The following is a 72,089-nucleotide window of genomic DNA, read 5'->3' as shown; positions in this document are numbered from 1 at the left end:
GAAGATTAAATCACTCTGAGTGGTAATAATTGACTTTTGTCAATTAAACATGCTTAGGGAGAACTAGGTTATTATGAAAATTGTAATTAGTATATTTTAATTATGTTTTACTCTTAAAAAAAACTATTCTGTATTAATTGCTTTGTATCCTCTGCTAAAAACAACCCTTTCATTTTCATTTTATTACTGAGACACTCCCTGTAGCAAATGAGGAAAGAGCTATGAGGGGAAAGCATTTTCTTGTCCCCCCCCCCCCCACCCCCACCCCCGGGTATGTTTGGTGAACTTTCCAACTGGCTCCAGAAGAAATTAAGTCTGAATCCCAACTCTGTCTTCAAATCTAAGTGTAACCTCGGGTTGGTTATGTAACCCATCATCTGGCATGTGTGGATGATAATAAAATTGTTGTGAGAACTGAAATAATCCATGTAAAATGTTCACCACAGATCTCTCCACAGAGTAAACAATAAATGCTAGCTTTCATTTTTATTATAATCAGTAGTATAATTTTCTCCTAACAAACTTAAGTTCTTCATTTCTAATAATAATAAATGAGACCTACACTAGCCATTATTTAAACTTTCAAAACTAAAGAGAGAGATTCTCTTATTTTTTAATTCAAAAAAATCATTTATTGACTCTATGTGGACTCAATACATTTCAAAACCAAGCACAAAGTCAATTCTGACCTCTTGCTCTAGTCTCATGTCCTACTCTTTCATGGCATGGTAAATTCTAGCCAAATTCAATGAATCAGGAATAGTATCGGCTTTGGTTATCTTTCTTTTCTGATTGGACACTATAGTAAGCTAAATATTTGCTCCCAAAGATTTTGACAACTGATTACCCAGAAACCATGAATGTGCAACTTTCATGGTAAAAGGTAATTTACAAATATGATTTGGGATTTTATGATAGCAAGGTTATCCTGGATAATCCAGGTGTACAATGTAATCGAATGTGTCATAACTGCCTTTCTAAGGAAATAAGAAGACAACTATAGAAGAGGAGAAAGCAATGTGCCTCGGGTAGCAGAAATTGGAGTGATGTGGCCATAAACCAAAGAAAGCTGGCAGGCACAAGAAACAAGAAGAAGAATGGAATGAAATCTCCCCTGAAGCCTCTAGGATCCAGCCCTGTTAGCACCTTGATTTTAACTCTGTAAGATTCATGTACGACTTCTCATTCCCATATATGTAAAAGAATACATGTTTGTCGTTTTAGGCTGACAAATGTGTGGTAATGAGTTACATATAGCAGCATAGCACTAATTACAGACATCTCTCACAGCATCACAAGAAATGGCTCAGCTCTTCATCTTTTCAGACTCCTTCTCAAATGGCATTTCTGCAGAGGAATTTCCACAGAAAAAAAATGACAATTAATATAAAAGACTCAGAAATCAAAATGGCTTCAGATTTTCAACAGCAATTCTGAAAGCTAGAAGATGAAATTATGTTTGAAAGTTCTAAAGAAAAATAAGTTCCAGCCCCCTACTCCCCCAAAAAGCTATAGCCAGCCAAACAATCAAGTGTGAAGAATAAAGATATTTTCAGACCTACAAAAATTCAAAATGCTTACCTCATAAACTCCTCACCTCATAAATCTACCGGAAGATGTACTTCATTCTAGTGAGGAAGAATTTCAAGAAAAAAGAAGCCAGTAAAGTCAGGAGATATATGGTGCATTCCCAACATGGCAACAAAAGTAGCCGCCAGGGTGGAAGTTCTGTACCAGGTTAAGAGAGCAATCAGTTCAGATGGGAGCAAGTACACAATGGCAGTAGACACTCCTTCTAGCAGATAAAGGAGATTTATTACCTACTATGAATAATTGTCTTAAGAGTAGAATTGGGTTGAATTATTAATAAACATGTAGAAAACTAACAAAATGAAAAAAAAATACCCTTTGGATAACAAACAAAAAAACATAATAAAAAAGATAAGTAATTCTAATATACTATTTAGTTTAATTGAGTAGAAGACATAATAGTGCAAATCAGTGATGGGCAAACTTTTGAGCTTGGTGTGTCAAACTTCGCCAAAAAACTGAGCATAACTCGGGTAGTGTGTCACTTTGAGGAAAAAACATTATTTCGCAAATGTTTCATCCTCAGCATGCGGCCACCTCAGCGGCCTTGTGTCATCAGAAATGGCTACGTGTGTCAGTGCTGACACGCGTGTCATAGGTTCACCATCACTGGTGTAAATAGTTATCCAAATGGCACATTTGCATATGCAAGAGTGTGGTGGAACGAAAAAAAATAAAGCAAAGTAATCATATTGGGAAATAAATTGTGTTTAAACATAAGGATGCAAAAATAAAAAATTTAAGTGTATTATTTAGAAATTTGGAAGTCAAAATAAAATAATTTGCCAAAGGTATCAGAGGTGAGATAAGAGTGAGGCTATTGCCTATTAAGATTCATGTAAACAAGTTAAAATTGTAAACTATATGCTTACATGATTTTGATAAAAGTAAAAAAAAATAAATTTGAAATATAATTTGTAAGAGTGAAAAGAAACAAATCTGAAAACAAATAAAGAGAACATTTATGAAGAAAAACAATAAAATTTACTGTCGGAAAAATAAGTGACAACAATGGCATAAAAGCACTGTTTTTATTTATAAGACAGATCATCATAAAAATGTCAAATTTTACTAAGTTTATATGATTTTATTGCAATTCCAATCAATTCAACTGGCATAACATTATAACAAACTCATTTTAAATTTAACATGAAAACATATGTATGCATGGAGAGATGAAGTAATTTTGAAAGAATGCCAGAGAGGACATAATCTTAAAAAAATAAAAAGACAGATTAAAAAGCACTTTGGTGACATAGCAAGACAAGTGTGAGTAAGGTTTGTAATCTAGATAATGAAATTGCACCAATATTTATTTCTTGTTATTGATTATTTTATTATTGTTTGTGAGGTGTTAACTGTAGAAGTTAAGAGGAAGATATAAGGAAAATCTTTTTTACTACTTTTGTAACTTTAATTCAAAAATTAGTTCAAAATAAAAATTTTAAGAAGTCAAATTAGTTAAAATATTGCAGACAAAAAGATAGATGAAAAGATTAGAATACTGAAACTTCCATCTATATATATTATAATTTCATATGCAACAAAAGTGGTTTCAGTAATCAGTAGAGAGGTATGGAAAAAATCTCTCACTCTTCAGTAAAAAATAAATTATATCCTATCTCATACCATACAAAAAAATTCAAAAGAATCAACATGTGAATTTAAAACAAAAACTAAGATGCTAATAGAAAAAATTATGAAATAGTTTTGGAAACTGTGTATGGAGGAATGATTCTTAAGGTTTAAAATATAAACTATAATGGATGCAAAAGGATAAATCAAACAAAAGGTTTTAGATTAAAAACTTAGTGGCTAACAATATGCAATAACATACTTAGCTGCACTAATAACTTTGGAAATGTCTATTAAAACCATGGCATACCAGCTTAAGTTTATAATATTGAAAAAAAAGTAGAAGGATAACAAGTGCTATTAAGATATTAAATAATAAAAAAAATATTTGTACTACTGGTTGGAATATATGGGGCACCATTCTGAGAGCAAATTTGCAATACCTAATGAGATTTATGTAACCCTGTAATCAGGCAGTCTCACTTCTTAGTAAATATTCTAAAGAACAATTTTCCAGATGTCAAAAGGATTTACAAAAGATAATATTTATTGCCATATATTTCTGGCAAAAAGAAAAAATTACAACCTAAATTTCATATCAGGAATATGTAAATGGTGATATAAGCACAAAATGAAATACTATGCAGTCACAGAAGAAATATAATTACATTGACATATATAAACCCTAGTATACTTCAAATATAAAAGATTGATCTATAACAGCAAAAAAAATTACTGAGCAGTATAGCAAAATACTTGAGTGCACTTAAAATATAAATACAAAATCATAAATCTATTAACAAATAAAAAAGATGGAAGTTAAACTGTAAAGAGTACCTTTAAAGGTTTGGGAACTTCAATATAATAAATTATTTTTGTTTGGCTGGGTACAGTGAACTTTATTGACGGTGCCTAACAAGGTAGGGCTTCCTAAGCCCCCTGCTTCTTCATGGGGTCTGGGATGGAAATTGTGGAGGTCAGGAGAATCTCAGTGTGTTGGGGAATCTATTTGGGGCAAGGACTTCCCAGCAGCTGAGGGCCTCTTTTCCTCTCACTGGGACTGGTGGTCCAGGGGACTCTTACTCCTTAGAGGCCATATGGACCATAATGTCCACCACCCTGTAGCTATAGCCAAATTCACTGTCATACCAGGGACTGAGCTTGACAAAGTCAGCATTGAGGACAATGCCAGCCCCAGCTTCAAAGGTGAAATAGTGGGTGTCACTATTAAAATTGCAGAAAACAACTTGGTCTTCAGTATAGACCAGGATGCCTTTGAGAGGATCATCTGATGCCTGCCTGCTTCACGCCCTTCTTGATATCATCGTATTTGACAGCTTTCTCCAGGTAGGATTTCAGATAAAAAAACCAACACATTGAGGGTGGGGACATGGAAGGACGTGCCAGTAAACTTCCCATTCAAATCAGGGATGACCTTGCCCACAGCCTTGGCAGTGCCAGGAGAATCAGGGAGGATGTGCTGGGCAACCCCTCGGCCATCATGCTACAGCTTCCCAGAGGGGCCATCCACGGTCTTCTCAGTGGCAGTGATGGCATGGACTGCGGCCCTGAGTCCCTCCAAGGTGCTATAGTTGTCATGGATGACCTTGGCCCAGGGGGTGGTGCAGGAAGCATTTCTGACAATCGTTAGGCAGTTGTCATACTTGTCATGGTTCACACCCATCACAAACATGGGGACATCTGCAACAGGGGCAGAGATGATTACCCTCCTGGTTCTGTCCGTCAGGTGATCCCCGCCTTCTCCAAAGTAGTGACAACACCAGTGGACTGCACAACATATTCAGCACCAGTATCTCTCATTTAAAGTTGGCTGAATCTCGCTCCTGGAAGATGGAGGTTGACTTTTCATTGATGATAAGTTTCCCAACCCCAGCCTTGTCTGTGCCTTTGAACTTGACATGAGGAGAATTATACTGAAATATGTAGACCGTGCAGTTGAGGTCAATGAATGGGGTCACTGATGGTGACAATATCCACTTTGCCAGAGTTAAAAGCAGCCTTGGTAACCAGGCACCCAGTGCCACCAAATCTGTTCACTCTGACCTTCACTATCATGTATCAGGGTTGCAGCTGGCACTGTACAGGAAGATGTGGCTGTCTGATGAACAGGAAGAGCAGGAACATATGATAAATTCTAAATCATAAACTGACTAATCTGTCTAGTATTGTTTTACTATTGGTCTCAGAGAGAATTGGTAATTGACTTCTCAAAACAGTTCTGTAATTCTCTAAAAACATTTTCACATGTTCTCATCAAAGCAATAGAACTTCAACACAGAAATTTTATGTATTTTAAGAGCTAATTTTTTTAAGTTAAACTCCCTCTCGCAATCTCTTAAAAAGAGATATGATTGCCCCTTTCAAATATAAAGACTAATTTCTTTTCACTCATAAGGTTTCTTGTTCTAGTTAATATTATCTACTTTTGCAGTCTTCTAAGGTCCATGTTTAATAGCTGATCTTTTCATTTGTTTCATAATAGCTGATCTTTTCACTTATTCTGTAATTTTTACTGCATTCATCTACTGTTGCTAAAGATCTCCCATTATTTATGTTTCTTTTTTGTTCAATTTTATAGTCAACTATTTTCATCATAGATTTTGTTTAAGTGTATTTCTTATTTTTTTCTTAAGAAATAAATTTAATTATTATGTGCCAATATCCTTGACCAAGAATATATCAATTGTTGTAAATTTAAGATCAAATATTTTTAAATGATCTTAATCTAAGTATCTAATGAATATAGGGTCTATTATATATTTTATCTAGAGAGTCAATCCATTGCTAGTTGCCTATAAAATGTAAGTTGCTTTGGAGTGTTGACTTTGAGATGATTTTTTAAAAATATATTTTTATTGATTTCAAAGAGGAAGGGAAAGATAGAGAGAGATAGAAACATCACTGATTAGAGAGAATCATTGATTGGCTGCCTCCTGCATGCCTCACACTGAGGATTCAGCCCACAATCCAGGCATGTGTCCTGACCAGGAATCAAACCATTACCTCTGGTTCATAGGTCGATGCTCAACCACTGAGCAACACCAGCCAGGCTGAAATAATTGTTTTTAATTGGACAATAATTTATATATTGTATTTCAGTAAAGGCAAATAGATGTAACTAGCTATTAAAATGCATCTTTATATTGAAAGAGAAGTGTTCATTTCTCCTAATCCTATTCTAGCCTACATGGAACTAAATATCAAAACTATTCCTTTCCTTATAAATCGAAGTGTTTAATGTATTTTCCTTGATCTGAACATAAATTGCAATATAGTTATTTCTCACTGTGTTGAATGGTCTAAGTCTGTTGATTACATGTCTATTTGATACATCAATCAACTTATAGTACTGTAAGTTTATGCCATAGTTATTCCATTTTGATTTTGTGATCTTGCTTTTTGAGGTAAATTGACAACCTTTGTTGATTATTCTGCTTATTTTACTAGTCACAATTTGGAATAATGACTTCTGTTTTATTCTATGTTGTTGAAAATATCTGCCTTCTATCTCTTTATTTCAGTCTGTTATTTCTGTTGGTTTCTTTGATGTTACTTTAATTTGAATGTTTAAATATTCTTGTCTATAGTCTTAAATGTATTTTCTTTTAAGTAGAAGTGGGTTTTTTTGAGGTAATGAAATGATAATTTGTTCAAAGATGTATTTTCATGTTATTGAGAAATGGAAGTGTTAAAAAAAAACTGATTACCAAAACCAATGTTGTATAGATATATATATATATATTTCATCTTAAGAATTACATAGTTGTAAGAGAAATAAAATTTGATTGGAACATAATTGGTAAGAGCTCTGTCACTTTGAAACACAAATAAAGTAATTTAATTGTAAAGTTGAGGAGGTTCTAAAGTTGTATTTGAAGAGATTGTTTAAAATGCCTATTCACACAGGGACAACACTGTGGTGGTAATGAGGGTGGAGGGATGAGTGGAGGTGAAAGAGGGCATATAGGGGATCAATGGTGATGAAAGAAATTAAATTTAATTTAAAAAATACCTATTTACATGTTCAAATTCCAATACTCTCAAAAGGTAAGACATAAATATTTGTTAACTATTTAATAGCTGTTATTAAACTTATTTCATAATAGTGAAAGATTTGACTTTTAATATCAGAAGTGAGTTTCAGTGGAAGATGGAATCTATGTACATTCTATCTGTCTATATCTCACATGGTAATCATTATTAGAAATGTTTGGTGAAGAAGAAGTATTTCATGAGTGAAAGCAGTTGATGAGAATTGGTGACACCAATAGAGGAACTGACAGGGTAAGTAAGGATAATTTTGACATATGGTTCCTTGCAAGGAAATGGCAGTACTAATTAACTGTGTTTAATTCTTTATCAGCAGTCTCTTTGAACCCCTTCAGAAACCCTCAGTGACCTCATGGCTACAGTTCCTGACCTTTGGTATGAAAAACAATGAATGGAAAAAAATTGCTCAAAGCTATGTTATTTCTGAACTACAAATGGCTTACAAAGTTAAAAATAAAAATCTGAATACATGTGCCAATAGTTACATGAATGAAAACACTGAACCTCCTCTCTCGGACCCAGCATCTTTACTTAAAGTCGATTGAGAAATATAATCAGGGTAAGGTCAACTAATTGCCATTGAGGTCCTTGACAAGACATTTTTTTTTTTTTTTTTTGTATACAAGTTTCTTTTTTTAATTTTTATAAAGTAATTTTTACAATTGCCATAACAATGCCTATATTTAGAATTAGATGGAATCTGTATAATCATAATTTTCTTTCAAATATATATCTGAACTTTCACTTTAAATTGAATTTAAATGCATACCCCAAGAGGCTATCCATTGTTGTTCTGAATGTGCAAAAAAAAAAAAAAAATGATAACAGACAGTGAGGGTTTATGGACAAGATTCATGGTTATAAAGTTGCCCTCTTTGATTACAAACAATTTTTCTTGTATTTTTAAGACAAACATATTTTTCCTAAATTTCTATTTAAAATATTAGTACCAAGGAGAAATAGGTAATACCTTCAACAATAAAGATGTAAAAAATATAATGGTACTAAAGTAGATTTGGCAGAGATAAAGGTTATATTAAAAGGTAGATTAGTTCACAGTAGACAGATGACAATTCTGAACATTTTAAATATGTAGGCATATTTACTCAAATAAATTATAAAACACAAGATAAAATAGAAGCACTAGTATGAAGTTTTTCTTAGAGAAATACATCTGTGTATTAGAGATTATTTTTTATTTATACTATTAAATGAGGGTATTTTTTTTATTATAAAACAACTAAATTACTTAGAAGAAACCTGCTGATTAAACCATGTTTGAAGAGCCTTCTGGTGTGCTAGATCAAAACATGATATTGAAAGCTTAGATTACTTGATTTCAATAATTCATTCACTGATTCATTGATAAGGATTCATTGTATGCTTACATGAGGACAAGTGGGGTGTTGTATAATGAGGGTTACGATTTTTGTAAGACAATTATACAGAGTACGTAAAATTAATACCTCCTATATATGCAATCTCTACCTTCCTACCTGCTACTGATTTTATAATTAAAAATACATTCAATGAGTCTTTTTAATAAAGTGATTATTTTGTAAATATAATAATAACAATAATAATAATGTATTAAATACTTACATTGGAACTTTAATATACAAAATTTTTCTTTAAGATAATCACCTTGGAAGACTATATGCTTATTCTTGTTTGACTCTATATCTATTGTATTGAGGCGTAGAATATAGAAAACACACTAAATATTCTAAATGGAGTGATTATCTAAAAAGATTAATTCTATCTTCAGAATTATGAGCTATGTCCTTTCACTACTTTTCTTTTAATATTTTAAAATATTTGTTGAATGTTTTGGGGTGACATTGTTTAATAAATTTATATAGATTTCAGGTGTACAATTCTACAATACACCATCTGTATATTGTATTGTGTGTTTACCACCAAAAGTCAAGTCTCCTTCTATCACCATTAATTCCCATTTTTCCCTCTTCTACCTCCCCCCCAATTTCTTTTCCCTCTGGTAATCACCACACTGTTCTCTGTGCCGATGTATTTTTTTGTTGTTGTTGCTGTTATCATTCTTTTTAATACTCAGCTGTAGAAAGAAAGGGCATCTTATTGACAGCATGGGTGGACTTGGAGAATATTATGTTAAGTGAAAAAAGTCAGTTAGAGAACGACAAATACCATATTATTTCATTTGTAAGTGGAATATAATGAATATAATAAGCTAACAAAGAAAATAGATACATAGATACAGAGAACAGACTGATAGCTGTTAGAGGGGAGGGTATTGGGAGTTGTGTGAAAAAAGGTAAAGGGATTAAAAAAACAAAATATACTCAAGACACTTTTCTTAATATAACAAAATAATATTTCACCTCTACATTTCAACCCAAGTCTCACCTCTTCAAGAACTTTTCTGTCTTTTTTTTAGAGTTCCAGCTCAGTGACCTTTCTTTTCTGAAATCATATATATATTGAATTCACTGTACCACTCATGCAACATGTTAACATTTGCTGCCTTGCAAGAGTCTGCCTCTTAATGGAGTGTCTTATCTCTTACATTGGATTATCAATTTCTAGAAGTCAGTTCTTTATTATGTCTCTGTGAACCCTAAGGAACATAACATTATTCATAAAAATAGTGGTTGATCAAAAATATTTACCTGAATATATATGGAAATAAAATTATTCATTAGATTTGAATTGTAAAATGGTTCCACAATTAATTGGAAATTGTTAATTCCAAATCCTAGCTGGCACTGATTAATTAAATTAGAAAAGGAATGTAGAACTTGGAGACATAAAAGAGAGTTAGCATTTTTGCTATTTTCTTTCCTAATCTACTTATTTATTCACTTATTTATTCATTCAAGCCAGAAGCATTTATATAAACTAACTGCTACAAATTACACTAGTTCTGGGAATAAAAACAATAAAAGTAAAAACTGCTCACATCCCCCTGCTTAGAGTCTAGTTGAGACTTGTCTGGTTTCATCAGTTTTCTAAGAGTGAAAGCTCAGCATAAACTTCGTTGCAAGTTAGTCAACAGCCAATGGAAATTTCACTTTGTCTATAAGGCCTTTGCTGACTCTGTAAAATTCCATAGTTAATAATTTCTCTCAACACAATACCCAGAAATTCTATTTATCATCATGCATTGTAATTATATGTTCTGATGATGGGGTTTCTTACTGGACAATTATTTATTAGCGTATAGATTCATGACACTAAGTAAATGTTGAACTAGTTACTTGTACATATATACACATGAGTGGTAGGAAAGTGTAGTTCATTATAGGATGCAAATATAAAAGGTTTGAGAAAATCTGTAGAATTACCTGAAATTAATTATAAGAGGGTGAATACACAGTTCAATGTACACTTCAGTAAAACCGTATTATTTGAAAAGGGTGACTATATAATTTATTTTCCAAATCAGGAAAATTTTAAAAGTGATAAAAGGAGCCATAAATAATTATGCTGGCATATGAGCAGATACAGAAACTCTCCACAATGTCACTCTATATTTGCGAGACTGGATGCACATTGGTAAGTAATAGAAGAATGCTTTTAAGCAAAGCCTTAGGGAAGGCGACATAGCAAAACAGTCTTAGTAGTCTTATTTTCCTCTACTCATTCTCTTATACAGAAAAATCCATTCAAATTTGTTCCACCTAAAAGAATATTTTTCTCTTGTGAAAAATCAGTCATCAAGTTTAACTAAATATCATAAATTAGTTATAAATAAATACACAAACAAAAAAATGAGCATCTATACACATCCAGTTTTCATAAGCAAGTCAATATGCTCATGCATATTAAATTATATTCTAATCTATAGCATACTTTTTTCATATTTTTTGCACAGGAAACTCTGACACAATGTGTCTAAAACATAAGTGGAATAATACTACTGCTCTTTTTATTTCCAAGAATTCTAAAACATAGCTAGAGAAAACTAGCTCTCTAATGCCAGCCATATGAACATGATGCCCAATGCATTAATGTGTCGGTTCCATATTCAGTGCCCAATAATTCATTGTGGGTGTGATTCAGAGTTGCATAAGCCTCTTCTATCATCTTGCTTCACTCTCTCCTGGAGTGAATATTCATTTCCATTCTTAGCTAATACATGTATATAACAATGCCACTGGAGTATATCTCAAATACTTATATCTTTTAGAAATATATGCACCATATTAGTGAGCATATTAACCTAACTATTAAACAAAGATGGATATTTATCATTATGCCTCAAGATCTGTTTTCTCTCCTGTTTTTCTATCTTGGTTAATGGCATCAAAGTAACTTTCAAATGATCTTTGAGATTTTCAACACTAATGTTCTAATTGCTTAGCATATTCCAGTTTTTTTTATCACCTACTCAATTTTAAAATATTTTACTATATGTCTGACCAGGGTGGCTCAGTTGGTTGAGCATCCTCCTGTGCATCGAAAGGTTGCCAGTTCAATTCCTGGTCAGGGCTCATCCCTGGGTTGCAGGTTTGATCCCCAGTCAGGGAGTATATGGAAGGCAACCGATTGATGTTTCTTTCTCACATCAATGTTTCTTTCTCTCTCTCTCTCTCTCTCTCTCTCTCTCTCTCTCTCTCTCTCTAAAAATCAATAAAAACATATCCTCAGATGAGGAGTTTTATATATATATATATATATATATATATATATATATACACATATATATATGTATATTTCACTACTTCCATATTGATTGCAGAATTTAAAGGTATTTAACATAGCATGCAAAATTTTTCATAATGAAACTCTTGTATTTATGAAATAGCTTATTTGCTGCAACTTCACTATAAACAAGTTTATGGGTGTAATGATATCACATTGTCAATCTATTACTCATTTATATGAATACAGCTGAGTTAAAGAATCCTTTTTTATGTGTGATGAATACTTGGATTTTCTCTTCTGTGAATTATCCTTTTATGGCTTCTTTCAATTTTTTTTTTTTTTTTTATTGAGTAGCTTACTTTCTTCTTTTAAAAGCTCTGTTCATTATGAAGTTTTACCTCTGGCTAAATTACATGTATTTTTCCAAATGTATTGGGTGTCTGCTTATTTAGTTTACCAGGTATTTTCCTATGCAAAGCTTTATTTTTACATAATCAATCATGCCACTCTTTTATGGCATCTTAATATTGTCTTCTTTAAGAAACTTTTTCCTTTTTCTTGGTTTTTAATTTCTCCAAGATTTCCTAACAGAATATCTATGTTTTTTATTTTTATTTTATAACCACTTAATTCATTTTAATTCCTCTCCCTTTTGGTAAAATATGTTTGTAATTTTATTTTTCCTAAATGATAACACATTCAAAGCTGTGCTATCCCCATGCATGAAATCATCTATCTTTTTTCTTATTAAACTGAAATAGAAATGTTATCATATGAGAAATTCTTATATAAGCTGGGATCTGTTTTCTAGATTTTCTATTCAGTTCTATTGATCTAAATTAGATTTTCAGTAGTTTTATTGTATGTATTAAATTTCACAATCTAAGTTCCTGTCACTATATTTAATACATTTATTTTATCAGCTTCTGACTGGCTGAATTCTAATCTCACATTTGGGATAAGGCTCTGTTAAATCCTTCCTCCTAGCGAAGTTTTATTATGGAGAAGACTCTCCATATATCTCACAAGGATTAATCTTCCTCTCCCTTTTCCTGGAGCTTTGATGAGATCTTTTGGGGATCCTTGCCCTAATAACCTAATAGAGTTCTGGATGGTGTGCCCCTACTAAGACTTCAGCATCCCCTGCACCTCCACGCCCCCTCCCCCAGGAGGTTCTCACTTTCCTATTAGTGCGCATTTTGCCTCTGGTAACTTTCAAAAATACCATTAAATGTTACAGTTTAAGGCTTTAGCAGCTTCTGCTTCAGGTAAGCATGGCTCAGCTCTGCCCCTCCTGTGTCCTCTCTCCAGATTTAAGGTGGCAGCTTTAGTTCTCTGAAGGGTCCAAGAAGTCATTGATTTTTAGATTTCCCAGCCTTTCTTATGCAAAACCAAAATAATGACTTCCAAATTCTTTATATGTCAGAGTTGAAGCTGAAGCCTTATGAATTTTATTGGACCAATGTTTACCAAAACTTGCTTTCATTAAATGTTTAAATTAATCAAAAGTATAGACTCCATGTGATTATGAGAATTGAATAATTAAATAAATGATTGACGGATGGCCACAACCAAGTTTTCCAATGTTGGAGTAGTTATTTACTGACAAGCAAGAGAGGGATGCTAGGATAATTCATGTGGTAATGAATTGGAATTAAAGACATAGGCATGAACTATTTAGTTTAATATAAATATGGATGGTTACATATAGAAATATTTATACATATGTATGTATACAATGTAAATATATACACATATTTTTCCTTGTTCTCTAAAAAGAGATCTAGTAGCCACCACAGAGCAATGAACATAGCTGCCTCCTAAATGTCTAAATAGGAACCAGGATCTTTGTAAAAATGCCTAATTCTATGACAGGGACAGAACAATACAAGATGAGCTTGGAGCATTTTGTAGTATCATAAAATAAGGAAGTGCAGCAAACATATAAACAAACAACAAACATTTATGGGAATATATCAACAGGACACAGGTTATCTAATAAAAAGATTTTCCAAGTCCAAAGCTTCAGCAATTTGAGTAATAAAATAAATTAGTATTGGATTATAATTTAAAATATAAATAAACATCCATGTGTACATACTTCTATGAATGAATGATTAAATGAATAAATTGATGAGGCACAATAGACAAATCTGTGCAGAAGAGCTCACACATTTTATGAAGATTCTCCATCTTTAAGGAAGGGGACTATAACTCTGCAATCCTTAAATGTGGACTGTACATAATGACTTTTTTCCAAAGAATACAGTATGGGAAAAGGGGAAAAACACTAGATTTATAGTAGTAAACCTTGACAAATACTACTTCAGCTGAATAGTGAAGTTTAACATCTACAGCGATGTCAGTTTGATAATAAATATTCTTGATAGGATATGTAGGGAAGCAGACTTTACCTCTGGTGTCTTCCTCCGAAGAACACAAAATTCCAAAACAACCATTACAAAAACATCAGAGGCCAGGCAGGTGTTGCTCAGTGGTTGAGCATCGACCTATGAACCAGGAAGTCACAGTTCAATTCCCAGTCAGGCCATATGTCTGGGTTGTGGGCTTGATCCCCAGTGTGCAGCATGCAGAAGGCAGCCGATCGATGATTCTCTCTTATTATTGATGTTTCTGTCTAGCTCTCCCTCTCCCTTTCTCTCTGAAATCAATAAAAATATACTTTATACATTAAAAAGACAACCCACACAAACAAACAACATCATACACATCCCAATTGAGAGGCATTCTGCATGAGTACTCTTCAAATCATTAAAGGTTAAACACACAAAAAAAGACTAAGAAATTTTATAACTAAGAAACACAACAATCCTATATAAAAAAGAGGTAATATACAAATTGATCATCACTCCAACACACAAGATGGCCACCCCCAGGTGGACACAAGATGGCTGCCCCCATATGGGCACAAGAGGGCTGCCACAAAATGGCTGGCAGGGGAGGGCAGTTAGGGGTGACAAGGCTGGCAGAGGAGGGCAGTTTGGGGGGACCAGGCCTGCAGGGGAGGGCAGTTAGGGGCAACCAGGCCAGCAGGGGAAGGTAGTAGAGGGTGACCAGGCCGGCAGGGGAGGGAAGTTAGGTGTCAATCAGGCTGGCAGGGGAATGGTTAGGGGGTGATCAGGCTAGCAGTCAGAAGCGGTTAGGGACAATCAGGCAGGCAGGTGGTGAGCAGTTGCGAGCCAGCAGTCCTGGATTGTGAGAGGGATGTCCGACTGCCCGTTTTGGCCCGATCAGGCCTAAACGGGCAGTCAGACATCCCTTGAGGTGTTCCAGATTGGAGAGGGTGCAGGCTGGGCTGAGGGACACCCACCCCTCTGTGCACGAATTTCATGCACCGGGCCTCTAGTTAAATATATTGTGGTATTCTGTATGAGCTATTGGAACAGAAAAAAGAGGTGAAAGGTAAAAACTAAGCAAATCCGAATAATGTGTGGTCTTTACTTACTAATAATCTATCATTTTAATTAATCAACTATATCAAATAAACCATGTTATTAATGAAGGAAACAAAGTGTGGGGTATATGAAACTGTACTATCTTCATAATTTTTGTGTGAATCTAAACTTTTTCTAAAAAATAACTTTAAAAAATTGTATATATAGGAAATCAGGCACAAATATATCTATAGTAAACACTAGTACTCACTAAAATCTAGAAACTTGTGAAAACAGATTGAAGTTATTTTCTTAGTTCACCATCAACTACTGAGAAATGCAAACATTGCATTTACTGGCATATTTTATTACTGATTATTCATTTTCTGGCGCATTTGAGGGGCAGAATTATTTTTAAAAAATAGATCACTAAGATGAGATTCGGGAATCCTACATACAAACATTATAGGGTGTGAATCAATTAGAACAGCTTTCTGCAGCCTTGGTTTTAGCTGTCTGTTGTTGAGTTATGTTGTTATGAATTTCCGTTTGGCTTGACGTATTTTCGAGGATAATAGAAGAAACAGCAACCTTATGCTCATATCGGTCTCCAGTGTAATGGCATTTCCTTGAGGACTTTGTACATTATATTACAGAGTCCTTATCCTAAGGGCTTCTGGGGAAATGAGCTTTATATTTTTAATGTCAGGAAGTGGGAGAAAGAGGAATGTGATTTCATGCTAAATCCCTTACCTTCTTTTAGGAAGGAGTCAAAAGTTATTATATATAACTTAAATGTGATTCTGTTTGGATACATGGGTTATGGTAACATTTTGAGAAATATAAAAGCAATTTAAAAAAATGTAATAAAAAAGAGAATACAATCCTTTCAGTGGAAAAAATAAAAATAAATACAATACATTTGACAGAGAAAAAAAATAGGAAAAAATATATAAAGCCACAAAATTTTTAAAATAAGCCAAGTAAGATAAATCCATCTATATCAATCATAACATAAAGGGCTCAGGTTCTGAATAAAAAGCAAGGGATTTCATGAGGAGTATGTGCTTCCTGTATGTTAGAAATGTTCTAGTTATTGTTTTGACTGGTTGTTACATGCATACAGTCACTGGAGATGAATGCGTATAATTTGGGCTTTTTATTTATAATTACATGCATCTCCTATAATAAAATTTGTTTAAAAGGTAAGGACAACATATAGTAAACACATCAAACACAAAAGGCATTTCTAAATAAGGGTTGGGCTAGATCAGACAAAAGAAAAAAGGAAAGTGAAGTTGACTGTATTGATATTAGAAAATAAAAATTCAAGAGAAAAGGCCTCCAACTACATAGAGGGGGACATTTCATAAAAGACACAGTTGACTAAGAGAAGAAAATGGCAGCCGAATAGGCAGACATGCAGCTCACCTCCCCTTCTACACCCCCCCCCTCCGCCCCCGAGCCAGACTGGAAAAGCAACTAAATAGGAAAACATCCATCTGGAATTAACAAATTAGACACAGCTGAGGAAACAATTTCCAATAAGGAAGGGCAGAGCATGCCCGGAGAATGGTAGGAGCCGGGATCTGGGCTGGAGAGAGATGCCCGACCCCCAGGCTGAAAGGGTGAGGTGGAGGTTGCACTGCACCAAAGCCAAGTCCTTTGGTGACAGGTGTAATACCCAATTATGAAAAGGAAAACCTGCAGGGCTACTGGCTCCCGGGGAATTTAGACCTAAAACCACAGCTGCGGGGGACTGTGCCCTGAAAGACAACCTGAAAAGTGGCCTGAGCTGCGTGAGGCTTGGGGCAAGAAATTCACAGTTTTGTGGTTGTTTTGCTTTTGTTTTGTTTTATCTTTGCTTTTATTCCTAAACCCAGAAGATAGTACTTTTCAGTTGCAAAAACTCACCTGAGGCTCTGGTGCAGGGAGAGGCACAGATTTGTGGAGTCTGAGAAGAGGCTGGGGAGGGAGGCAGGGCAGCGAGATGTGGCCAGGACTCTTTGTAACACTCCAATCCCAAGTGGGCATTTCTCCCCAGAAGAGCTAGCCACCCCCAGGAGCCTCGAGGCAGGGACTACAGCCTGCCACACCCTGCCTGCATTTTGAGCTATACAGAGGAAACAGGCTATGAATAGCCCCAAAGAGCTCAATGACTGGGTAAGAATAGGGGTTGGTCTGGCCCACTATTCCGGGGACCAGACTGATAAAAACTCCAGGTTGCCAACCAACCCCACTGGTCTCCATACAAGATCTATGACCAACCAAGGACAGAGTTACAATTTGGGCCACTTGTGGAGGAGTGGCTCTGGGTCAGGAATAATGCATCCCTCTGATCCACAGAGAGCAAAGCAGCACCAACCCCATCTAAACCCCTGGAAAAAACAGACTCTTGAGTGACAAAGATTGACAGCTGGCAGACAGGCAAAGCAGGCAGATTGGTCCAGTCTGCTTGCAACCAAGGTCTGCGGAGACAGACACAAGCAGCAGAGCGGTGGATTGCTTGGAGCTTCAACCTGGTGCTAATCTCCAAAGACAGTACCTGACAGTGGTCAGCACCTAACCACCTAAGAGGAAGCCCAGAATTGGCAGACAGAAGAGTGGAGTCCTAAATCAGCCCCCATGGTGCATTCAAACACAGCTGAAGCAAATGACACTTCACTTTTTTATTTATATATATATAGTAGTACATTTATTAGTACTACTAGTAGTACTATTTTAGTAGTACATTTTTATTTTTTTTTAATTTTTTACTGTTATTTTATTTTATTTTATTTTTTCACCTTTTTCTTCCTCCCTTCTCTGTTTTTCATCCTGTTTTTTTTTTCCATCCCCTGCTTTAGCTTTTCCCTTTTCTTTTTTTTTTTTTACCCGTTGTTAAAAAGTGATCTTCTTTATCTGCTTTATTGATGTATTATTATTATTGTAGTCCCTGTTGGCTTATTCATATATCTAATTTCCTCTTCCCTGCTCCTACTCCAGAGATAATGAGCATTTAAAGATGAGGATAACTTTAACTGAAAAATACAAATAAAACAAATCATCTGTAGTTCCTCTGAGACCATGGGTTGCTGAAAGTTCATCTTATGTGTGACATCTAGATTTTATTTAAAAAAAAAAAGAGATGCTAAGTAAAATTAATTTTTGACTAAAATATTAATTTTTATGTAATTTGGTTTAAGATATAGATAAAACATTAAAGAATATAATTTTCAATATTAAATGAAGTATCTATATAATCATTCTGAATATTAATTATAATTGTTCATCAAAGAGATATTTATTAGTGCATATATATTTAGTTCCTACTTGGTTGTATATACACATGAAAATTGTTGCCGAAACCGGTTTGGCTCAGTGGATAGAGCGTCGGCCTGCGGACTGAAAGGTCCCAGGTTCGATTCTGGTCAAGGGCATGTACCTTGGTTGTGGGCACATCCCCAGTAGGGGGTGTGCAGGAGGCAGCTGATCAATGTTTCTAACTCTCTATCCTTCTCCCTTCCTCTCTGTAAAAAATCAATAAAATATATTTTAAAAAATTGTATGTATTTTACCTATATTTATGCTGAGGCAATTTATACACACACACACACACACACACACACACACACACATACATATATATATGCATTTCTTTATTGATTTCAGAGAGGAAGGAAGAAGGAGAGAGATAGAAAAATCAATGATGAGAGAGAACCACTGCTCGGCTGCCTCCTGCACGCCCCACACTGGGGATCGAGCCTGAAACCCGGGCATGTGCCCTTGGCCAGAATCGAACCCAGGACCCCTCAGTCCCCAGGCCAATGCTCTATCCACTGAGCCAAACTGGCTAGGTCGGCAATTTATATTTAATTATCAAATTCAACAAAACTAACCAAAACTGTCTCACACAAATAAATTTCTGAATCTCAATTTGCTAAATGTGTGCAGAGCAAATGAAGGAATTTGAGAATATAACAAAATTGTATGGACATATCTGCATTCTGGTCAGCATGCAAAAATCTGTAATATTGGGCTCTCTTCCACCAAAACAGAATTTTGTAAATGGAAAAAGTGTTCAGAAGGATCTAAAGCTAAATATTTTTATGACTGTTTAACAAGAAAGAAAAATCAAATGGTAAGAAAAGTCAAGGCAACAGATATTTCAGATTAAAACTTTAAATCTAATATGTACCTTATGGGAGAAAATTAAAACTCTTCAATCATCTCTTTAATATTTCTTTCAGATAATTCCCTTCTTGCCTCATTTATCTACTTATACTGACATTTCCTGAAAATTTAGATGAAATAATATATGTAATTTGATTTAATACTAAGGTTTATGTTCTTGGCATACTTCTGAGTTTACTTTGGTTGTTTTGATTAAATCTTCTAATATTTGCTAGGATTCTTAGAGATCACTGCTGTAATATTCACTTTAAGGAATACCAAACCTAATATGTAAAAAGCCAGGGGCCATCATGACAGAAACAACAGAACGGATGACCAGGCCCTCAGGGGGGCCATTGAAGGACGACCAAACGACTGAACAGCAGGCTGCGTAGGGCAACCAGGCCAGCAGGAGGGGCAGTTAGGTGCGACTAGGCTGGCAGTGGGGGAAGTTTGGGGTGACCAGGCCAGCAGGGGGGGCAGTGAGGGGCAATCAGGCCTGCAGGCAGGTGAGCTGTTAGGAGCCAGCGGTCCAGGATTGTGAGAGGGATGTCAGCCTGATCCCCAGGATCGGGCCTAAACCTTCAGTCGGACATCTTCCGAGGGGTCCCCTATTGGAGAGGGTGCAGGCTGGGCTGAGGAGACCCCCCCCCCCGTGCATGAATTTTATGCACCGGGCCTCTAGTTTACCATAAGTATGTCTATATCTGTGATAAAAGGGTAATGTGGCAGAGTGATAATAACTTGTGTGGTTTGCAGTTTTTGGTTTTAAGGATTGATCCTAAATCACATCATAATATATTTGCTCTAGCAATGATCAGGATCAACCATTTACATTGAAATGACCAACACTTTCACTTTATGAACATGATTATATTACTGTATTTATAAAATGTTTATAATTATTTTATCTTTATAATCTCCACAGATTAGAGAATTTATGAGGAAGTGGAGCTATCCACTGGAAAAACTAGGAAAGAGGTTCTATTGTATTTTTAATTATAACTTTGAATGCATTATTTCAAAAGCTTAGTGTATTCTATTTCTAAAATACTTCAAGATTTTGTAGCTTGGAAAAATATTCTGTAACATTATAGTTCATATTTTTTGGAAATCATTTAAAGTTGAATTCCTTGAAAGAAAAATCTAATAAAATGTGCAAAGATACATTTTTATGGTTTAAGGTTAAACGAGCATAATTTATCCACTTGGATATAAACCCATTGGGTGATTATATAACTACCTTAAGGACACAATAGAATTCAACTTAGTTGTTCTTAGAAGAAATCAACAATCTATATCTGTTGAAAACACAAAAGGAAAATATGACTGTTTAAGGTATTTGATTATGCTGGAACAGCCATTAATTTACAAAGAATATTAAAATGGATTAAAAAGAAAAAAATCAGAAGAGAAAAATACATGCAGAATTCAAGTAGATAATAATAAATCTATGTTTCAAATATTCTTCATCAATATTGAAAATAAATAGCCAATTAATATTGATAACAGGAATATATATATATATACACATTATTTTTACAATATTATTTTATGATATACTAGTAAATAGCTACCACATATATCAGTACTATTATTTCAATATGATTCATCAGCTACTATATAATTTATAGTTAATATGAGATTTTGACATGATAATCTAGCTGGATTATTCTGTTAATTCTTTTCATTAAAACTGTTATATCTCTAAGCATATGTACTTCATTAATCAAATGTTATTAATTATAAATTTAAGTTATAAACAGGAACTCAATATAAAAAATGTTTTTTTCTAGATGGTGAATTTTGGTTACAAGTAACTTATAGGGGCCAGATCATTCTTTCTTAAAATGTAGGACTACCATGTCTAAGAGACCAACATAATTTTATTTGCTATATTAATTTAACAATTGCAATAAGTAAGTTTAATAAAAAATTTTTAAGGCCAGTATAATTTTAAACTATGAGAAATATTTTGTATCATTAGACATTCACAATAGAGTAAATAATGATATCTGTTTAGAATATTCAATTCTTTTAAATACTGTAGTTTATATTGTGAAATAAGTGAATTCTAAATATCACAATACAAAATAATAATCTTGTCTAAGAAATAAGATTCCCTTGTTAGAAGAAATAAATTCCCTTCAAGTCTTTCAATACAAGAATGTGCTGTACATTGTTCAGAGAAAGGAGTTCTCAGATATGTGCCTTAGACAATCATTTTTCCCCCATTCTGATACATTTAAAAGTAAGGAACAGACATGATATGTTTTCCCATAGATATCTTAAAACTAGGTCATTGTTTTTATAATTACAGTACCATTACCATGCTTAAGAAAACTGACATCAATTTAGTTACATATTCTTCATGTAGAGTGAAAATATTCCAATTTCCCCTTTAGTCCCAAAAGCCTTTTATGGCATTGTTGTTGGTTTGTTTTTCTATTCAGGATTTAATCAATCTTGACACACTATTTTTTGTTTTTATTTTCTTTACTTTTTCATCATCTCAATAGTTTTCAACTCTTTTTCTCCCCGTGATAATAAAGTGTAAAGATCCCAATTCTAGTTTTCTTGAAGAAACTACTGCAAACAGATTTTGACCTGTTTTCTCAAGAGTAGGTCATGTTACATATTTTTGCAATAATACAGCATAGATATTATGACATCTGCCATTGCATATCATCAGGAAGCACTTACGGAGTTCCCATGCTGGATAGTAATCAGTTGTATGAAGGTAGTGACCATCAATCAGATCATCCACAGTAAGGAAACATGCTTCATTTTGAAATTGATACTTAGGTTTGGCAGAATACTTTAAAACCATATAAAAATCCTATTCCCCAGCTACCTATCACCTCATTGAAGATCCTTGCCTGAAGTAATTTTATGTTGGAAGTTTGTTGTAAAATTGAGATTTTATAATTTTATCACTTCTTCTGTATTTATTACCTGACATTTCTGTAAAATTATCTTTTAAAATTTTTTCTTCTTATATTTTCAAATGTTTGAATATTAGTATATAATCATTGTTATTTATTATATTAAATATATTTAGCACATGGCAATGTTATTCATTTTCAAGGTCAAATTAGTGAAGCTTGCATTCTCATATGACAAATTTCAATATCAGACATGTAATCATATATTTCTCCAAGTAACTCTCTCTGGTTCCAATTAATGACAACTGGTTTTAGGAAATAAAGATTGGGACACTAAGTGTACTCATTGCAACCATTGTTCTAAGCCTATTCAGTGGACACATACTAGTATATCATGCTTTTATACTGATACTTCTATTTAAGTCTATCTTCAGGTGTTACTTGTGATCAACTAAGGCACTTAAGTTGCTTGCTAATCCAATAATTATAATATCATCAATGGGATGTTATGATGTTTGATAGAGTATGAATACAAACAAATTTCCTCAAGTGTTATGATTGAGTTGAAAAAGTACTGGAATAAAATACTGAAGATGTAGTATTGTCCTACGAAATGAAAGCAAAGTGCTTCTGATTATCCATGTCAATTTTGGTGAAAACAGATTTGATGTATGCTGTATTCCAGCAGACAGCAAAAACACCCTTCAAAATAATGTGATTGAGCAGCGCCTGATTAAATTTACCAAAACCCCAATCATTGCAAGAAATGTGTCTTTTACATTGGCCAAATAGGATAGTTTAATGAAGATGCAATTGGAATTCCAACCCTTCAATTTTGCAAGTTTTTGTTGGGGCACTAATATTTGCAATTCCCCAAGACTGCAATATTGCTTATTGGTTTATTATTTTACTGAGGGATTAGTGGGCCATAATTCCTACTTCATTCCACCGGTTAAGCACCAGGTGGGTAACCTGTCAATTAGTTATATTTATCTCCCTTAAATGTATTGAGACTAAGTATGATCTATAGAATGGTCTCAGGCCAAGACTCCATATGCCACAGAATGACCACTCTGTGCCTCTAATAATGAAGGCTTTGGTGTTTAGGTATTAATGTCAGTTCATATTCAACATATAATGATCTCCAGATGTCTATTTCCCCTTCCAAAATACTGACACTTTCATAAATGACCACAGGATACTAAAAAAAAAAAAAAAAATTCTGGAGGAAGATTCAGAAGACATAGGTGTTACATTGTTACAAGATATTTTCTCAAAACAACTTAGAGTCCCTTTCAGTCAAGGAGCTCCAGGTCTGTAAAATATTTTTTCTTATACCCAGAAAGATGTCATGGGTTTCCATAGCAGTTTTTTCACTTGGGTTTCTACCTACCAAACATGGTAAGTTTCTGTTTTTATAGGCAAGTATTACCTTAGTACATTGCCTATGTTTTCATTTCTAAGGATCCAACCATCAATTAATTAGCCACCACAAATAATTAGTGAGATTTATAACACTCTCTTTATTCCTCTGTCTACATTACTTTGTACAGTCATGGGGCTCACGTTGTCTGTCACTATCTCTTGACCTTTATTGCACTATGTACACTAAAATTAGGGAGCCAAATTCTACAGTGCATCCCCTACCATTATCTCCAGCCTATAAATGTCAACTATCACAGATCATAGTATGGTGACATAGTAGTTGAGCTGGTTGCACCAAATCTATTCATTCCAGCATCACATTTCCTAAAATTTTAGGCCTTATGCACTTCTTCAATGAGCAGGAAAGTTCTGGTATTTCAATCACTGTCTTTAGGAAACGATCAGTCCCGCCTTAGTTAACCAACCGATTAGGCTCTCAGGTACTGGACACAATTTATTAATTGCCAAATCCAAGGTAAGTATATGAATATTTAATATATTTGGTTTAATTTAGTTTTAAAGTTGCCCTTCAACAACCAATACCTTTATGACTAGTTACTATAATTGTGATTCAAACACCTAATAAATCAACTTAGCAAGATCTTGCATCATAAATGCAATCGATATGCCAAAGTTCGCCCTCTGGCTAAAATTATTCACTTCCCTTTATGTATTCATCCTCCTCACAGGAACCTTCAAAGTCTCACCAAGTCACAACGGTGGATACAGAATACAGGTTCTTGTGACCTACCTCACGTCTGGCTATGCATTTTTGGATATGACTCTCAATCTAGAGATTTGTGGAATGTAAACGTTATTTGTCATTCTCAAACTGACTATGCAATGGTAAAACAAGCAAGAAAACCAAAACAAATTACACAGCCAAGACTGAGTTCAAGTACGTTGGAAAGTGTAACACTACTATGAATGCAAGTCATGTACAGTCCCACCAATTAGTGCAACATTATGTTCTCCCCCTTCTTTTCTTTTTAAAGATTTTAAAACTTAAATGCAAAAATCCATTCATATATTTAATTTTTTAGTCTTCAAGCATTCATCTGGCTTTGCATTAGTGACAATTCATCATAATTTCTGTTAAGATTGAAGAAGGAAATAGACTGGATGGAGCTTTAAACCAATTTGGGAGAAGGGTTATTAGAAGCTACAAACATAGATTTGGTACATTAATCATCCATGACAAAAGAATCCTTACATACAGCCAATAACAACAAAGAGTACTGACCTAAAGATAATATTTGATCAACTTATAAACAGGAAAATAAAATGAGCAACTTAAAAGTGTAGATATTAAGTAAATGAATAAAGTTCCAAAACATGAAGAGATTATCCAGATCAAAATTCCAGAAAACTTATCTTTTATCACTAGGAAAATATCTCCACCATCCCACAAAAATAAACTTCAAAGCAAACAAATGTTTAAAATCTTATATGAATATCCTAGCAAACATAACTAGCAAAAAGCCAATGCTAGTGAACTTTATCATTTGTGATTTCATTTCAATAATATGGTAGTTCTATATTATAAAAGACTGTTAAAACTTCCCAAAATAGATCCAGAGACATAGAAGCATGGGACAGACTGAAGAATCTCAGAGAGAAGGCAGGGTTGGGGGGAAGAGATTAACCAAATAATTTATATACATATTTGCATTACCTATGGGCACAGACAATAGACAAGGCCTGAGGAAGGGGCTGCAGGGTGGAAGTGCTCAATAAAGATAAATTAAAAAACAAACAAACAAATAAACAAAAAAACCTACCAAACTTCCCAAAATTGTTTGAATCCTAGAATTAATCCAGCCTAAAGTTTAAATCCTTATTTAAAAATGTGATTTTAACTTATTTAAACATAACTCCTTGCTAATATTCTTATTGTTGAGAATTTTAAAGTATGGCCACATATCTAATGAGAAGAAATGAACACTATTGTCAAGTAATTATTTTTCTTAATGTCTATCTGCATATTTAATAAATTAGTGTCGTTCATATCATTCTGGAATTTTGCAACAAGAAACTGTAAGAGTTTCGATCTATAATTCCACATTTTTGAAACCAAAGTTCTTGGATTATTTGACTTGTCTAAGGTACAGAGGGTTGGTAGAGATGGGACAAAGCCGAGCATAAACAGATTTTCCCACTCCCTAATTTAGTTTGAATTTTCAGTTACTAAGAAATAATAAACAGAAAGGCCCTCTTCTTTATATCTTGCTGTGGATTTAAGTTTTCTCTGAGAAACAAATTTTATTATAGGGCAATACTTGGGCCTGATGTGTAAAATAAAACAAAAATCAGGTAATGCTTATATATCTAGAATAAAAGGCATTGGAAAAGAAACTAACTGGCCTCATTAAAAACCAAATAAAATATGAATTATTGAATTGGTACTCAATATCTTTAGATGACTGTAGTTCATTGCAGTATCACTATGGCATTGATGAGTGTGGGAAAAGCCTAAGAAATGCTGCTGTATGACATTGATAAATGTGAGAAGGACATGTGAATTTTTTCAGACTCATAGATTTTTTTTTGAACCCATCTGCAAGGCTGTTTTACAGGAAATGACAATCTTCTCTGCTACTTAAAGAAAATGATTATATCTGGCCCAAAGACAGACTTTTAATAATGAAACCAGTTGTTTATATCTACTTTACATTGATTTTTCCCCCTAGAAGATATAATTATACTAGCTGAGAAATTCCTTGCCACCCCTTGTCATTAATTTCTCACAGCCTAAGCCACTTTGGTGTGACAGATTTCACCCTCTGATTGTAGCATAAAGGAAAGCACTCACCTCATGTAAGCCGGCTGCACCCTTGTCCTAGAGAGCTCCAACAGGCCACATGCTTGCTGGCTCCAGTCAGCACCACTGGTAACAGGAAGCTGCAAATCAAGGCCAGGACAGCAGGAGGTGGTGGTCCCTCCTAGTGGGATGGGTCAGATGTAGACAGGCTTTATGAATTGTCCCTTGATTCTGAACTTCATGAAATGACTCCATAATGTCTTGGGAAGGACCCCTATAATTTTGTCAAATTTTTGGTTATGTTTATGGAGGGGATCTAGGTTAATCCCTCTGCATGGGCAATGCTTCAGCTTACCTTTTCATTAGTTTATTTTTTAATCACTTGCACTATTTTTTTATTAAAAACAATAACAACTACCACAAAGAGAAACAGACACACTTGTTCATGCAATGCTCTACACCTGTTTTAAGTTGGATTTGGTCCAAATAAATTGCTTGCGCTGTTATTTGGAGGACTTGACCAGCCCTCCACTGGGAAAAAACAAAAAAACAAAAAACTAATAAACAATCTTATCAGTAAACCAAGCAGCAATCTAAATCATTTTAGAACTCTGTATAAAGTATATACTGTATAAAGTATGCAATACTTTCCATGCAACCTTCTGAAATGAACTTAACTAAAACACTAACTATCTGGAGTAAATGAAACAAATTACAGTAGAGCATTTTACATAATGATAATCAATTATTTATTGAATACATGTGTCATGCATACAATATGGGTGCTTTTAACAAAAAGTTAAAAAAAATCGCATAGTTAATATTTTAATATTTTACCTCCAGCAATGACACACTAACTTGAGAATTATTGAATAGGTAGTATAAGCCTAAATAGCCGAAACCGGTTTGGCTCAGTGGATAGAGCGTAGGCCTGTGGACTGAAAGTTCCGGGTTCAATTCCGGTCAAGGGCATGTACCTTGGTTTCGGGCACAACCCCAGTAGGGGGTGTGCAGGAGGTGGCTGATCGATATTTCTCTCTCATCGATGTTTCTAACTCCTTATCCCTCTCCCTTCCTCTCTGTAAAAAAATCAATAAAATATGTTTTTTTAAAAAAAGAATAGGTAGTATAAGCCTAAATAGATCTAATTTTGAATGTTTAGGGAAAACAGAAAATGTGTGATCACATTGGGACTCTGAAAAGATCACAATAGCATTGAGAATAAAAAAGTATTAAAGCTCTCAAACTGCAAGTGTGGTTAGTTATAAACTGTTACAGAACCATAGGATCATTTTAATTTCTTCTTCAAATATTAACTGGTGAGTCTCTGAGGGAATTCTGACTACACTCTTCTAAAACCTCCTGCCGGCTGTATTTCATGGCTCAGTTAACCTGATTGAGATTAATGATCTTTTTTGTACACTATAACATAAAAATCAGTCACAAGTGACAAGGTATTTATTTTGGAAACAGTGTACCAACATTCCAGATACAGAGAGGTTGCAGTGTACAGATAGAAATATATAGATACATTGACGCAGACATCAATATCTGAGTATATATAGATCATTTGGTGTCTCTGAAATATCAAATTGGATAGTTTAGCGTAAGCTGATTTATTTCTTTTATGTCTAATTGCAACAATTTCCATGAAAATGATTTATTGCTATGACAGAGACACATTGACAGTTCAATAACACTGATCAATGATACTAACCAATGGACAAATGGAATGTTCTATGCTTTGGAATGGCACCCAGGCATTGACCACTGAAAAGCCATTCTGAAAAGTCTCCAAGTGTGAAATAGTATCTGTGGGCATAAATGTCAACCTCATTGTCCATTATTCACTTTAGAATTCAACCTTGCTCTGATAGAAATGATTCAATATGTCAAACTCTGTGTTAAAATCTGTAGAACAAAGAATGTTTTTCTTGGGATGAGTTGATATTTGTTTTTGTTTAAATCTCTCTTCAGTCTAGGAGTTACCTTCCTTAAAATTACCTCTGTCATAGTTTTTCTTCTCTACATTTCCCCCATCTAATGGGTTAGGGAATGATAACTGCTATAAGTATAATCTCAAAATCTCAGTGGTTTAATAAACATAATCATGCTCTTAGTTTCCACTTAATTCCAATAATTGTCACTGGTGGAGTGGGATAGAGCTTTGATAAAGATTTGAACTCAATCTAGTAATTACATAGATGTAAATAAAAGAGAAAAACTTACAGATATTATTTGGAAATATTCTCATATTTTAGATGATACAGTCATCATGCATTTTCATATTTAACCTCTAAATATTGAGAACTTCCTCAATCACAATCCAAGGACTAACTGAAGACTTCTTTCTTTAGTCTATTAACAAAAAAATCTGATCACTGACAAGTCAACAGAATCCAGTGGTACTTAAAGTAAGGCCTGAACATTTGAGCTGCCACTTAACATTGCAAAAATCAGTAAAGTGCATGACTACTTAAAATTAGGTTTTCACCCAAAATATAGTGACACTATCTGCTTCAACTGTTTCATAGTTTTAATTTTCAATACAGTATGTTTATGTTATATACTAGAGGCCCAGTGCACGAATTCATGCATGGGTGGGGTCTGGCCCGCTCGGCCCCAATCGGGGCAGATCAGGGCTGGGCCTGTCGGGAGGAGGAGATGGCAGGAGGTTGGCTGGCCCACCCACCCTGATCAGACCTGATCAGGCCAGCTGGGGGAAGGGGTCACAGGCAATTGGATGGTAGGCCCCAACCCCGATTGGGGTTGAAGGGCTGATTGGGGGAGGGGCGAGCTGTGGGCAGTCGGCCAGCCAGCCCTGCCACAGATTGGGGTGGGGGGAGCCAATTGGGGGCCAGAGACCTGGGGGAAGGGCCATGGGTGGTTGGCCGGCCCAGCCCTTGATCAGGGTGGGGGAGCCAATCTGGGGTGGGGCCAGGAGGGGAGAGGGGCTGCAGGAGATTGGCCAGCCGGCTGCACCCCCTATTGGGGTAAGGGGCGATCAGGGGCAGGGCTGGCTGGGGGCAGGGGTTGCAGGAGGTTGGCTGGCCAGCCCCATCCCCTATTTGGGTGGAGGTGCAATCAGGGATGGGGCAGCCAGGGAGAGGGGCTTAAGGAGGTTGGCTGCCCAGCCCTGCCCCCTATTGGGGTGGGGGTGCAATCAGGGATGGGCCTATTGTGGTGGAGCTGGCTGATTGGGGTTTGGGCTGGCAGGGGAAGGGAGAGGGTGTTTGGCTGGCCACCTCGCTCTTAATCAGGGTGGGATAGTCTGAATAGGGGCAGGCTGGCAGGGGGGAGGGGCTGCGAGGTTGGCGGGCCAGCCCACCCCCCCGGGTAGGGCTGGTTTGCTGGCCACAGTTGGCATTATAGCAACTGGTCGTTATGGTCATCATGGCCGTTACAGTTGCTGGCTTTTTATATATATAGATTAGGCATAAACTGATAACCTGTATATTATCATTTCCTCCAGAAGAAAGAGGTAAATAATTTTTAGGTTTTGAAGGGTTTATTTTTTGTGTGTGTGTTTTTACTTTAGTCCAAAGAAAAAAAGACTATTTATAGAGAGGTTACTGTTCTGAATGTTTAGTAACTTCCAGTCCTGGGACTTTTAACTAGTTTTGAGGTTAATACTAACATCAATACCACATGTGGTCTCTTCTTTCTCATCGCCATTGCCTCACAATAGGAAGGTATCTGGACCAGACATTAAAGATATAAGGTATGGTTCTTTCTCTTCCACTGTCCCTGTCTCTCTTTCTCTTTCTGTCTCTGTCGCTCTCTCTCTATCTTTCTGAGTCTCTGTCTCTCTCTGTCTTTTTCTTTGTGTCTTATCTCTCTCTGTATCTCTTTCTTTGTCTCTGACTCTCTTTCTCTGTCTTTCTGTCTTTGTCTGTTTCTTTCTTTCTCTCTCCATTTTTGTCTCTTTCCCTATCTTTTCTCTGTGTATGTGTGTTTTTGTTTTTCTCTCTCTCTTTCTCTTTGTGTCTCTGTCTCTTTTTCTGTGTGTTTCTCTCTCTCTCTCTCTCTCTCTCTCTCTCTCTCTCTCTCTCTCTCTCTCTCTCTCTCTCCCCCTCTCTCTCTCTCTCTTTCTCTTTCCCTCTCACTCACCTTTCTCTCTTTCTTTCTCCCCCTCTTCCTTTCTCATTTGTCAACTGGGTTTAAGACTAACATTTTTATCTGGTAAAAGTTAGGACAGTAATCTAGACTGTTCTGCCTTATGAAGAGAAACCTCTTTCTTTCCTCATTGAATTTATTTCTGGATAAATTAACAAATGTAACTCTTTGGAATGAAAATCTGGAGATGCAAAAACATGTGTGTATGTGTGTGTGTATGGAGAGAGAGAGAGAGAGAGAGAGAGAGAGAGAGAGAGAGAGCTTAAGAGAAGGTGTATAGCTAGAAACGGCCTATAGCTTTCTTTTTTTACTTCACTTAGGAAAAAATGTCCTGTACTCATTTCCAAATAATTTATTAGATTACCAAGATCAAGTTATGAGGTTCAAGGCTTGGTATCAAATGAATATTTAAATTGTCTTGGATTATTAGTTTTGGTCATGTGTGACACTGGACTCTTCTGGGAGAATAGCTGTTAAGAAAAAAAAATGCATTTGTTCTCAATTCCCTTGCATCATAAAATATCATTTTAGTCTAGCCAAAATTTATACCATCATGCATGCAATTAGCAAAATCTCATCCTCCAATTTTTTCACAAATATTCTCAGTCTATACTTCTCAAAAATCTAATCAAGTTTATGTATGATTAAGTTAAGAAAAGGAGAAAATATTGTACATGGATTTTAAAGGGATAAGACCATCATTGAGCTTCTGTCATTTTAACATTTCTGAATGTAAAATTAATCTAAAATACATGGGTATTACACTAAAATATTCTGTATTTTTTTGTAGTATACAAAATAATTAAACACTTTGCAATCAACAGTGTTCTGAATCCATTCATAGTTCCATGGTATGAATGGTCATTTAAACAATCCCATGAAAAACTTGCTAAAATGAAACCCAGACAGTTTAGCAGCTACTAAAATAGATAGGATCTTTCTGAGTAAAGCAATTGGACACATCTGAGTATGCAAACCAGATATGATTGACATTAACAAACTCAGCATTAACTCTGTTCAGATGCACCAAAGGCATAATTGTTTTTATCACTTAAGGATGTTTGGAATACAAAATGGTAGAAAAGACAATTCACATGGGATTCCTTTACTGGCTTATTCAATTGAAAAAAAACAGGGTATGTTTGGCTTCTTGTTAAGTGGGCAGCATAAGAACCTGGCTTCTCTCATTCTTTCTACCCCAATTCCTGTTCATAGCATTCAACTCCCCATGGACTCAGAATGACTATATCTTCCCTGATTTAAGCTGAGTAGGAAATAATGTTTATTTGGGGTAGAATTCAACAGTTTATTTTAATTGGATCAAATTGAAACATGTGCCAAATCTGAACTAAAGACCAAAGGTATGCAGTGTTCTGATTGGCCTGTCTGGAGTCACACAGCCGTGCTTAGGGAGAGTCATCCAACACACAGAGCCTGAAGAGTTCATAGATATTTACTAGTAAGAGCTGCTTGTACATCTCACATACATGCTCACACAATATACATATTCTATGACAATGTTATACATGCAAATTAAAGCCAGAATAAACATTTAAATGTATCACATATATTATATACAAATTATACATACAATTATAGTCAGACAAATATTTCTGAATGTGAAAAAATATAATCTTCTCTAAAACACCTTAAAATATAAAAAGGGGTTTGAAACTGATAATTGAAATTTTAGTAATATGTGATATTTAAACTCAGAACCACAATGCTATTAAAACCAGGAACAGAAGAAAAGGCATGCTATCTCTAAATAGACATAAAATATAAATGAGCATTCATATTTAAAAAAATAAAGTTATGAATTTGAAATAAGTTAGTTGTTATCTATTTTCTAAGCTTCTTAACTAGTAAAGGCATCCAGAGGGAAAGTATATTAATTTATTTTGTGTCATCAGATCCAATGACACTCTGGTCCATGAGGATGGAGCTGAAAGGATGGAGTCATGAAGTCTCCCTGCCACAATGTCAAACCTAGCTTATCTGAGAAAAGAAACGAACATTCTTTATGTTAAGCTTAAATAAAGGAATATGAACTCCATCGGTCTGGGTCTGTCAGCAACCACAACTTTATAATCTTCTTGAAGTAACTATCAACATGGATTTTCCCAGGACCTTTAATTATCTTAGTGACAAAATAAAACTTATAGACAGAAGAAATTCCTCTGAACTACACTTTTGTCTTGCCTAGAAATGTGATAATTTCAGAAGTTGAAGAGGCAAAAAATTATTTAACACTAATCAAAAAGTCACTTGGTAATGTGCCAATATCTCAAAAATGTTTAACCTTCTTTCAATCAAACTAACAAAACCATACATAGTTTACATGTACTCTAATGTCTTTGACTCTAGAATATTAATGGGGTAATGATTCACTTCTTAGGGTAACTGACCTCCATGTGGACCCTATCCTGAGATTTGCCACTCATTCATATTCTTGTGTAATGCCCCTCAGAAAATGATGTTGAAAAATCTGCACTGCGTAGCTACATGCCATTCTGGAAGTGACCCCCCACCCCCAGACTCATATAATACAGACTCAGTGCAACCTGGAGCTTCATGTATAGTCACTGCTCTTTCCCATTACCTAAAATAGGAGTTGGTACATAGTAGCTAAATAAAAATAGTGAAGGTATAAATAAATGATCAACTGAATGACAGAAAGATTACATGAATGTCAGGTTTAGACAGTATTTCATGTTAGGTAAGTATGCTTTTTTCTCCTTACAATTTGCAATTATATCACAGACACCATAGTGGGCTTTGTTCACAGTTATATTAGAAGTAATGTAGACTTAGAGTTGAGACAACATGAAGCATTATAAAATAGAGAGTGCCAGCCTGCGAGGGAAAATAATGTAGCAAGAAACTGGTACTCAGCCTCTCCAATTCCTGAATCCAATTTTCTTTCGAGTCTAAACTGCACTTATTTTCCCCTTTAGTTCTTTAAATTTCTTGCAAATTCTTTCTATCCATTCCTCCTTTTCTGTTGTAAAGGTTGGATCCATTCAACTTCTTTCAGCAATAAATTTCTAATTCATACAACGAAGTAGTTTTCATGTGTACTTTGTCTAAATTTGCTTTTACCACTTGAAGTAGTGTGATTAATTTTCAGTTTCTGTGTCCTATATTTGAAATTTGAATTTTAACCCCTGTATCTCATTCTTTGGAGAAGTTCCCACCCTTATGTCACAAACCGACAAAGTAAAAGAAAGGGGAGTGCCTGCCAGAAGGCAGAGGAATAGAAGGAGGCTAAGGGAAGTGGGCATGCAAAGTGTCATGGCAGCAGCCGTTTGCTCCTTGTGTCTCAGGAGGAGTCCGTGAAAAGCAAAGTCACAACCAAGGCGAGAGCGAGGGATCCTAATGAGCAGCAGGAGGTGAGACCGCTTTTACACAATTAGCAGAAAACATCTCCCATATTGGGTCTTTCTTCACCAGTGCAATGTTTCTCAGTGATAGGTTAGTAGATGTCAGAGAAGTGGGTTTATCTAACATTGGACTTTTGCCAGATGAGTTCTATAGCATTACAGGAGGACAAAAGAGTTTAGTGTTTAGGCAGAAATATCAAGAAAATAATGACTTGTGGACTTTAAACTCAGTGATGAAGTTAGAGAAGAAAAATATAATAATGGATTGGAAAGCATAGAATAGTTGGAGTAACAGAAGCAAAAAATGGTGGAGTAAGAAACTTTAAATCCTACCCCTCCACAGAAGCTGCGAATAAGGCAAAAACACTTCTGAATCAATGTTTTCAGATCTCTGGAAATGAAACAAAGGCTGGGAGAGCTGATTTTAAAATAAAAATGAGTGATCTTCAGTAATATCAGTGAACATTGTGGCATTAGAGCTTACAGAAGACCCATGCCCTGTTCCCCAGCTCGGCAGGTGGCATGCAAACAGCAGTGTGCATTCCTAGCATCAGCGAAACAGACAGACCTCATTCACAAAGCACCTGTGGCCTGCCACATTCTGACCTGTCTGATGCTTGCATGGAAGACAGGCTCAGATTGTCTCTTATTGTCTTTATTTCATCTAACTCAGGACTTGTTCAGTACGAAAGTTGCTTCCCGGGGAAAGTTGTCAAGAAATGTTTCCAAGCTAATATATAAGGTTGCTGTTGTCTAAGTCAATAGGCAATAGGTGGTGCAAATAGTATACTAACCAAAACACGTAGAAGTAAGGCTGGGGAATAATATGTACAAAGAGCTGTGAAAAACTACTGCATTACTAGGGATCTAGAAGGTCACACATATGTGCACATGCTCAGGGAAGGTTTCCTACTGACCTTGAGGCTCAATAGAAACAAGAAGTGAAGACTAAGACAGAGTTTCCACCTGCCTTGCTGAGTGCTGCCAGCATGCCTCAACACACACTACACACAGCCCTAGACAGACACTGGGATATTATGGTTCCAAATATTTAAGGAAACCCACTTTGCTCTTGCTACTTAAATATACCCTCATAATAAAAATAAGAGAAGCTTTTCTTGCTAACCACTACACTAATGGTTCATGGACCTCAGGGACCACATATGACAAAGAATACAGACTCTATAAAATTAGCTCAGAAAGGTCACTAAGAGGACTGTATTACTACTAAAAATATTAACAATAAACAAAATACAACAAGTGTTAGTGTGGTTGTGGAGAAATTGGTATCCTCATACTTACCTTTGGGAATATGAAATGGTGGAACCACGGTGGAAACCAGTTTGACAGTTTTTAAGTTTAACTTTAAAGAGTGAACCCTAGAATTACCAAGTGATATAGCAACTTCACTTTTAGGTGTATAGTCAAGAAAACTAAAATATATATTCATGCAAAAACTTTCCCATGAATGCTTATAAAAATTGTATTCATAATTACCCAAAATGTACACAACCAAATATCTGGTAATGAGTGAGTAAACAGAATGTGGTAAATCTATACAATAAGAAATTTTTCAGCCATACAAAGAATATAGTACTCTTTCACGCTACAACATGAATTACTCTTGAAAACATGATGCTAAGTAAAAGAAGTCAGACACAAAAGGCCTCAGGTTATACAAATTAATTTATGTGAAATGTCCAAAGTACAAATAAAAAGTACATTGTGATTGTTAAGAAATGGGGGAGGGAAAATTCGGGACTACCTTGTAATAGGTATACAGTATCTTTTGGGGATAATGAATTAGATAGTGGAATTGAGTAGTTGTTGTAGTTACACAACATAGTAAACATACTAAAAACTACTGACATTTACACTTTAAGATAGTGAATATTACATTAGGCAAAGTACATATCAATAAAAAAATATTGTTTAAAAAGTCATGAAGTTGAAAGTCCACAGGTTCATTAACTTTAGAAGGAAAGCTTGAAAGGTAACAGAACAGGAAGTGAGATGTTTGAAAGAGTTGTTTCAAAGCAAACCAATGCTTAGTCTCTCCTGAAAGTAAATTACATACAATTTAGAATTTTTGGTTAAATCTGTAAATCAACAAATAACCATCTTAATAACTAAATTATCAAAAATAGAAAATAAAATAGGACAAAGGTATAATTTCATTTGTCTCCTTGAAATGATATCTAGGTTGCTTGATTTATTTTATATGTTGGATTCTAGAATGATTTTCCTTTTAAGACATTTACTCTGAATAAGAGAGACCTTAAAATCACCCACTCTAATATCTGGAAACTTGAGTAACACGTTTTCCAGAGGGAAAGTTGAGAGAGAAAACTGGCTGAAGACCTAGACACCAATAATTGTAGATGTTTTTTCAGAAAGAGAAAGAGGAATAAATCAATCTGGTTGGAAGATGCCCCTCAATTCATAAAAGCATGTCATTCTACTATACATATATATAGTAGAACTATATCTATATCAATATATCTATATCTATATCTAATCTATATCTATATATCTATCTCTATCATCTCTATCTCTATCTCTATCTCTATATATCTATCTCTATCATCTCTATATCTACACATACACCCCAATTTCTAAAAACAAGCTCATAAAGACACAATAGCACAAAAATTATTGGTAACATGGAAAATTATAAAACTTTTAGTAATAGTCCCACTAATGATTGCTGAATTTACAGTTTTATAAAGTAATTTACATTTGCTACATTTTGATGCATTTTTTTATGTGTTAGAGAGATGTCCACTAAAAAGACACCAAAGAAGACATGAAGCTCAGGTGTAATTATTGGGTATCGGTGTCTCCACTTCATTTTTTAAATGACTTTAATTTTTTTATTAAATATTTTAATAATGTCTTATTATCCCATTTTATGAATGAGAAAATTGAATCTCAGAAATGTTAGCTAAATCTCCCAAGATCAGATTTATAGTTTTAATGCTGTGATTTAAACCCAATATTGTCAGACTTTAAATTAAGTTTGCTTTTTGCTACTTAAAAATGCCCTCATAATAAAAATAAGAGAGGCCCTTTATGCTATGTTTATCCCATCTGTAACTTATAGAATTTAATATAAGGAACTATTTTGATCATGTGCTATATACTATATTGCAACGGTTAAAGACCAAATAACTATTGAATAAGCACTGTAAAATAAAAGAACGGATAACTTTTCAATCTATAAAACATTACTCATAAAATATTTAGAAAAGAAGAAACAAGTCTATTGACAAAAACAAGTACTAAAAGAGAAAAACTAATTCTGCTTCATTCAGAGAATTCATCAGGAATTCTGCTTGTTTTTAGCTATCCCTCTGGTTTTGTTATGAAGGCATGATTAATTATATTAAGAAAATTTCCACATAGCATGTTCTCTGAAAAGCTTAAAAAATTATATAATTGTCATACAGGAGATCTATTTTAAAACCACTTATATAAGACATCCCAGATAATTATACTGTAGAAGATCTTTTCCTATTTTTAGGAAGTATTTTTAGTAATAAGTGCAGAAAACCATCAAAGTCAGTACAGATAAAATATGATCACTTTTCCCAGTGATCTTGAGAGAAATCCATATAATGGCTGAAAAAATTACTTTGGTAAGAATAGATAAAATAAGTATGGCTTCTTATATTGCCACAGAATTAATAGTCTAATATTTTATAGAAAAAACAAACAAACAAAACCTGTCTAAAATTTTATAAAATGGCAACCATCTTTTCATTTCCAATAAAAAGTTATTGATTTTAAAATGCCATTAATACTTTATTAATAGTTCATGAAGCTAGTTGACTTGGTTAGCAGGTAATACCAATAAATTAGGATTTCAATTTCCATATAGAACATTTACCTTTGCTCCAATAACTTGATTATCATTGTTTCTCTAACTCTGTTTGCCTCCTTGAAAACTGAATTTAATGGAAAGACATTAGAATTATTTACACCTTGGTGTAAAAAAAAAATGTCATGTGTTCCAGCTTGTTCAGTGCTTGAGCATCAACCTATGAACTAGGAGGTCACCATGTGATTCCCAGTCAGGGCACAGGGCCTATTGCAGTCTAGGTCCCCAGTAAGGGGCATGTACCTAGTAGAAGGCAGCCCATCAATGATTCTCTGTCATCATTGATGTTTCTATCTCTCTCTCCTTCTCCCTTCCTCTTTGAAATCAATAAAAAATATTTTAAATATATAGTCATGTGTAAAAATAAGAGCAGCTTTTCTAAAATTGTATAATTCTGAATGTTACATATAATGAACACTCCTGTTATGTTGATACAAAGATTCGTCCAAAGAATTTCTGTGAGAGGCGTCCATTAGATTGTAATTCTCTATTTAGAGAATCTAGTCATGCATGATTCAAGAAATACTGGAGAAGACAAAGCTATGTGTCTACGTCCAAGGATACCTCTGATAGTCTAAAAAGGGGAATGTGGTTTCTGTAGGCCAGATTTAGCCACCAACCCCAAATTAATATATGATATTTAATAGTCTGGGATTTCAAATAAACAGCAAAAGATGATTTAGTGCAGTGATGGCGAACCTATGACACGCGTAGCCATTTCTGATGTGCTGACACGCGTAGCCATTTCTGATGACACGCGGCCGCATGCCGAGGATGAAACATATGCTGCTCCTGAGGATGAAACATTTGCGACTAGAGTCTTGGAGTTAGTTTTTTCCTCAAAGTGACACACTACCCGAGTTATGCTCAGTTTTTTGGCGAAGTTTGACACACCAAGCTCAAAAGGTTGCCCATCACTGATTTAGTGTAAGTATGTGCCAAATCTTGAATAAGATATACTTATACTAAAACTTTTTTGTTTTGTTTTGTTATTTGAGGTGCGAATTTATCTGGGTATCCTTCATTTTATCTGTCAGTCTTAGTTTCAGAGTGAGTCAACAGAATAACAGATATAAACTAAATAAAATGTGCCTCTCCAGAGTCATATCCTAACTACAAAGATTTGTTATATAAATTCACCAGTGTCATTATTTAAATAGATGCTGGTGATTACTCTTGACAAATAATAATATAAAACCTAATTTATTATTTAAAAAGACCTTAAAATTTCTTTAGAAAAAAATGTTTACAATTTTGCATGATTAAGAATAATTTTCTTTGTAGATATAACTAGAAAGAAACTAAAGGGAATGACAGATTGAATTAATTGTACTTGTTATCAAACTTACTCTTCAAAAATAACTTCAGAAATCAATCTATTCTTTCAATGAAACATTCTGTAAAATATATAGACAGCGGAATGTTTTATGTTAATTCTATCTTTGACATTGAGTACTATGTAGACAAACACTCAACTAACAGATTACTCTCTTTTGTTTTTAGCCTTTCCTCAATCACTTATCATTTTATTATTTTAGAATGAATTATCTACATTTAAAAAGGAAATAAAAATGGCAAAATTAAATGAACCAGTTTTTCTATTTGATGAAGGAACAGTTTCAATACGATAAAGATTGAAGCCAGGTTTTAGATTACCTATTGTTTTTATTTTTCTAATAAAATTAATAACTAAAATTTGACTACCTTTAATTTAGAAAAAATGCTCTGAAAAATTGCCTGTCAAAAATTTAATTGTACCTCTCCTTGAAGAATATTTATAAAACCAATACTTTAATATTTTAGATATGTTTCAAAACCAATAACATCATTTATTATAAAATATTTTTTCTTAAATAAGAAATGTTTGCCTTAAATGTTGATGTTAAATATGTGTATATGTACACATATACATATCTATTGTATTTGTATGTGTTTATAGAACCATATAAATTTATATTATAAAAACTTTTTCTTAATATATTTTTATTGATTTTTTTTTTTTTTTTTTAGAGAGAAAAAGGGAGAGGAGAGAGAGAAAGAAAGAAAAAAAAATGATGTGAGAACAAAACATTCCTTACTGACTCCTGCATGTCCCCGACTGGTGATCAACCCTGAAACCTGGGCATGTGCCCTAACCTAGAATCAAACCAACAACTTTTGGTGCACAGGAGGAAACCCAACCAACTGAGCCACACTGGCCAAGGCATATATAATCGTTTATATGTTTAGAATATGCTAATGACAACAATTTTAGTACTTTTATATAAAAGGAAATAACAAAGTTTAAATCTGTTGGTAAATAATAATTTTTGAAAGCTTGTCCAGGGTTTGTAAAGATATAATAAAAAATGTAAATATCACTGTAATCCTTGGCTAAATCAATATAAACAAACTAGAGGCCTGATGCACGAATTTGTGCACTGGTGGGGTCCCTCGGCCTGGCCTGCAGAGATCAGGCCGAAATCGGCTCTCTGACATCCCCTTAGGGGTCCCAGATTGTTAGAGGGCACAGGCCAGGCCAAGGGACCCCACTGGTGCACGAATCTGTGCATCGGGCCTCTAGTATGCATATATGATTATTGGTTAATCTCTTCCAGCCCTCCCCCTGCCCTCCTTCCCTCTGAGATTCATCAGTCAGTTCCATGTTCCCATGCCTGTGCGTTGAGCGTCTGCCTCCCTGGTGGTCAGTGCATGTCATAGCTACTGGCCAAGTGGTCGAACGGTTGCTTAGGCTTTTATATACTGGTATACAGATGATTAAAGTGTCATATATCTATGTATATCAAGTTCTGTATAACTACCTATTATCTATCTCTTCTTACAGTATCTATATCTATATGGGAAAAAAACCTTCTCATCCTAAACACAGTCCACTGAACTTTTACCAGTAATTGGTGATACCTTAAATATGAGACTTTAGAATCATACATTATTAGTAAACAAAATGAAAAAATAAATAAATTTTTACCTGAAATATTTTGGTAAGCTTTTCTGAAGAATATCACCTGCCACATAAAAATCTTATTTCTAATATTCTCTTTCTCTACGGATCTGAGTGAATAGCCAAGGATAAGACAGATGTTAGCTGACTTTCACCCTCTGGAAACAATGGTTAGGTTAATAACTTGACCTGCCTCTTAGAAAGAAAATTGAAGCCAGTCTCCCATTTGGTTTAGACAGTAACCATGAAAAGAAGTTATTATAAGCAATGTAATGAAGACCATAACTTTTTTGTCATGAGCAAATCTATCACTGGAAGACCCAAATTTCAACTAAAAATTTGAGATTATTCTTCAGTGAAACAAATTAAATCGAACAGTAGGAAAGAAAAATACTATGGAATGCAGAAGGAAATGCTGGTCATAGAGGCTTCGGGAAATACGCCTGAAAACTATTTACTTTTAATGGCACATGGCAGAAGCAAAATTCTGATATAATTTGCCCTCTGAGCCATAAAGTTAGGTGTTCACTGCAGCATGCCATTATCAAGTTGTACTAGTGAATGAAGAATGAGATTTGAGTCTGCCCAAAGCCACTTGTTAGTTGTATGACCAACGTATTAGTGGTATGGCGACAATTAAGAGTCATTTAAAAAAGAGGAATTCAGGCCTGGTATACAGATGGTTCTATAAGATATATTGGCACATTGGCACATTCTAGAAGAGGACAATTACAGCATGATGGTTTTAATATGGGAGGCCCTAAAGAACAGAGGAAACAGGAAATCCTCCTAGTTGCCATAACTGAGCAGCGTACTATATTGTTTTACCTAAAAAAAAATAATAAAAAATAAAAAAATAGCCAAAATACCAATCTACAGTGATATATGGTCAGAGGCTAATTATTTGGATAGCTAGTTAAGAACATGGAAGAAATGCAATTAGAAAATTGGCGACAAAAATTTCTGTGGAATAGCCCACAATATGGCACCATTTCCTGAGGAAATGAACCAGCCAGCTTGATTCTATTAATCTGATTGATTACATTGAACTCTATCTACCATGGAAGGGGCAAGACTTTGTTCTCATTAAAATAGATATTTATTTCTATTGAGGGTGATCAGGCCAGCAGGGGGCGGGCAGTTAGGTGTGATCAGGCAGGCAGGCAGATGAACAGTTAGGAGCCAGTGGTCCCAGATTGTGAGAGGGATGTCTGAATACCAGTTTAGGCCCGATCCGGCAGTCAGATTTACAGGATTTGCCTTCCCTGCCTGTAATGCACCTGACCAAAATCACCATCCACAGATCTAATAGCTACATTATTCATTGTAATGGTATTAAGCATAGCATCATATTTAACCAGAGAACTAATTTTACTGCTAAAAAGCATGACAATGGACTTGGACACATGAAATTCATTGTCCTTACCATATTCCATTTATTAAACTAGAGGATTAGGCTGCCACTTGGCCCCTTCTGGTTTCTTGAACTCCCTGTTTGGGGGCAGGGGGAGTTATTGTAGTAGTTAGAGAGATTAGATGTAACTATCATGAGAAGATTTGGTCACTACTAAAATTTGGGGAAGGGAGGAGTATGTCTGGAAAGCCTTTTAACTCTCCAATATTCTATGATTAAAGTTATTGGAAAACCCAATATAGGTATAATAATTATTGGCACATACTTTAGAATGAAGGTTCATGCAATGTTTGGAAGGCAGAAGTGAGTCAGAGGTCATTATCCTCTGAAGGTTACTGTAGTGAGACACAGGTGCTGGCAGTCTAGCTTCTCCTTCTCAAACTTCCTCTATGTGCAGCTCTTCCTGACTGCTGCCAGGACTGACCAACAGCAACAGCAAGGCCATCACCAGATGCAGAGTTGACAGTCTTGAAAACACACCTGCACCCAGCTCCCTTTCATGGTTCCATTATGCTTGGCTTCAGATTTTCCTGCAAGCTCCCATTTGTCCAGCTGTTGTGGCAAATGACCCAGGAGGAGCGACAGCCAGCACCAGAGGAATCAGGAAAGTAAAACCTTTATTATGCAGTGCTGCTAGTTCTGGGGAGTTTGATCCAAAGCCTGAAATGACAATGTGGGGAGATTATAATATATATCTACACTAATAAAAAAGAAAGATGCAAATTGACTGTACCTTCGAGATGCCCACCAGCACCAGCCAATCAGGAGTGACTATGCAAATTAACCCCAAAACGATGGTGGGTTAATTTGCATACATAGGGGCCGAACCGCCAGGGGCGGGACACAGGCATTCTGCATCGCTCAGCCGCTCCGGGCCTCTGGGAAGCATGGGAAGGCTGAAAGGTGGCTCTGGGCCAGAGCAAAGGCAGTAACCATGAACAGAGGTAACAGGAAATCCTCCCAGTTGCCATAACTGAGCAGCATACTGTATTGTTTTACTAAAAAAATAATAATAAAAATAAAAAAATAGCCAAAATACCAATCTACAGTGATATATGGTCAGAGGCTAATTATTTGGATAGACAAATGGGAGCCAGGGAAAGGAAGGCGCATATGTGCACGAATCTTCGTACAATGGGCCTCTAGTATATATATCTATATATATATATTTATATATACACACACACACACACACACACACACACACATATATATACACTAGAGGCACGGTGCACAAAATTCGTGCATGCAGGGTCCCCTCAGCCAAGCCTGCACCCTCTCCAATCCAGGACCCCTCAGGGGATGTCTGACTGCCGGATCGGGCCTAAACTGGCATTCAGACATCCCTCTCACAATCTGGGACCACTGGCTCCTAACTGTTCATCTGCCTGCCTGCCTGATCACACCTAACTGCCCCCCCCTGCTGGCCTGGTCACCCCCAACTGCCCCTCTGCAGGTGTAGTCACCCCCAACTGCCCCCTGCTGGCCTGGTCATCCACACCTGTCCCCCCGCCAACCTGGTTGCCCCTCACTGCCCCCCTCTGCCAGCCTGGTCGCCCCTCACTGCCCCCCCTGCCAGTCTGGTTGCCCCCAACTGCCCCCTCTGTGGGCCTGGTAGCCCCATGCAGCTTGCTGCTCAGTCATTTGGTCACCCCTCACTAACCCCCCCTGCCACCCTGGTCACCCCACGCAGCCTGTTCAGTCGTCTGTTTGGTTGTTTCAGATGTGATGGTCGCTTAGCCTTTTATATATATAGATATATATATCTTCTTGTGGCAGGCCTTTCGGGGTGGGCTTTGCAGCTTCGCCCAAGTCAGTTAGAATAGGGCTTGTAAAAGTACTGTTTAACTAGATACTGAACTAGGCCGTAAGCCCCCAAATTTTCCTTCTCGCACCCACCATATCAAAGTGCTTCACAAAAACTGGTGATTTAAAAATTAATTTAATTTACTGAAGTGACATTGGTTTATAAAATTATATAGGTTTTAGGTATACAAATCTGCAATACATCATCTGTATATTGAATTGTGTCTTTACCACTCCAACTTAATTTGCTTTTCATTATCATTTATTCCCCCCTTTGCTCTCTTCTCTCTCTCCCAACTCCCTTCTCTCTGGCATTCCCCATACTGTTGTCTGTGTCCATGAGTCTTTCTTTTTTCTTTGCTTAATCCCTTCACGCTACTCACCCAGCTGTCACCCTCTCCCCTCTGAGAGCTCTCAGTCTGCTCTCTGTCCTTCAACTCCTATTTCCAGACCTTATCACCAAGCCCCTTCCACCACTGAGTAAAAATCAGTTCTAACAAGTCCCATATCTATAAATGCCTATAGTGGTTCTTTCCTAATATAACACTGGCTGATACATTTCTAAATTTGAAAACAAAATTTTTAGACAGTATCCCCCCCTCCTTCATTAACCTAGCAAGAAATTAATCTTCTGCATAACTGTTTACTTTTCAGACAAATCTTTTGCTTTTAAGCCAAGAAATATCTGCTCCATCAAATTATAAGCATCATTATTATCCAGTCATAAATTCCCAACATTAAGTAGACCACGGAAAAGGAGTTAAAAGTGAATGTTCAACCAGTTTCCATATGGAAATTTGACTACATTTTACCTTCTCACCCCAGCCATGCCCATCCTTTTGATCCATTAGAAGAACCCAACTAGTTAAAAGAAGAAAATCATCTCTACCTAGATAGAAGATAATTGTTTCTATTGTTTATAAACTGAGCTCTCCTCAACTTGCGGTAAAGGAAACTAGTTTGTAGTTTGCTAAATGATTCAGATATTTTAAAAGTATTTCTTTAAGATATATTGGTGACAAAGACAAATTATAAGTGTGTGTTTGTGTGAGCCTGTGCGTACACACTTGTATTTGTTTTAAGAGGTAATAGAAGAAAACATGAGGAGAAATATATCTGGGGCCCTAGAAAGTAGGAAAATCATAAGAATGACCTTGTCTTAGAAGAAAGGTGAGGGAACTGCCTGTGAGGAACCACTGCAATGGTCATTGTCTTGCATTTATGTTACACAAACTGAGGCATTATCAGGAAAAGACCCAGTGTTTACAGAATTAGAACCTTACATTGTCTCCTCCTAGAATCTCCAACTACACGCTCTTGTTTGAGGGCAGAAGAGAATTTTGCTCCTTCTCCATCAATGATAACACTCTGATTAGCTAAACAGATAAAATTCTCGTCAGACTTTAATATGGTGCTCTGTGTCTATCAGAGTCCCCAATGTGGACACCTTTCTACCCAGATACTCATGAGCCCAAGTTATGGATGATGAGAATAACTATCCATTGACCTGGTGGAAAAAAATACCAAAACCTATATATATCAAAAGGAATGTTAGACAGCAAATTGAGGACACCCCCCTGGGACAATTGTTAGTGAAGGCCCATTGTTAAAAGCTACTGGATTTAGAGATGGTCGAAGTTTCTTAAGAAATTACAATCATTTTCTTGTACAAATACTCTTGATTGTTGATAGACTATACAAATATAGAAAAATTATCTGATTCATTTAAAAATATCATTAGTAAAAAATATTTAACTTTTAATAGGCATCCTCTTTCCAAAAGGAAAAAAAATCAAAGTATATTATTTATCAAATTGAATTTCAATTTCTGCCTTGCAGTTATTGAGTTGGGGGGGGGGGGGATGAGTATTGAAATTGCACCTAACGTAAGGCCTGCCTATATCCTCCTCTCCAGCTTTATTGCATATCCCCGTCATCTTGTGCTGAACAACAACTGCATTTATGGCCTTTGTTTTCCTTGCCTCCTTCTGCCATAGGCATTGAATCAAAGATTCTGTTCTCTGAGAAGCTCACCCTTGTTGTTCTGGATACCTCCCACTTATCCTGTCCATCTCAACTAAGCACCCCTTAGAATATTTTCCTAACCTCCCAGAGCTCTGCCAACTAACCCCCTGATCCTCAAACTTAAAATGACTGTTATCATTTGTCACAGTTAAAGTCTTATATTTAACTACATGGTCACTTGCCTACTGTTTCCCTAAAAACCAGGGACCATGTCTGATTTTTTTTACCAAACACACTATTTCAGTACCTGGCAAGTAAGTCAATTTTTTAATAAATAAAAAGAAAATTTTGAGATATTTACTGTCTCTAAATTCCCATATATGTTTTTATTTAGAAATATGACATATTCACTTCATAATAAGATGTATTGTCTGGGAAGTTTGAAAGTATATTTGGAACTTTGTCTATAATTAGGATCAGGACTCTTAAGAGAAAGCTAGAGTAGCTCATGGCTAAGGCTATCAAATTTGTATTTCTGCTACCAGGAGCAAGAGAGAAACCCAATATCTGAAGGGAAAATATCTCTCAGAAACTTGGAACTGGACCACAATTTCATAGAGGTCCCAGGACTAGATAAATTGATCATGAACTGCCTAAATTACTAGCATGTTTGTTTTTTCTTAAATTGTCCCAATCAGTTTGGCTAAAACCACGAATAGAGACTTAACAATCATGCTATGGGAATTAGAAGAAGTAGAAAACAGAAATTTATAATTTTACTACTGTTCTTAGTTACACATTGCTAGTTGGAGAGTAAGATAGGAAGTTTAAGAATACTTAAAAGGAATATATTCCAATTACTTCCTAATGTGACTTTGTCTCTTATCTGACTCTTTTAATAGGTTTTAAACTGTGCTCCTATTTTTTAATTTATTTTAATTACTGAAAGTATTACAGATGCCCCCCTTTTCCCCTCATTGACCACCTCCACACCATTCCTGCCCCCTCATCTGGCCTTCCTTGCACTATTGTCTCCTATTCTTGATCTCTCCACTTGCTTTGCCATTACCTGACTCTTGAGCTATTACACCCTACTCTGGGTTATGGTACTACCTGTAAAAGGCAGGGTGGTGGCCCTCTCAGAAACCAGAGCTCCAGGCTTGAATGAGCAAAAGTCTCCTTAAGCCATCAAATCAAAATATTAATCTAATTGCTTGGTTTTTGTTGTTTCTTAAGGCTTGTGTTCTTTAAACTAAAACTGGTATCTTTCACCTGCGTATTTTGCCAGTTTCTTCAAAATGGATAAATGTTTTATGATTATGAATACCTGAGATTAAAATTATATCAAAGCACAAAAGTATTATTATTAAAGAGCATATTTTTTGGATGATAACACCGTGCAGGCAATATTATTTTGATTATCCCTACTGAGTATAAAAGACAGTTCAAAGCAATTTTTGATTTTATAGCCTGCGGAAATTATTTCTGCAAAAAAATCCATCCCTGGTTCTCATACTGACTAAACGTTTTATAGTTTGGAAGTTGAGTTGAATGGCAGATTCCTCTCAAAATTCTACAAGCTTTTGAATAACTTACTTTGTCTCATCTTTTTGAAAAATCTCTGCACTTTGTAATAGATAATAAGTATGTTGATAAAAGACTGCCATTTTGATATGATTTCTTTTTGACTTAACAATGAATTGAGAAAGAATGCTTAAAGTTGTGTTGAATTTTTAAACTTACCATCTAATAATATTAATATTAGTATGAAAATTACTTTGCAGTTGCTAAGTATATCTCAGAAAATGAGTTAATGGCTCAAATAATCATTCCAAGGGTCTATTTATTTTCAATACTAATTTTGCTTTCTTGGGAACACAGAAAATTATATAAATATATCCAAACCTTAAATCCCTTTTTCTGCTAAGCTTTATTGTAATATTTTTATATTTGGCTTAGGGTCTTCAATATCACTGTGCAAAGTGTAATCTTGCATGATATTTACCTGATTTTTTTCAACTGCAGCATATACTGAGTTCTATAGCAAAGTAAAAATGCCATAATGCTCTGGATATTACATTTTAGTAATGTACAAAAGCTATGAGTTTCAGAGATAGCCACTTTTCCTCAAAGTAAACTTTTGCTTCAAAAGTTATTTACTTATTTCTAGGATGATGAAAGAAGAAATGATAGAATACCTTTGCATGCAGCTAGCTCAAAACAATGGTTGAAGTCTGAGATTTGTCCACATTATTCTCTATATTTTATGCACTGCTTCCATCAACGCTAACACTATCTAGCTTTAGAAATATAGTGTTTTTCTGATTTTTAATTGCATTAAAGGTTGCTATAATTCATTTAAATGTTTAATGAAATAATAACTGGGAAATACACTAAATTATATTACACAAGTTGAAAGCATTTTAGTCAATTTAGTCAATAGTACATAAATTTTATGTAATGTACAAAAGCTCTAATCTCTCTTTCACACCAACATATAATTCTTCCAAAACTTGTTTTCTTTAAAAAATAATATGGTCATAATAAAAATAATTAAAAACTAAGAGTATAAAATTTCAGTTATACAAGATGAAAGAACTCTGGAGATCCTCTGAATAACATAAACCTGTAGTTAATAATACTTATTTCAATCTTAAAAAATTGTTAAGAGGGTAATTCTCATGTTAAATGTTTTTACCTCAGTTAAAAATTATAATCAACATTAATATTATAATTAATTTATTTACATAATTAATTGATGTTATCAAGATATGTCATTACATTAATACGTGCCAACATGAATACTTAAATAATGTTAGTAATAATTAGTGAATTCCTCTTGATATCCACCTACTGCGATAACATGAAAGTTATGTATATTGTGCTTGCATTTATAAACCATTTTTAATGAACAGATATAATCTTACAAATGCACAAATGTTTTAAAACTTGATGCAATTATTTATTAGTAATAAAGCATGATTGTCTTATGCAATTTAGTTTGTAATTTGCTTGTTTTATTTAGCAACGTGTCAAGTAATTCCATATAGCTACTTTTTTTTTCTTTATTCCAAAATTTTATTATGAACATTTTCAAGCAAAGAGAAAATTAAAAGAATCATCCAGTAAACACTGTTAAAACAATAACAACAGTATGATTCAGTGATCATTTTCTACCAGTTCATTTAAAATTTCCTTATTCTATATTTTGAGTACTATTGTATTCTATTGTGTGGATGTAGAATAATTTATTTAACCAGACCCTTTATTCTAGACACTAGAGGCCTGGTACATGGAAATTTGTGTACTTGGGAGGTCCCTCAGCCTCACCTGTGCCCTCTTGCAGTCGGGGAGACCTCAGGGGATGTCCAACTGAGGGCTTAGGCCCGGTCCCCACAGGAAGCAGGCCTAAGCACCAGTCTTGCCTCCCTCTGCGGGAGGAGACTGGTGAGCTGATCAGGGGACTGCGCTGGCCAACGAGCAGCCAGCCCTCCCCCCCTGAATACCCCCCCACCGTTGCCAGTTGCTACCACCAACTGATTGCCATCCCCTCCCTCTGCCTGCTGGCACCTGCCTTGGCTGGCCTGGTGCCACCTGCTCACCAGCCCCACCTCCCACCGACCAGTCATTCAGCTGTTTGCTCAATTTGCATATTAGGCTCTTATTATATAGGATTCCTGTTGTTCCTAGTCTTGTCTTTTGCTGCTACCAACAATGCCACAGGGATACCCACACCTGTGTTTGTGTCTTTTATTTTGTGCATGTATAAATATATTTGTTGAATAAAGCCCTGACAGTGTAATTACTGGGCTAAAGGTATATAAGTTTATGATTCTGATAGAAAGTGCCACATACCTTTCCATAAAGATGATACTAATTTATACTACCAGCAGCAATGTATGAGCTTGCTAGCTTCCCCAGATCCTTGCCAACATACTTAAAAAAAAAATTATCTTTATGCCCTGGCCAATGTTATTCAATGGTTGGAGCATCAACCCCTGCACTGAGGGGTCGGGGTTTGATTCCTGGTCAAGGGTGTGTACCTGGCTTGCAGATTGATCCCTCCCTCGCTGGGGCAAATATGGGAGGCAACTAATCGATAAATGGGTCTCTCACATTGATGTCGCTCTCTCCTCCCCCTCCATTCCTTCCTTCCTCTCTCTCTAAAAAAATCAATGGAAACATATATAATTGGGTGAGGATTGGTTAAAAAAAAAAAAAAAGGGGGAGGGAAGGGGAGAGAAGAAAAAAATTATCTTTATTGTCGAAAGTATTACAGATGATCTCTTTCCCCCACAAATAAGGCCCCATCCATCTTATTTCCACCCCTCCCATATAAGTTCTTTGGTGGACACTATTTTCTGTGTCCACCAAAGAACTTATATGCATATATTCATAAACCATGGATATATAGCTATTTTTAGTTTCTCAATTAATAGGCTCAGTTACTAGAAAAGTGATTATTGTGTCAAGAGTATGAATTTGAGTTAAGATATATTTATCCTTTCTAGATACACAACCATATCAGTTTTAAATAAAGATGATTTTCTTTTTCATTTCTAATATTAATTTCTGTTTTTAATTTTTTTATTTTACATTAGTTTCATCTTCCAAAATACGAAAGTATAAAAATGATAACTAGTGCCCCTAGTTTGTCTTTGGTTTGAATAATAAATGGCTTCAATATTTGAGATTTTTGGTGGTGTTGTTTTTTAATATGTTTTTATTGATTTATTGAGAGGAAAGTAGAGGGAGAGATAGAAACATCAAAGATGAGACAGAATCATTGATTTGCTGTCTCCTCCATGCCTCCTATTAGGGATTGAGCCAGCAACCCTGGCATGTCCCTGATGGGGAACCCAACTATGACCTCCTGGTTCATGGGTTGACACTCAACTACTGAGCCATACCAGCTGGGCTTCTGTGTGTTTCTTGCTGTTGTGTTTTGGTAGTTTCATTTTATATTATATTTAGGTAGTTTTTATGTATTCCTGTTTTATGCTGGTTTATTACTATTTGTCTAAGATCGGAGTAAATAATTTTAAACATATAATTTTGTAATCCAATTATTTTATTTATTTTCATTGTTGAGATGAGGATCTGTGTCTTGGGGTATTAAATATTTCATTATTTAATTATAGTAGAACAATAGGAAAATTGATTTTTATAACAAGGGCCTTTTCCTTACATTTAACTACACATTCTAAGGAATAATTTTAAAATTTTATTTTAGAGAGAGTAACAGACCCTGGTCAGAAAAACAAATATAAGTAAATATAAGTTCATGTATTGGCTTAAGTCCTTCCTTTTCCTTTCTACCTTCTTAAATTTTTAATCTTTCTCTAAGACTTGATTGGATATATAGCCAACTCCACTGCATCTTATTTCCTCTACTTGCTTGCCTGTGTGTGTGTGTGTGTGTGTGTGTGTGTGTGTGTGTGTGTGTGTTTTCCCCCTTATGTTGTTTTTTTTCCTGCTGAGTAATCACGCTAGGCTCTGTGGGGAGGCACAGGACAGGAGTTGACTTTTCCAAAAAAGACTGAGCCCCCGGGTGTTTAATGGAATCTTTATGCTTAGTCTTCAGGCGTCCTTGTTAAAGGACACTGCAGATGCATGTGTCTTCTCAAGGATGCTTACCCTACTGATAGTATCTAATAGTTAATTTTAGTTCAAGCTGTTGTTATAATAAAAGCCTAAGAGGACAGGTGAATGGGGCTGTTTGGTTTCTCAAGCCAAGCAGTCCCTTAGCCCTCTTTGTCACAGAAACGTGTGTCAGAGTAATCCTTCATCCAATGCTCAGATTCTGCTGGTCAACACTGGCAAGGCTCTTCATGCTTTATGCAAAAATTCACCTGGCATCCTTGCCAAGATTGTTTTGCTCCCCTATCTCCCTGAAAGGCAGGATTCTTTAGTAAGTGTGGGTGTGTTTGAGTACATTAAAAAAAACTTGAGAAATCAGAATAAAATAGGTCTGTTTTAACCATGATTGTGCAACAGACAGCACAGAATAGATAACATTTTATGGACACAATTTTCCTTAATATAAATTTCACTACTTCCTAATAATCGAATTGTTCAACCACATACCCTGGAAAGCAGTAGATAATGGCAGTGTACTTAAAAATAATAAGACAGTAAAATGTATAGTTATAATTCTAAATGTAGAATTTATAGAAACTCCCTGTATCTTGTACAGTATAATGAACATATCTGTGAGCTAGATTGTCTTTGTTAGAATGCACCAACAATTTGTACTCATGTCCATCACCCTTTATATTATTTATTCCTTTTTATTGATTAAGGTATTACATATATGTCCTTATCCTCCACTGCCCCCCACCTTCTTGCTCATGCCCTCACCCCCCTAGTGTCTGTGTCCATTGGTTATGCTTATACGCATGCATACAAGTCCTTGGGTTGATCTCTCCTCCTTCCTCCCACCCTCCCCTGCCTTCCCTCTGAGGTTTGATGGTCTGATCAATGCTCCTCTGTCTCTGGATCTGTTTTTGTCCATCAGTTTATGTTGTTCATTATATTCCATAAATGAGTGAGATCATGTGAAATTTATCTTTCTCCAACTGACTTATTTCACTTAGTATAATGCTCTCCATGCCCAGCCATGCTGTTGCAAATGGTAGGAGTTCTTTTCTTTTTACAACAGTGTAGTATTCCATTGTGTAGATGTACCACAGTTTTCTAACCGACTCATCTGCTGATGGGCACTTAGGCTGTTTCCAAATCTTAGCTATTGTAAATTGTGCTGCTATGAACATAGGGGTGCATATATCATTTCTGATTGTTGTTTCTAGTTTCTTGGGATATATTCCTAGAAGTGGGATCACTGGGTCAAATGGGAGTTCCATTTTTAATTTTTTGAGGAAACTCCACAGTGGCATCACCCTTTATTTTTTGTTGTTATTGTTTCCAAAGAATATTCTTGCACTTATACCTCTAATAGTGGAGAGAACATTGACTTACTTCAAATATATAGTTATGTGGGGGATACATATTTTCTCTGCTACAATCTTTGTATATTTGTCACCTCATTCTTCATAATATCTGCAACATCTTTTACAATGCCTGAAGATACCTATAGTTTTTTTTAAGTAACATAAAAATGCAAATAAACACTATTTTTATGTATAAAATAAATATTTTTAAGGAAAAGGTGATTTTCAATATTTGTTGTTTTAAGTTTTATTGGAGCAAAGAGTGTTTCCATGAGAATTGAATAGAATAACCTCCCCCTTGCCATGTATAGTTCAAGCAAGGAAGGCTATAATATTAATATTTTTAATAACATTTGCTGATAATTTCTTAATTTGACAACTAAGTAACCATTAAGCACTGGAATGATATACTTTTTAATAATAATAGACTTATTTGTAATTACCTACTAAAAATTACATTTTCAAAAGAATAAATTTTAAATGTAACTTTAATTAATATTTGAATTTTATATTCTTTGATTATATATTATGTGTTTTATAGACAGTTTTGAATATTTTAGGACAAAATATGAAATTTATTTTAGTTTACTTTTCTGATGTTTACTTTAATTTGGATTTTTATTTTTATAAAATGTATTAATATGAACACTGAATATAATTACATATTACTTTTTAGTTCTTCAGCTTATTTTTTAAAAATTAAGTGAAATTCTGGATAGTATACTTAGTGACACTCACTGGTGAAATGAAGACATAAAATAGATAATACATTGTATACTCTAAAAAAAATTATAATTGCCCAACAGTGTGAACATCCTCAAGAAATGAGAAATGTGAGATTCACAAAAATCTAAGATAATTAAACCCTATGTTTAAAAACTGGCAGCTGAAATAAATAATATGAGTAGATTTTGTGCCCAATAGGGCATAAGTTGATTTGAATTTCATCTGTCCTCAGGATTCAACTTTAGGAGAAGGAGAAATTTGAACTGCTCCAATCTATACCCACAGAATAAAACGTGGGAGATGGTAGATAATGTAATTTCTACTTGAAAAGCATCTTCTCCAACTTTTGTCCCTGCTCAACTATAGTTTTAGGCACTCTTGTATTTCCTGGGTATCTTATTTCTGGCTGCTATAACAAAATACCACAGACTGGTTAGCTTATAAACAACAGAATTTATTGCTCATAGTTCTGGAGACTGTAAGTCCAAGATGAGGGTGTCGGCACAGAAGTGTGAGGCTTCTCTTCCAGGTAGCAGCGTGGGTAAGGGGCAATCTGGGGCACTCGGTAGGGTCTCTTTTATGAAAGCACTAATCCCATTCGTGAGGCCCCCACTCTCATTATCTAATCAGATCCCTAAATCTCCACCTCCTCATACTGTCATCTTTAGGGGTTAGGATCCAAACATATAAATTTTGGGGGAACACAGACACTTGGAGCACAGCACTGATCCTTGTTCCAACTCCAGGGAGCAAACACCAGTATATCTCAGAAAACCTTGCCTCCCACTGGCCAGTCATTCATTTAACAATGGGCATATGACCCAGTGTTGTTGGTAGACTATGAGGAAAGTAAATTCAGGGTCTTCTGAAAATGGATGCCATACACACACCTAATACAAGGGTCATGTAGGAGGGCAGACCCCTCTTCTGGTAATGCCTGAACTGTGCAGCCACCTTTATGTGTAAACCAATTGAAATGCCTCTTTCTGATCTGCTCAGGGTCTTGCCAACATGTCAGAATGGTGCAGCAGAAAGAGCTTGTGGGCTTCATGACATGATTGAGATTGAATTAACCAGCCCTGGAATTGCCTCAGTGCAGATTTGTTGTTGTATCAGATAATCAGGTACATAGGCAAAGTAGAACCACTTTGCTCAGGTTTATTTGTTTGTTTGCTTGTTTTTGTTTTTGGTGTTTTGAGGCTAAAAGTGTCCACATGGTAATGGAATTAATAGAAGTTGAATTATGAGGTTATTTAGAAACTGACAACCTTCAATCTGGGACTGAAAAAGCTGGCACAACATACAAGAAAAATATGCCTGAGCTGAGAGGAAGAGGCATGCATAACAAAGAATTAGCAAGGAAGTAAATAACCTTGATTTCTCACATTGCAGCATAAGCATTCTGGCACTTACTAGATGGTTTGTGGAAATGCTTAATGAGCACAGATGTTATCTTTTTGCTTCCTTTAAAACCTGAGAGTATACTATGTAAAATAATCATATTGTAATTTTAGATGCAATTTTAACACATTCTTTTCAGAATAACATATGTGTGCATGTGAAGCAATCATTAAAAGAATATTGTAGTACTTAAAAAAGTATTCTTTTTAAATTTATGCACTGTATGGTTGATCAGTTTTATTAAAAATAATTTCCAACCAAAGTCATGTCAGCAACTTTTAGTTGGGACCATTCCTAGTCTTCAGTTAGGGTATGGACAGAAATAGCCAAACTAAGTTTAGAATAAATATCTATCATTTTTTGGTTAAAAAAATAATATAAGGATAGAACATAATCAGAAAAACAGAAAGATTTTCAGGTCAGCCCTGTACAGTAAAAACAGCTTCGTCCTCCTACCTACTTTTCCCTTTCAGCCTGCCTTTTCTTCCACTCTTCTGGATATCTTGAAGTCTCACTCTATTTCTAGGGCCAACTCCCTCATCTTTATATCCAGAAATGTTCCTGGATAATCTCATTTCACCCCCACTGCTTCATCTCTCTCCTATGTCCTAAATACTTCTCAATAGTTATGCCCAATCTTGATGTCTTTCCTGTAAAAAAAAGAATTTGAAGGATCTTCAAATCCTTCCTGGAAAATGTTGTTGCCTGTAGAACACCTCAAAATCATGAAATGCAAAATTAACTTTGATTCTCTTAAAACCTAGCTCTCAATTTATAATTTTTATTTAAATGAACGATGGCGTCATACCAAAATTTCAGTCTTTCCCTCCATCACCTCCCATATCAAATCATCAAAGCAGCACACCAATGACTAGTTTAGTTATTTTCTTCTCTTCCCCACACCCTATTTATAATACTTCTTCTTTCTCACCTAGATTACTACAAAATCTATTAATCTATCTCACTGCTTCCATTTCATTCTACAAAACTCAGTCTTTCTATGCTGTCTTTCTAAAACATAATTTTGATAAAAATTTCCCAATGTCCCCTATTGCATCCAAGATAAAGTCCAACTCTTTAGCATCAGGACCTTCACGATCTGTGCTTCTCCCTTACATACCTTGTTTGTGCCATTCTACACAACTTGAAGTAAGCTCTGTGCTAGCTGATCCTATATAATAAAAGGTTAATATGCAAATTGTCCCCTTGACCGGGAGTTTGACTAGTGGGTGGGGCCAGCTGGTGAACCACCCACATTCCCACCCCCCAACTGGCCTCACCCCCAATCACTCCCCCACCCCGATCAGGGGTGGGCAGGCTGGCCAACCTTCCATGTTCCCTCCCCCCAGCCAGCCTGGCCCTATCCACCCCGATCTAGGCGGGCCAGCCAGACACCACCCGTGCACGATTTCGTGTATTGGGCCTCTAGTAGGTAGATAAGCATAATGGTACTTTTCTCTCCCCATAGCAATGCATAATAAACTCTCTGAAGTTTCTTAAGTATACTTCTCTTTTTCCTTTTGTGTGTATATACAATGGCATACTACTTAGCTGCATCAGCATATCTCACTCACATGAGATAAGCCATTTACTCCAAAGTCATTATATCCTTCACATATCCATCCATCATCCTTCATCTTCTGAGCAATCTGAGGGGAATCCAATCTTTGTGTAAGCAGAGTAATTCATTTATATAGAAACTTATGATATGTCACTTATACCAACTAGCCACAAAATTTTATTTATTTTAATTTGTTTTTAAAACAACTAGTTAAATGTTGAGCATATATTATGTACTTGATTTTTAATGAATAGCATATGAGTCTCAAGAATTTTAGTAGCTCATTATTTCTGACTTTGGGATTTTTGCCTGCTTAAGTCTATTGTATTGCAGGTATTTAGTACCCTCTAGGTCCTAGGACCTGAGTTAGACATTGAAAACATATTGTCTCTTAGTGAACACTTATCATGCCAGTGTATATTAGTCACATTTCTATAATAATCTTATGTTTTATTTTCTTCAGATATTTACCATATCCTTGTAAATAAAATCAAACAAATATTAGTATTATTACTGTTTAATGGATAATCAAATAAAGATTCAAATAATTAAGACATATCAAACAAGACCACACAAGTTGGTAAAGTTAGGTCTGAAAACCATATGCTTCAATTGTGTCACATTCTCCCATCACTGTTAAATTCAACTTAATTATCTCTAGTACACTCTATCCTTCACAGACATATCCTAACACTCAATGTTCTCTATTTTTACAGAAAGAAGAAACCACTGAGTCCTCAGTTAAATTCAGTTAGGATAATGAGATGCTTTGATGAGAGAATACATTTGTGTTAGATAACTCTACAACATACCTCATTACTCAGGACTCAGCCCTAGAGAGTGGCTTCACAGGGATGGGTAAATATGTGACCAAGCCATAACTAGGTTAATTAATCCCAAGCAATTTATAAAATTGTATGACCTGTACTGACCTCCATATGACCTGAATGTTAAGTAGAATTCAGTCCATCCTACCACTAAGCTACCCACTCAAGCTCTGCAGTATGGATCAAATGGAGAAGAGCAGGGAATACTTAATCCTTTCTTTAGAAACTGATCTTTCAAGCCTTCAGGAGGTTGATCTCAAGGGAGGCATCTGCCTTCTTTCTGGGATTATCAGTCTCTCATGTTTAATGGATCAGGAGCCATCATATCAATTAATCTTATTGGCAAGGATCATCTTACAGGCTCATAATTATTCTTAAAATTGCACTGACCGATTGATGGTTTATTTTATGTATGCTTAAATGATGGATACTTAATCATAGTTAAAAACAACAAAATGCCTTATACCTGCCTACTTGGAAGGTTTAATTTACAGGCAAAACAAACCAATAATACAAGGCATGGTCAACCAGTGTTTCAAGTTCACATTTTAATATTTCTTATTTTTTGTTGAAGACCACTGGGACTAGAAGGAGTGGTGAAAAATAAAGTGGTAACAGGGAGCTACAGAGGAGAGACATTATCCTATATAATATAAGGCTAATATGCAAATTGACCAAACAGTGGAAAGACCGGTCACTATGATGCATGCTGACCACCAAGGGGAAGACGCTTAATGCAGGAGCTGCCCCCTGGTGGTCAGTGCACTCCCATAGGGGGAGCGCTGCTCAGCCAGAAGCCCTGAGCTGGGCTCACAGCTGGTGAGTGCAGCGGCGGTGGTGGGAGTCTCTCCCACCTCCATGGCAGCACTAAGGATGTCCGACTTCCCGCTTAGGCCTGCTCCCTGAGGGTAGTGAGCCTAAGCCATCAGTCAGACATCCCCCAAGGGCCCCCAGACTGCGAGAGCAAGAAGGCCAGGCTGAGGGGTCCCCTCCTCCCCTGAGTGCACACATTTCATGCACCGGGCCTCTAGTAGCAACATAAAGAGATAAACTGGAGAGAAAACAACCAGGGCAGAGTCAGGATGAGAGTAGCTGAAGCGCAGCAGAGAGATTATGAAGCAGTTGGGAAGGGAAGACATTATCACACAGACTTGGTACTAACATATACTTAGGCAGGAGTACAAAGAGAGGTCCACATTGTACTGTATATCCAAATACTTTAAAGTGATCAATAAAATAAATTATTTTCTAACCAACTTCTTTGATAAATATACCTTTATGTAATAAAACTGACTACCACATATGTCTGAATTTTATTATTTTTACTCATATCTGGTGTTCTGTTTATGGAACAACAATGTTTCTATGAGAAAGAAAAACTATGCATACAATAAATTATTAAATGTTTATTCAATACCTGTATGTACTTCTTGATTAGTTCTTTGATATAAAATTTTCAGCAAAAAATAAGATCTAGATTTTATAGACTGTGTCCTCTTTATACTCTGTTTTTGTACTCTAAATAAAATTTGCCAAAAAGATAAAAAAAGTGATGTCAGCATGAAATCAACCATTTACTACTTTCCTGGAAAAGCTTATTTGCTATTTCCTTAATAATGGGTCCATGGTGAATGACCATATAGGATATACATTTTTACCAACAGATGGTTTTGCTTCTTACTAAAGAATTCCTTAAATTTTAGTACAGTCCTATGTTAACTTTTAGAAATCTTTATTATCATGACAAAGTGAAAATAGTATGTTCCTTATATAATAAGTAGGGCTCTTGATTCCCTCTAATTGGGGCATATCATGAAATTTCCTGGCACTGCTACTGAGTGTGAAAAGAGTCACTAATACACTTATTCATGCAATGATTACTAAGTTACAAATTGCTTGCTGTTACAGGATACAAAGCTATATGAAAAACACCCTAGAGTTGCTAATTATTTCATTTGGGAGACACATCTTATCTAATAAAGAGGGAATATGCTAATTGACCATCACACCCTCACTAAGATGGCGGCACTCACAGCCAATAAGGAGGAAATATGCTAATTGACTGCCACCCTCACACACCCTCAAAGATGGCGGCGCCCAGTCCCCTCAGTCCCACTGGGGCTGCAGGTGCACAGCAAGGCTGGGCCCACCCTCAGGCAGGTCTGGCCACTCAGCGTGACTGCCTCCAGAGTCCCCCAGTCCCCTCAATCCCCCAGCTGCCCAAGGCTGGCCCGAGGTGCAGGCAAGCCTCGGATGGCAGCTTCCCAGCCAACGCCCAAGGCACAGGCAAACCTTGGATGTTGGCTGCCCAGCCGCCGAGGGCCCCCCAAGGCTCAGGTAACCAGGGCCAGCTGAGGTTTGTGCTGCCAGAAATGGCATCAGCAGAGGTGTGATGGGGGTGTCGCCTCCCCCTGATCACCAGGTCACCTCCTGCCCTGAGAGCTCTTGGACTGTGAGAGGGGGCAGGCCGGGATGAGGGACCCCCCCTTCCAGTGCATGAATTTTCATACACCGGGCCTTTAGTTAATAATAAAAAGCCATCTTTCTTACTTTGACATATAAAACACTGTGCAGTTTGGCTTATTCCACATTCTTAGTCTCACCAACCACCATTTCCCGGAACTACAGCCACACAAAAATTCTCCGTGATCTTGGAAGGTACAGATGCTGGTGGCTAAGGTCACACTCAGCTCAAGGAAGACTTCAGGCAATAGCTGAGCAAGCAAAATGATAGTTTATGAGTCTAGCTATTTCCACCTAATTTGGTCTCTCCTTTCTGCATCAAAGCTCCCTCTTGGTCTATCATACTTTGTCATGTTTTCAGCACATTCTGTTATCACAAGCCCACTCAGTTTCCAGGGAAAGGGACAGAGTCCTCATGACTCAATGGAGAAATATCATCATCTCTTCCCAAGAAAAGCATGTGCTATGGGGTATATTGGTATGGCCACCTTTGGAAAATGCCATCTGCCTCACCAAAAAAATGAGAGGTTCTCATATTCCTTTTATAAAAATAAATAGCTATACCTGCATTTATATGGTACTTTTTCTTTCTTACAATAAGAATAGAAAATGAGCACTTATTTCTTCCTAAAACAAGCTCCCTCTGTGTTCCAGATCTTATTCCTTCTTACCTGTGTGGTGGTCTTTTCTCTATAATTTAATTGTTTATGTGTCTATCCCATATTCTTGAAATTATTCTTTCTAGCATTATCATCCCAACCATATTTTTAAATTATGTTTATCCCCATAAAAATAAAACATCCTCTTTTATGACCTAAATGTCCCTCCTCCAATCTAGCATCTTCCCTGCTGTTTACAGCCAAAATTCTCTGAAGTACCATCTACACTAAAAATATAGGTCTCCATATATATTGGGGTATTACTCAATCTACTACTATATTTTTAGGATTCTAGTTTTACTATTCCCATTAAACCCACTTATTGTGAGATTAACACAACGTCCTTGAAACCGCTTTCAACAGTTTTGGCTAAAAATCATTCTTTTGACTTCTTCCTTCTCGAATCTCTTTTTAGTGGCACTCCCTTGTGGCTGCTTGTTTATGTGTCCTTTCTCTTCTCATATCTTACATAACATTATTCATTTTTCTTCTCAATCCAGTCTTCTTTGAGGATTTTAAACTCTTATGTGTCTTTATTTGTTCTCTGTAAGCTCAATGACCCCTAGATCTATACCTTGTATAACCCAGATCTCTAACGTTGCTTTCCTTCCCCTACAAAAACCTTTATTTCATTCTATTGCATTAGCATCTACCTCTAAGATAATATATACTGTAGATTCACTAAGTTATTTGTATGTATCCTTGTCTAACCGCCCATACCATGTTCTAAAACTTGGAATAATTCCCAACTGGGGTCCCAAATGCCCTAAGCACTCATGCTTTGAATGAGTGTCCCTATCTTCACTTTAAAATAACTTACTGAATCAAAGGTATCAAGTCCTTAGGCATAGGGCTTTACTCAAAAGATGAGCTGTACCAATTAAATTCTCATTTTGGATTTTTCACAAGTTTCTCACTGGAAATATTTTATCTGTCAAAATGTAAATTGAATGACTGGTTCAAGTACCATGGCATGCTATAGTTTATCTGTATAATTTGGTCTCTTTCAAATTTCCCAAATTAGTTTTTGCTGATCCAGGAGAGTTGACATGCACTAACATTTATTGGAAGTTATTCCTGAACATCTTTCTCTTCTCTTCATCTATTCCTATTCACTAGGTATTATCTCTCTGAGTGCTCCCAAAGCAAATAATGGTGCTTACCACCACTGTTTTATATGCTCCGTATTTCCAATTACATTTACAGTTCTTGAAATGTATTTTGGGGCACATTAAACAACATAGCCTGAAGTATAAAGAGATAGATATTTACAGATGAGACCAACATTACCTGAGTTATTTTGTTAACAAGGAACTCACTCAAATAACCCTAGTTCAAAGAACGCTTTCCTTAAGAATGGGGAGATGGGTTTCATAGGATTGCAGGTCTCTACAAACAAAGGATTAAACTAAACTTCAGGAGAACTGGAACAGAATGAAAATAAATCCTAGGGAACTTGGCATATTCAGTTTATTTTTTGGTTCTGTGTCTTACTGTGTCACTTCTCCATTTATATTTTTCTTTCTCTTTACTATATATCATATATATATATATATATATATATATATATATATATATATATATATATTTACTCATAGTGTCTGCTTCTTTCTCATTTCTATCTTTGGAATCAATTATTTATCTTTTAAGCTTCAGTTTATTACTTGATTAGTATTCTTTTTTTGGTTCATATTTCTAAAAGATAATCTGATTGGCAAAAACTAGTCTTAGTTTATCTTAGCAGAGTATGTACTATTTTCAAGGTACATTATTTAGTGGGGACATTATTGTTCTTATTATATAATTTGAGAGAGGAGAAAATTGAAGCTCAGATGAGTTTTTCATTTTAGCCCAAGCTCAAAAATATTTATGTAAAAGAGATAGAATTTGCCACCCAGTCTCTCTGTAGGCTCTCCAAACAAGCTTATGAATTTTATTACATTACCAAACCACCTACTCTGAGATGATCAGTCTTAGCGTGGTTGGGTGGGGTAGCATGTTACAAATTATGACTGCCAGAACTAATATATACCAGAGCTTCAAGAACAATAATTTGTGTTAGAAGGAGTTGTGATGGACAGAAAAACAAAAACAAAAACAAAAAAACACAAAAAAAATAGCGGATGCATTATAGTCATGTTTGAATATCAAACTAAGGAATTTATACTCAATTATAAAACAACTAGAGGCCCGGTGCATGAAATTCGTGCATGGGGGGTGTGTCCCTCAGCCCAGCCTGCACCCTCTCCAATCTGGGATCCCTCGAGGGTATCCCTCTCACAATCCAGGACTACTGGCTCCTAACTGCTTGCCTGCCTACCTTCTTGAATGCCCCTAACGACTTCTGCCTGCCAGGCTGATCACCCCCTAACCACTCCCCTGCCAGCCTGTTTGATGCCTAACTGCTCCCCTGCCAACCTGATTGCCCCTAACTTTCCTCCCCTGCAAGCCTGGTCTCCCCCAACTGCTCTTCCCTGCAGGCCTGGGTCCCCCCCCAACTGCCCTTCCCTGCAGTCCTGGTTGCCCCCAACTTCCCTCCTCTGCTGGCCTGGTCACCCCTAAATGCCCTCCCCTGCAGGCTTGATCACCCCCAACTGCCCTCCCTTGCAGGCCTGGTCCCTCCCAACTGCCCTCCCCTGCTGGTCTGATCACCCACAACTGCCCTCCTCTGCAGGCCTGATCCCTCCCAATTGCCCTCCCTGCTGGCCATCTTGTGGCAGCCATCTTGTGTCCACATGGGGGCAGCCATCTTTGACCACATGGGGGCAGCCATTTGTGTGTTGGACAGGCCAGCCACGCCCCCTGGTGACCCAAGCAGAAGCCTCATATCTGGGATTTATTTATCTCCTATAATTGAAACTTTATAGCCTTGAGCAGAGGCCTGTGCCAGCCAGGGTGTGCAGGAAACCCAAGCCTCCATCACCAGGGAAACCCAAGCCTCCTGCTCGCTCTGTGGCCACAGCCATCTTGGTTGGGTTAATTTGCCTACTTGCTCCTGATTGGCTGGTGGGTGTGGCTTGTGTGTATAGCGGAGGTATGGTCAATTTGCATATTACTCTTTTATTAGATAGGATTATGGAGGCTCAATTTTTGGAGGCCATTTTAAAGCCATTGAATTTCTTGCTTAGTGAACACTCTTGGAAATTTAAAGAACAGAAAAGATAGCATGTGGCAGTGGATGGACCATGGTTTGCATACCTGTGCAAGTTGTTAACCTCTCTGAGTTAAGCAATATTTGAGGTAAACCAAATCAGCAATGTTTCCTGCTTTTTATTCCTGCACAAGAGTTTTATGACTGGGGCAGAAAATGTGAATGAGGACAGTCACTCAGGGAGGACACATTAAATTACTGAACATGGTATCCTGGCCATAGAGAGAGGCCAGTGAAATAAAATAGACATGAAGAGGCTGGAAGATGAGGAAAAGAGTGTGTCACTGGTTCTCTTTTCCATTGCTTTCAGCCTCCACTTTCTCTGAGAAGAAGGGTGGTATAATTTATCAATCATCTCAACTTCTCACTCTGCCACATGTCTACCTTCTTCTAAGAATTTTGTCACCATGTTTCTTACAGCAAACATTTTTTGTTTGTTTTGTTTTTAATCTTTTATAGTTACTCCAGTTCTCTTTGCCTGTATGCATCCCCTATAACATTGTGAATTATTATGTTTTTTCTTTATGTCTTCCATGGTGCCTTTTAAAAAAAAAAAATCCTAGGTAAATAAAAACATAAGATCTAGTCATTGGATTTTTAATTATTAACAGTAGATACAACTTAAACAGAAAAAAGACACTGACATCACTTTGATATTGGAGTCTTTTAGAAAGTAACAGGAAGAACTGGCAATCTCAGACGCTCATGAGTCACCAATGTCATTGAGGAACATTGGTAAATGTCAAGAGCATTCAGATCAGATTTTGAAGAAGAGGGCACACTATTATTATAAACCAATAGCAGGGATTCCAAAACAGTATAAATTATAAGAGAAGACAGGGTTCTAACAGTCTGTAAGCAACAGTAAGTCACAAGAAGCACCCTCCCATGCAAAACTAATTGCTATAATCTCTCTATTTTGAACATTCTAAGATGTTAGACTCTTATTTCCATTACCGTCTAGTAAGCCATATAATTATCTTTCTTGCTTCATCAATTGAGCATCAGAGGATGTTTTCTTATCGCTATTTCTAAGGTCAATCACTCTGCTGGGAATAAAGTAGTCATAAATAAATGCATGCAAATACGTGATTGAATAAATAGCAAAAATGCATGCATGCATGCACTAATAAATATGCTAATACCATTCCTCTTGAATGTTGGAAAATAAGAAGAAGAGAATTATCTGAATTGAAAGGTTTGTAAGGGATATAGTGTCCACTTATAATTTAGTGAGGAGGTAAAATGAATGAATAAAAGTTCAGAATAGAGAGATAATAGTTCATTATATTCCCTGGCGAGATAAGAAACAAAATGTCGCTCATTTCTCATCCTTAAACAAGAGGCCCAGTGTTTTGTTTTTGTTTTGTTTCTTCTATGTAGGTTTGAGAATCCCTGATTATCAGCATGCATGTGCTGCAGCTAGGCAGAGATGTTATATGGAGAAAAATAATAAAGATAACAGGCTTCCTGGAGAGGCCTGGTACTCTCATTCTCCCACTGGCCTCAGCCTTTCTCTTGGTCACCAGCCAGGTTGATGTAAGGAACTTTGTATCCACACCCCCATTGTGAGAGAAAGGAGGATAAGTCCACCTGGATTATGTCTTATCATAATTATGATTTTTCTCAGTTTTCAGAGATTGACCCTATTTTTTAAATGGAGAATTATTAAAATAAAATAAAATAGACAAGGATATAAAATGAAACCAATCTAAAATGACTCAATAACTTTTTTCAAACATATAATTAAATATGCCCAGCCCATCAGGAAAATAGTTCTCAAAGGTACTAATCTTACTTGCTATTGTGGTTCTAATTGTTCGGTAATGAGAACTGAGTTAATTCTATAGTCTCAAACTGCAGAATTCTAGCTGTAGATAAACATTTGAGGGAATGAGCTATTTCTGTCGGTGCTAATAAGGAATGACACTTAAAGAAAATAGTGTTCAAATAAAAAATCGCTCATTTCAAATGTTGCCTTAGATTGGAGGCATGCTGTGTCAGTGTACTGACAAGCTTCTGTTTGTTGGAACTGGTGATACTTATTTTCCATTTCCAACAGTCAGTCATTTCTCATAGTCTAAGGTTGATTTTTTCAACCTATAATTGTTATTTATGAAGTTGTCAGAGGTGTTAATAAGCACCCATTAATAAAATTTCGGTCTGAATATGAATACTTAGCAGACTAATGGTTGGAAAGAAGCAAGCACATTCCATTGGACAAAGCTAAAAAAAAAAAAATGCCTAAATTACTTCCCTCAATTAGGAATACAGAGCACCTAGGGCTTAAGGTAGGATTACAAAATTTATACTTCTATGCCAAGACCAACTGTGATGCAGAATAGAGTTTCCCTATAGAATGTCATGTTATGGAAAGTAACATGTAGAGACCTCACTGCAATGGAATACAAAGGTTAATGTTTCTTTTTGTTGCTGTTGTTATATGTTTGTTGTAGTATATGCTTGCTTGATTTCTTCTGAGTATTTATATCTTAATTCAAACCAAAAGTTGTTTGAACACGTGTTTGTGTGTTTGGAGGTTAAATAGGAATAAGAATGTATGTTTGTGAGTCTCATTAATTATAGTATTATTAAATAAAGTATCAATGTTGTGGAAAAGGCATGTTTGGGCAAGGCATCTAGCTGTAAGCAGTTTCTACAACCATGCTTTAATGACCACATGATATGTGGTTGATGTAAGGTTCCAGATGGAATTGTGGGAGCCACTGTCCTATATAATAAAAGGCTAATACGCAAAGCAACCAAACGGTGGAATCATCGGTTGCTATGATGCAAACTCACCACCAGGGGGCAGACACTCAATGTAGGAGCTACCCCCTGGTGCTCAGTGCGCTCCCACAAAGGGAGCGCTGCTCAGCCAGAATCCGGGCTCACGGCTGGTGAGCACAGCGGTAGTGGCAGGAGCCTCTCCTGCCTCCACGGCAGAGCTAAGGAAGTCCAACTGCTGGCTTAGTCCCGCTCCCCCAGGACTAAGCTGTCAGTCAGACATCCCCCAAGGGCTCCTGGACTATGGAGAGGGTGCAGGCCGGGCTGAGGGACCCCCCACCCCACCCCCAAGTGCATGAATTTTGTACATCGGGCTCTAATAGTCCAATATATGAGCAAACCAGTGGATCTGCTTCCCCACTGCTGTGTGTTCTGAGCAGATTCCCTGACTGGTAGTCAGAACGCTAACTCAGTTCTCTGGTTTCTGTGTCTTCTCATATATGACCCACCCTCACTAACGATTTGCCTGTGCTCAGTTATCTTTCCATTAATTTTGACTTTTAACAAATCAGACTATTTCTTACCAAGTACTCTGTCAAGGCTAAAATATAGATCAGGAACTAACCTTTCTGAACTGCTTATTCATTTGGATTATATGGATGAAACCTGGGCATTCAGCCCTCTGGAAAGGATGCTAAAATCCATAAATGGATAATTTTAGGAGGTATTTAGTCCAGGATAATGCATTCTGGCTTAATTCTAGGATGCTGAATCAACTGAAGGATGAGTGAACAGGAAAGAGAAAGGGCAACAAAGAAATGAGACAGAAATAGAAGGAATGGGAAGGAGACCAGAATGGGTGTCAGAGAAAACGAGGTTTGGCCAGATTATGTCAAGAATTTGGCAGAAGGACAAGAGGAACAACACCCTGGCTATTAGTCATGTGTTTTTGTAGGAATATAAACAAAAGTAGTGTTCAAGTATGAGCCAGTGTCTTAAGCAAGAAAAAGAAATGACATAAACTACTTAGGTGAAATTAACATGCATCATTTGTACTCAAAGGAAAGAAAAATGAACTAAAACAATTCTTCAAACAATACTACAATACAACCTGAGTTACCTATGAATATTTCTCCTGTCACATACAGATATATTATTAGATTACAAATGGCATTAGAAGTTATGAACATACTCAATTAGTGCAAGTAGATGACCTAGATTTACGTCAACACCCATGATTTTTTAAATTAGAAGGCTTTTATACCCAGCAGTGCTTTAAATTATCTTGGTACAATTTAGAAACTTTAAAACCAGATGGTACTTTTGTTAATACTTTAGCAGACACATTTGATATTGCCGTTGGATTTAAAATGAACATGTGGGCTGAGGGCCCTGCAAGACAAACATAACATTTAAAAGTGTCTGGATCTGTCTGTGCTTCAATAAGAGCTGCCTGCTATCACCATCACATGATAATGACTGGTCGTCATTATCATCCCAAGCTTGAAAGTGACCTTGAGAATCTTTCACCAGGTACTTTTTCCAGTTGTAAAAATGCACTTCCTAAATTTACATTTTAAACATATTAAGGAAACACAAACAGTAACTAAAACTTAGTAGCATCAATAAAATACCATTTTTCCTATAAAAGTTTATTACAATTTTACCCAAGCCATTATACCTGAGATCATCATGCTACTGCAGATATTATTAAAATCCTATTTTCATACACCCACTATCTTTCCCTTATTTTCTAACATGAGATCATTATCACTTAATCAAACAAAATGGCCAATAATCCACCATACCTGACCTACATAAATGGCATTTTGTACAATTTAACATAATGTTATGTGCAGTTTAATGTACAAGGTGATGAATCCTACTTACCACTATCTTGTTGAAGAAATAAAACCAAATATTACAGATAACTAATTGTGTTATTCTAGTCCTCTAAACATTTTTTTGCTTGAAAGTGGGATGTCAGTTTCCATATATAAATTTGATTTGTCAATATACATACGTGGTCCTGTCGATTTGAGTTTTTACATTTTGAAGTTTTATTAAGCACATCCATTTTTAGATTTGTCAAATCTATGTAAAATGACAGCCCACTGTCTAGCATTGCATTTTAAAAATAAAGAACATTATATTCTCATTTATATACTAGCTTTCTTTTGGTAATATTTGCCTGGTCCACCTTTTTTTCCTTATTTGTCATCTTTCTATGTCATTTTGTGTTAGACATGTTTCATGTAAACCTGTTTAATTATTTTTTTTAAATATAGTGTTTTTAAACATGGAGGTTTCTATCATCTATCTATCTATCTATCTATCTATCTATCTATCTATCTATATCTATATCTCTCTCTTTCTCTCTTCCTCCCTTCCTCTCTCTCTAAAAGTATATCCTCAAATGAGGATTTAAAAAAAGTTTTCCCAGATCTACTTGGACAATTGTTATGGTGCCCTCGTGATTCAGGGACATGGGTTTGTCTCTGACTCTCATCCAAAACAAGCAACATGGTAACCAGCTAAAGCTGCCCTTAGGAAAAACAGAGATGTCAGGCACAGAGGTTTTCTCATGGTTTTAGTGCTGATGTGAATGTAGCTAAGCTCAAGTGTCCGGTAAGGACCCTACAGAAGAGTAATGCCCGCCAAGGTATGGTGACTGTGACAGGTTACGTGTGTGATGAAGGAGCAGGAGTTGTGGGAGCTGTTTTAAATAGTTAGCATTTGAGAATGGTATGATGGCATATCCTCAGAAGGGAAACTCAAAAAAGCTAGTAGGAAGATCATAATCGGGACATCTGCCCACAGTAACTCTAGCAGCCACCTGGTCACCAGTTTATTTCCACTCCCTCTCCTGCCCCAGTGCTGAGGGGAACCAACCACAGCAGAGAGAGTAGAGGTGGACCACAAACAGGAGGAGGAGGAAACTCCCAATAATCTGGAGTCAGAACAAGGTCTGGTTGGAGTAACATTTTGAAGTGGATGAATGATAGGTGATTATACATTAGACTCAATAGGATTTTCAATGCCTATAATTCAGGGTGATTATAAACAGCAGAGGGTGTCCAGAAATGTTAGGGAATCTATTTGAGATTTTTCAGAGGTGGAAAGGACCTCTGGTATAGAAGGGTTGAAAGTTGATGTGAGAAATAGACATTTTCCCCCATCTTATGCCTTGTCTAGCCTCTCTAGATCAAACTATTTAAACACCATTTTACTATCTCTCTTAAATTCATATGTGTTCAAATCCTTTCAAACCTGGAAAGTATCACTCCAATCCTTGTTTTTATTTCTAATGAATTTACTGATGGGTGTCAAAAGTGAGGTTTACCACATTTTCCTGGAAATCATAGGCAACAACACATGCCAAGTGGAGTTTAAATATATTTGGCAATAAATGTTCCCCTAAATTTTTATCACCCTCCTCCCCCCCACCAAATATATCTAACATTATTTTTTAAAATATATATTTTTATTCATTTCAGAGAGATAAGAAGGGAGAGGGAAGGAGAGATAGAAACACCAATAATGAGAGAGAATCATGGATTGACTGCCTCCTGCATGCCTCACACTGGGGATGCAGCCCACAACCGGACCATGTGCCCTGACCCAGAAATGAACTGTGACCTCCTGGTTCCTAGGTCCATGCTCAACCACAGAGCCATGCTGGCTGGGCAATTCATCTAACGTTTTTGGCTCTGTGATCAGAAATTGGGTACAAAGGTAAAGGGTGAAGTAACAAAAACTTCTAAAAAGTGAGTTAGGGTTACTTAATTATTTTGCTTAATTCAGGTTCATACTAGTTAATGAAATGGCCATACAGAAGACCATAACATTATTAGAGTAGGTATGACATTAGTAGTTTAAATGATTTATATAGGCAGATTAAGGTAGGAGGGTGAAAAAAAAAAAAAAAACATGAAAAATCTCCATCTTTCACGGCTTTAAAATGTTGGCTCTGTTGTGAGGCATAATTAAGTCAACAGTCTGCTGGTCGGGTTCCAGGCATGTGACAACTGTTCTCTCTCTGTCACCAGTACATTCACAGGTCTTGTACTTTTCCCCAAAGCTGTGTGCTCAGCCTTTTCTAAGGTAGGGCTGGTTGGAAAAGCCCGATGGATAAAGAATAACAGGAGAGACAATTAACCAGTGTCCAGAGCATCAGTTAGGTATACCTAACTGATGCTCTGGACACTGGTTAATGGACACTGAGCATCAGTTATGTATGCCACTGCTATGCTTGCCAGCCTTGACCCCGGCTTCTGGCTGAGCGGCGCTCCCCATGTGGGAGCTCACTGACCACCAGGGGGCAGCTCCTGCATTGAGCATCTGCCTCCTGGTGGTCAGTGTGCATCATAGCGACCAGTCGTTCTGGTTGTTCCACTGTAAAGGTCGCTTAGGCTTTTATTATTTATAGCCTAGCTGTCAAAATCTCTAATAATAGGAACTTAATTTGCTCTCACGTAACTGACATAGTTTTATATAAACAGAAAAATGCTTATCTCATTTTGACAACTTTATTGTTGGATCAATGTGCATGTCATTTTATTTATTTGTTTATTTCTCATTCTAATAATCATATGTCACCAGGCAAACGTATTACAATAATATTGACTATATACCCCTTCACCTTTTTTACCCATCTCCCCACCCTTTGGCCTCTGTTTCTATAAGTCTGGTTTTGTTTTGTTTTATTTGTTCATTTATTTTGTGTGTGTTTTTTTAAGATTCCACATACAAGTGAAAACATATGCTATTTGTCTTTCTCTGTCTGACTTATTTAACTTAGTTTATCCTAGGTCAACTTTTAGGAAACTTTTCCCAAGAATTTAATGTTGTCAGTGTCCAGGCTGCTTTTAAGTCAAAGATCTGAACACTGCTTCAGGAACTACTATTTCTCTTTGAATTCTTGGAAAAGGATAACAATATTGTTCACCTTTCTTAATGTATTCTTTAGAAAGTTTTAGATTATTAATAACCACATTCAACAGGGGCATATATTTAATAATAATGGTGTTTATAAAATTTATACAGACAGACTTATGTGGACATTGCAAATCTGAAATTTGAGCTGTGCAAAATAAGCCTTTGAATGAGTAAAAGTTAGCATTTATTTATTTATTTTAGGCACTATTCTAAAATTTTTATATCAACTCCTTGAATCCTACCAATGACCCTACAAATTGGCAATGTTTTCAATGATATAGACAAAAAGAGGAAAGATTAAATAAGGTGATAGATGATAGGTGGCAGAGCTGGGATTTTAACACAGTTGGGACTTAGAACATGAACTATTGCACTGTATAATAAAATGCTCTGAGAAAGGGATGGGACTGAAAGGTTGGTTGTGTCACAGTGCTTACAGCTTTGATTGTGGTTATAGTTGTGATGATTGTGATAGTAAGAAAAAAAAATAACCACTACTCTGCATCAGGAGATAAGTTAATTCCATTGCATGCAGAATATCAAATAATTATTTTAAACTAGAGACCCAGGTGCACAAAATTCATACACTGGGGGGAGGGGGCCCTCAGCCCAGCCTGCACCCTCTCACAATCCGGCATCCTTCACTCCTTACCACTCTCCTGTTCACTGCTCCTTACTGCTCAGCTCGCTGCATTTTAGTG

The sequence above is a fragment of the Eptesicus fuscus genome, chromosome 8 (genome assembly GCF_027574615.1).
Source record: "Eptesicus fuscus isolate TK198812 chromosome 8, DD_ASM_mEF_20220401, whole genome shotgun sequence".
Taxonomy (NCBI): domain Eukaryota; kingdom Metazoa; phylum Chordata; class Mammalia; order Chiroptera; family Vespertilionidae; genus Eptesicus; species Eptesicus fuscus.
This window is presented reverse-complemented; position numbering follows the sequence as displayed.